At 47.0% G+C, this 72,089-nt stretch overlaps 1 protein-coding gene across 1 annotated transcript; it reads right to left on the minus strand.

Moving 5' to 3' along the window:
• Nucleotides 1-23,334: 23,334 nt before the first annotated feature.
• DUSP10 (dual specificity phosphatase 10) lies at nt 23,335-50,580 on the minus strand. The gene is made up of 4 exons (XM_086629622.1): nt 50,541-50,580; nt 48,034-48,879; nt 28,724-29,101; nt 23,335-25,450 (listed from the first exon to the last, which is right to left on the minus strand). Exons 2-4 carry the CDS (start codon nt 48,833-48,835, stop codon nt 25,185-25,187), a joined length of 1,446 nt encoding a protein of 481 aa, XP_086485748.1. The 5' UTR covers nt 48,836-48,879; nt 50,541-50,580; the 3' UTR covers nt 23,335-25,184.
• Nucleotides 50,581-72,089: the final 21,509 nt, after the last annotated feature.

The following is a 72,089-nucleotide window of genomic DNA, read 5'->3' on the forward strand; positions in this document are numbered from 1 at the left end:
CAGTGTAATTCCCCAAAACACATACTTTTAATCCATTTCGAGGCTTTTGTGCTATCCCCTGACCTCACAGTAGCCCCATATGGATATATCTTTGTGTGTCTGTTATGCTGATTGCTGAAAGAGTAGTTGGAAGCAGCAGACACCAGCATTAGAATTCAATACTCGGCTCAGCTTCACCTCAGCAACAATATCTGAAAAGGCCAGGGCAAAAGAAAAATGTGAACTGACATGCATCATAAAAATAGCCTTTCTACCAGTCTCTGATATTTTTTGAGAGCATGCGGGGCAGACTTTCGGAAGCAAGATGGGCTGCTCCCTCTTAAGACAAGAGCCACCTGTGTGCCCAAGGCTCCTCACGAGCAAGACTGTGGTCCATGGCCAGCAGTTGGACTGTGCTACGAGCTTCAGCAGGGTTGGTCCCAGCATCCTCTGAGCTGTCCTGCCCTGCTTCCCCACACCTCTGTGCTATGAAGATGGGTGCTTGGGGCAGCATTGCTATCCGTTCCCCCTGCTCTCGCAGGTTTTGCTGCTGAAGCAGCCACTGCCCACATCTCCATTCCTCCCGAGAAGGGTGTAATAGAGGATCTAAGCTCCTAGATTTGAGCTCTGAAACTCTCTCTCTTTGCTCTGTGTTGATGGATGAAGCATAAAGGGGGAGACATCTCTCTCTGTTGATTTTCCCAGTAAAGTGATTTTTAAGGACAAAAATCTTTCGGTGACTGGGGAGCACAGGAACAACAAGCCGTGCACCAGAAAACCAGGCTATACATTAACCTGCTTGTTGTAGCCTGGTTGCACTTAGGTTACAATCCAGCAGAAAAGGTAACATCAGGAAAGTGCTGGCAATGAAACTTCCTTTTCTCTGTCCCCTAGCCAGGCTGTAGTTTGTGCTGGGACATTTCCTTTCCTCCAGAGCGAATCCAGCCTGCCAAAGCCCAAACTGGCTTTATTGTGCCAGTCTGCCCAGCTCAAGTTCTGCTCCCTCAATATATCTCTAAGGTTTGATGCTTTCTTTTGTTGAGTACCTGAAGGAGACCCCTAAAGCTCACCTGAGACCTTAAACACACTCAGGGCATTTCCGAGAGCTAAATGCAAGCACAGGGTTGCCGTGATTGATGCTCTGCCACCTCCTCAGCTCCGATGAGCCGAACGCTTGGCTCTCCGGCCAGCTGAACTCACCCTGTTGCACAATATTCATTTTCTCGTCCCCTCCAAGGTGAACAGCAGAGGAAGAACTGCTGTCTCTTGGTAGGAATTAGGGCACCCCGAACTTGAGCTGGGATAAAGGAGCTGGGAGAGAACTCAAGAGGCCTCCTACCATTAACGCTTTCAGTCTCCCTTTAGCAATCTCTGAAACGCCACTGGAAGGTACTGTAAGGCAAATGAAAGCATGTATCAAAACACCTATGGTTGTCCCATTAACAAGAGTTATCCCAAGTACAAAATACCCCTAGTTTGCCCCTAAACTTTTACGCAATGCTACGTACAACTCAAGGACCCTCAGAGAGAAGTTACTGCAGAACTCTTTTATCACTGACTGCCTCAATGACTGCAGTCAGTAAGTCATCCAAAGTTAAAAATGAAATGTTCAAACAGAAATGTCGTGGAAACAGCAGTCTCTTTAAAACATCAACAGCAAAGCAGGTCATGATAAAGACCACAGGGAGATAAATTAGAGAAGGTTGTCCTGTTTCAACACTAGACTAGCAAAAAAATCAGAGGTAAGAGGTCTGGCAGAGAGGCAGAAAGAAAGATCATGCCATTTTCTGAAGGACAAGCACGAGATAAAGAAAAAAGCTCTGGGGCAGCCCACAATACTGCAGTTTGGCTTCCGAAGGGACTTAGGCTGTCAAATGCCTTTATTATCGTCTCTAATCTATCATATTCTTCAGTGTGATGATGAAAAGAGCAATTTGATTTTGGAGCTTGAGAAAACACTGTAGACGTTTATCAAATCTTATCCATAACTGCTGCTGTCCATAACTGTGGTTATTCTAAGGAATGGGTGAATAGACTACATTGCAGGAGGAAAAGGGCTCATCAACAGCCCACTGCAGGTGGACCAACTCTGAGAAAGGTACACTGAAATGAGGATACACCTTGAAATTCCAGCCAGGCAATGCCTGGATGCAGGTTAGAGTCAAGAGCCAGAAAACATAGGAAAAGAAAATGAGTAGGTGAGCATCTACCCTCCAAAAGTGCCAGAAAGGCACTGCCAGGACAATGTTGCATTTCCACTGTTAAGAGATTGAAGGGTTTTTCCTCTTTCTCCATGGCAGCCTCCATGTCCCAGCCACAGTTTGCACCTCCTCGGGTCCGATTCTCTGCTGAAATAACTCAGCTGAACATTTGCCTTTGAGTTGCTGCAGAAAATAAGAGAGTAAAGCGATAGTATAATTGTAATAAGTAAAAAAGAAATAAAATAAAATTGTAAGGACTCTTACTTGCCTCTAAAGGGATGATTCGAGATCTTAAAAATCAAGACTTGGCTGGCAGGAAAATTAACCTAGAAAAGAAGACCGTAACTGCTTTATTTCCATGTGTTGAAGGGATAGCAGAACCTTTAAGGTAGCATTTTTAAGATGGGTAGATTTGCTGATACATATATGGTGCAGTGCTACTGTAGGTCATGTATGTACAGTCTTAACGTCAAGGGCAGAGGTTTCATGTACACACTTAACCTACTGCATAAAAGACTTCTTGGACAGTGCAAGCAAATGTGAAGGGACAGAGTGTATAAATGACCACTGATCTATTCTTGCCCTTTTAATTCAAGATCATCCATCATGTTGGGTTTTTTTATTTAAAAAAGTGTATACACCTACACATTTTATACACCCAAGTATGCTGTTTCTTTCTGGCGTGCTGAATGCCTGCCGCTCAATCACTAGGAGTGATTTGCTGTGCAAGACCCAGCAGACATTTCTGTAGTCTGAAGAGGCAGAAACTTGCAAGCAGCTCGGGATTTCGGTTTCCATTTTATAGTGGCACTTCTGCTGTGTTTTGTACATGAGGAAGTGCTATATTTTTTTTTAGTAGACTTTAGGACCCAAAGAGGTGAAAACCGTGGCTGGGACATGGGGGATGTCCTGGAGAAAGAGAAAAAACCCTTCAATCTGTAACAGTGGAAATGCAACATTGTCCTGGCAGTGCCCTTCTGACGCTTACACAACGGATATAAAATATGGCAGTGTCCAGCCTGGTTTTGCAGCAAGAACAGGAAGAGGAGTCCATGAAAACTTGGATGACCACAAGCAGAACTCTTCTCTAAGTTTTTGTGGACTCCTCTCCCTGTTCTTGCTGCAAAACAGAATGGACACTGCCATATTTTATATCCATTGTGTAAGCTCTGATAGTTCAAGTGAATTAAGTGCCATTTTGGGCAAATGGCAAATACAGCAGTCAGCAAAAAAAAAAACGAAGCTTGTGTCTTTACATAAAGCTTCATCTAATGTCCTTTGAAATCAACGTAAAGCTTTGCATTGACGTCAGTGAGCTTTCAGTCAGACTCGTACCACTGTAAATGTAAATTCAAGCTTTCCAGTAGTAGAACTCAGGTAATAAAACACATTTTTGATGTACTGAACAGCACAATCAGAGTTTCCTTTGATCATCCACATCAATCTTCTTCTGTGGGTTTTGAAGTGTGTTACAAAGGGAGGCAAGCATCATCAGCCTCAATTTACAAGCAGGAAAGAAGAGGCAGGAGGAGACAAAATGATTAGCAAGGCTCCCTAATACGTCAGTGCAGAGACGAGAATATAGCACACGCTTCCCAACACCAACCAGGGGTCTTATCTAATAAGTCACACTGATAGAGGATCTAGTTTATTACTGAGATATCAAAACAATCCTTCCTCTTTATCTTCCCAGGCAGAGCTTTCAGAAGGAATGAGCTCCAAAAGCTTCAGACACAAATTCCAATTGATATGGAGGTTAAAAAAAGGCCGACCAACCAAGGAAAAAAAAAAAAAAGACACCCAAAAGTCATAAACGAAAATGAAATGGTGCAAAGTCCCTGTAACAACCTCGTGTGACCGCTGCATGATTCAAAAACAGGCTCATGTCCTCAGTGAAGTTTCACATATGAGCCTTACTTTTAACTGGGCAAAGGCTCACGGGAGCTGCGATTTGGTAATCTCCTGGCTCCTTTCTCCTCCTGGGGAGGTGGGCTTCCTGACCAGACGACACCTTCCATCACTTGCCATACGTCCCTTCTTGCTGAACAGGTCGTGTCTGTGCCTCATCGCACTTTCTCCCAAGAGGAGGCGGTCCCCAATTCCAGCCAGATGGCATTATAGAGCAGCCATGGCCCTAATTCCCACCCAGAGGTTAACTAAAAGTCAGAGTGGACAATAGCTCTGTGCTCAGCTTTAGTCCTGCCCAGCTGCAGGGTCACCTGTCCCCGTGTTCAGCTGCCCCAGCAATTAGTGGCTCCTCTGTGGGCTCACCTGCATTGATGCTCTACCCTTTGGACACAAAAAACCTGCCACGGGGATAGTCAGCTATAGCACCCATCTCAGAGACTGGCAGGGTCCTGCACGCCCTCAAAGTGGGGAAAATTAATAGAAAAATAAAAGCAAAAATCCAGCTTCATAGTTGAAATTTTTCGTGTTGATGTGGTCAGATACAACAGAAAGCACTGACCTTACTAGTGCATGAGTGGAAAAAAAGAGGAAGGTGGAAAAAAAGAGGAAGGTCTCATCAATTCACGTTAGGGCAAGCAATCACATCATTATTCAGTTTAAAAAAAAACCCAAAAAAACAGATTCATTCAAATAAAGCACTTATCTAACATTTTACACATGATTTCCCCTGCTCAAAACCTGCAGCACTGTCATGCACCACTCTTAGTCACTTGCAAGAAATCTGTCTTCCCCAAATTTCAACGGATCACACGAAGACAGCGATATCAGATTGCTTGCCAGAAATCCTCACTGTTTATGCAGAGACAAGCCTGATTGATTAGTCAGTCTTTATTTAAGCACAGAATTTAAGCACAGAACAGGAAGGGAAAGCGGAGATACAGAGCCACTCCAAAAGAGACTCTGTAAGGAAATGCTATTTTTAATATAAGACTGGCTTGCTGCGCACTGCTCAATGTCAGAAGGACTTAAAAAACTGTTTTCTATTTCTGCTAGCAGAGCAGTCGCAGTTAGGGAAGCTGGAGCCCACTGCTGCTTGTGCATCAGCAACAAGCTTATTTATGTGAGCTGCCAAGTATTAATATACACAAAAATCACAGGCCGCTCGGTTTGCACAGAGGCAGGCGATGCCACCGGAGCGCCAGGGACGCAGACATGCTCACACTTCATCTCCTCTCCAAGAGGTGCGGGGAAACTCCGTGCACTGAACCACCTGAACTTTGCATTCAGAGGCGCCTCCGCAAGCCGAATCTGAAGCTGCCAGACCAATGTTCCCTCGGATGTGCCCGCGCACATCGGTGTGACGTCCCGTGGCAGGTTCAGTTAGTCTCAAGCGCTCGCTCTTACCTATGTTTTTCCCCCACATGATACCACAGCTTTTGTCCTTCTACCTCTCTCGCCCAGACCCAGGAGAACGGCGTGTGCGGGGGGCTGCTTTGTCACAGCAGAGGCCAGAACGAGTGATAGGGCTTTGTTTTAATCAGCTCCTGGGTGAATTGACACCTTTCTGTCTTTTCTTGTTCGGCGGTCAGCGTCACATCCCTTTCTCGGCGGTCAGTGTCGCACTCCTTTGATCATCCCCCGTGCCGTGGGATGGAGGCAGCACCCCGAGCCCTCCTGCTCTTTTCTCCTGCTCCCCTGCGAGAGCACGGGTTGTGCTGGGGGACACAAGGCACTGCTGCACCAATCACCGCACGTCACATCGCCTTTTGATATTTCCTGTGCAGATCCAGGAACAACAGTGCATTTTTCTGTGTCGCAGGACATACACCGCACGGCCAAGCCACCATCACAGCCCCTCATCTCCAGCCATCCGTGTTTCTCTAGGGTGCTGTTATGTTTAATCTTAAAATCCAGTCCCTCCCGTCAAGTATTTCCCATTCATCTAGAGGACCACAAGCAATTGCTTTCCTCTGTGTCAGAGTAAAATCTTTGGTTTAGGTTTTTGAGATGTGCTTTGCCCCAGAGGAGGTCTCAGATGGCTTGGAAAGCTTGAAGGCAGCTTCACCAGCATGAAGCACATGAAGATCTTTCATGCAGACGGCATCTAGGATAACCCAGCCAAGATGACTAGGTCTTTCTTAACGAGGTCAAAAATCTTAAACCATTTTAAAAAGAGTCTGTTGGGATGCCGCTAGTGAACTAACAAAGTCCGGGGAGCCGAGCTGTGTTCCTTTCTCACCCTGTGGTGGTGATGGTGGTGATAGGGGCCATTCACACCTCACGAGTAAACGTTTTTTCCATTAAAAAAAAAATATATAAAAAGCATCCATATTTATTTGCAGCAGCACTTTCATAACAGCTGCCTGAAGCAATATTAGGACTGAGTCTCCACGGAATTTACGAATCATACATGAAATACATACATCATTCTCCTGAGACTCGTTAGCAGGGCTGGAGACAGACAAGGCTGAGTCCGCACTTCTTCACGGCTAGGTGGGAAAGGGAACTTTGCCTCCTGGAAAGGCTCAAGAATTGCTGCCGGAACGGGCTGTGATTTAATGCTAGGAAAAACTGCGTCCCTTCAGGTAAATGTACTCAGACTAGATTCTATGTAAGCAAACGCAGAAAAGCCTTACTCATTCTTATGTCACTAGTCCACGCACTCATAATTTGCATGGGGTGGGGGAGGGGAGGAAAAATCAGCACGCTGCTGCTTTCCAGCCAAAACATAACACTGATTTCTCACTACTCGGATTTCATTAACTTTCTACAAGACAACAGCACAGTATTTACTAACATACACGAAACCACACAGAGACCCTTGAAGGTATTTATTGCTTTTGCTCTTCGATATCTACTATGTACAACTGGATGCCTATGCCCAGGCAGATGTAGAAGCATAGCCTCTTTCGGAGCGCTACATTTTAATGGACACAATGAAACTAAATTATGCCAGTGGCAGTTATGTGGGGGCATCATCCATCTTTTCCTGTACAGTTGAAGCTCAAATATTTTACAGATCAGCACGTAGCATCTTAATGTCAAGTCAGTCTTTCTTTGCACCCGTGTGCATTCTCTGCTCTTGGTAAGACAGCACAGTCATTATCTCCTCTGCTTTTCCATCCTTCCCTCTACCCACAAACTCTTCAGAGGCATCAAGTAATTCAGACACCGCCTTCTCACAGCCGTCTCCTTACCCACTGCGAGAGTGTACTTTTAAATAAGCGCAAACAATGAAAGAGAGCCTTGGTGGAGGGAAGGGAGCCTGAACTCGCAAAGCGTAGGGTCCCTCGATCAGTAGGAATACACGAGCGCCGAGCCTCATGTACTCCCAATGCACGTCAGATCAACTGAGTCATACACAGGGACTTGGTAAGCTTCCACTTCATGAAGCCATGGACGTGCTTTAATCACCCATTGGCAGTACCCGAAAGAGCGTCTGCATAAGCAGAAAAAGAAAATTAATTTGTTGCTAAACCTTTCCCAGGAACCACATTACCCTCAGACTTAATGATCTCATCTGCTGGTTGCTGGCTTTGGGGTTCTTATTAACAACTCCCACTTCTCTTGGTCCTCTTTCCCTGGGAACAAAGCTTTTCTCATACACAGGCACACAATTGTCAAGGCCAAATGGTAACATCCACGCCGTTCGAAGTTATTGCTCTGCAAGTACACTGTCATGTTATAAAAAAGTCCCGGCACCCACAAATCTGTCTTGTTCCTCTTTAATTGGGCCCTACAGGACTTTAGGACTACAGATAGCAAGAAGGAACTGAACAAACATACCCACTAAACAAGCCAAAACAGAAACATTCACCATGTTTCTGAACGTTCTTGCCCTCAGAAATTTTGCAACCACAAACCTTGTAGAAAGAAAAAGACAATGTCCTGACTGTACTGTCCCATCACTTTGTGTTTGATAGAAGAGTCCCCCAGCTTCTTTGAAGAGCAGCCAACCACCCAAATTTTGCTTTAGCGATCTCTCACACACGAAGCTCTCTCCCACCAGCATCTGTCTCACCCTACTCAGTGGTGGGAAAGTCCATACCATCAGCCCTGACAGGTCCTGTTCAGAGCAGCGCTTTTACTCGATACAGACATCGGTGTACTCATGCCGTGGAGCCAGCAGTAACCATGGCATTTCAGTTGGCAACAGCACTGCTCTGCTGCCACAAACAGCAAGATCTCCTCCTTCCAAGGAAAGGGGAAGAGGAAGACAAGGGCTCCCCACTCCATGGCCATACTCTGTTGTAAGCCCCCAGGAAAACACAGTATGAGCCTAGGAGACCTTCAGCCTGCACGTTTAGCTGTTTGGTCTCCACAAAGCTGGGGAAAATATGGATTTGGGATCACAAGAACTTGCAGGAACATGACCAATGCTCACAGCCCTGCCTAGCCACAACCAAAACCTCATGTTTTGGAAGAGAATTAATAATTTTGGAGACCCTCCTGAGGAAGCCAGCTCATTGTTTTCTGAAAACAGGACACTGGTGTATAATCAAAACCCAAACTTAGACACTTGTGAGTAGCCCACACCTTTCTGTCAGGGAGCTCCAAGACAGCTGCATTTCACCACAGCTGCTGCTTTAGCCACTTCCAGCAATGTATGCATGAAAACTGACACCAAGTTTCATGAGTTTTAGCCATGCTATAATTCACACTCTCCTGCAATTATTGTCATTTTATGATCTTTAACTGCAACACTCTGATCCTATTACATCTAATTAGATAAGATGTGATTTTTATGATGAGGTTGTACTTTGCACCAGTCATTGGCTATTTAGTTTTATGTGACATCCAGTATTTTTAGAATTTTAATTCCCATTTAATTCCAGCTTTACTCCAAGTTCATGCCACATTTTTAACAAAAGGCTGGATTCCCACATACCCCTCGGGCTTCCAGCCTGCAAATTTGCCACAGAGATCGGAGGCTGAGCACAAGACAACACAGACCAGTGTAAATTCATACTTGTGTGAAGCAGTATCTCAACCTCCCTGAGAACCTCACTTTCTGAGGGAAAGCATCAGGAACGTCAGGATCTCTTGGGAAAACTCACCATTACATTAGTGCAGACATTTTTGAGCAGAGTGCAGATGTCCCAGACCCATGATCATTTCCAAGTCACTTTTTGAGCACTGCATAACAATTGCATCAACCCATTATTTCCTCTGATGGAAATCCTCATTCCCAACTGCCTATTTCCATCCTTTCCAATCAGTTAGAAAATGCTATTTCTTGTGCAAGCCCAGTCCTAACCTATGTCCTCTTAACCAAGTTCCCCCTTCATGATCAACCAGAGACAAATGTGGAAAGAGGGGTACGGTTTTGCTTATTATCCAGAAAGCTACTTCTTTCTAAAATGTCTTAAATTTGTTTCATTCGAGATATTTAATTCGACTCCTCCTCACCCCAAATTTTATGCCAGTCAGAAACACTATTCAGCCCCGCCTGGAAGCAATTACTATGGCCTAAGTTTGTTTCGGGATTTATGAAAAGGCTCCTATAGATTTTGGCAGCAGATTTGTTTGTTATTTTTATGTAACATTTATAGACTGCAAGTGATCACCGAGGGCGAGAATGTTATTGCCAAAGAACTCCCTCCAGATTGGGAGTATCACTATATTACTTTAAAATAGATAAAAGGAAAGGTAGCTCAGTCTCCCTGCTCATGTATACAGACCAAGAGCAACAACACCTTTAAATTAAAACTATGCAGACTGATCTGCCACTCATTAAATTGCTCACATATTTTTTTTTTAAAAAAAGCATATCTAATGGAGGACTACAGGTTCCAACCTACAACTGGGTTTTACTGGTAGTGAAATCCAGTCACAACTCATCAATACGTTTCACACATGCCACAGATATCTCTGAGCTTTTGGAAGCCACCTGGCTGGACTGGATTTAAGTAAGTGACCTGTCAATACAGATGGACTTACCCCATCACCCTTCTGACGAGCCATTGGATCACCAGAAGCTACAGTTAATGCTTGAACTCAAAGCCAAGTTATTTTCTGAAGTAGAAACTTCAAGACTATACCGTCCATTAGGAAGGGAGGAGATCATGAGAGCATGGTGCTTATGCAATTGAATTTGTCAGGTCAGAGTAGCTTAGAAGCAAGGAATGAGGTTTACTTCTTTCTGACTAAGAAGTTATTTAAGTTATTCATTGGAATTTCAAAACAGTGTTGCTATCAGGATTGTAATGCAGTAAGGATATAAAAACCTCAACGCAATTAAAGTAAAAAAATATATAAAATACCTTAATAAAATAATTACATTAAATAATTATCCCCTTATTTTCATTCAAAAAGAAATCCTTTAAAGGATTACTGGATAAGCTTGAAATAAAATTAGTCAATCAACCAGCTTCTACGTGGTTAGGATGACAGAAAGCAGGCTAGCTGATTGTTTGTGGAGGGTTATTTCTGTGGCATTCTACTTCAGGGTCAGTTAAGGAGAAGATGATGAAGGAGCAAAGCTGAGCAAGAGCAATATAAACAGTGTGAACTACCAGTAGTGGGAAAAACACACTGTCAGTGGATTGAGGCGGGTGAGATTGCAAGCCTGACAGATGGTCACCACCATCCGTGGAGTCAGGGACCGAGCAAGCAAGCAATAGAAAGTGAGTGCTAAACACGATGGAGCTTGAAAATCTAGATTTGTAAGTAGCTACTTTCAAATAGGTACACAGCTTTGAGCTGCCAAAATTAGTGAGTAATTTTAAAAGCATGGGTACAGAGAGGCAGACTTATTTTGTAATCGCTCCAACGCTGCAGTTTTGATAACTAGGCTGGAATTTGAACTTTCACTAATTTCTTTTCTGGGTTAGAATGAGGCTGATAAGGAAGAAAAAGGACCACCTTTTCTGAGAACTATTGCATTCTGTCTGGAACAGGGTAACCGAGTGTTCAAAACACAGTAAAAAGGGCGGGGGCGGGGTGGTGGCATGTCTAGCAGAAAGGAAAAAAAAGTGTTTTTTCTTTATAAATTATCTCTAAGTTTCCATTTACAGAACACAACCAGAACCTGGGGAGAGGAGTAACAGGAACCAGGTGTGTGGAAGGAGCACCAATGCCTCGGACTCCCTGAGACCTTCAGCTTCAGGCAGCACTGGCAGGGCTTTTGAGATCAGTGGTCTGAGAGGGTTTCACTTTGCAGAAGCTCAGAAGCTTTGGAGACTTCAGCCCCAAGGCAGTAAAAAGGAAAATAAGATGCTTAAAAGGAGGTTTGCAAACTCATCAATCACCTGGACTTTGGCAGAGGATATGGAGCTGTAAAGGTAGAGGCACCAGACTGTCTCTCTAGCTACATCACTTCCCACTGCTGAGTCCCTCTGGGGTGAGCAAACATCTCTCTCTGAGAGCTGAGGATGCCCCTGCTCCCTTTGCTGGGTCACCAGCCCGACACGTGGGTCACCTCAGCCGTATCTTCTGTTCTCCTGGTTTCTGAACTTGTGTTTGTTCAGCTATGCCACGCTGAATATATGGACAAGTTCTAACCAGGCTCTTCCAAGAAACCATGCACATCTTTCCTGAGGCCACTGTTCAAAAACCATGCAGAAAACACCATAGCACAAAGACTGTGTGGGTCTCACTTTCCTAAAAATTTACTCCAACTGCTAATTGCAAGGATGCTTTTGAGGAAATTAGGTTGCTAATGCTGTGATCGCAGGTCTGTAAAAATTTTGCTAGCAACTTTCAAAAAAAATGCTATTAACTTCTGCAAAATAATTCAGAGGAGGCAAACCCAGTTTCATAAACTGTGCAAAGACGACATGAAATTCTGAAATTTACATTTTAATAGAGAAATGTTGCTGCATAATTATTTTAAATGATACCTTTTACCTCATCAGTGGAATTATCGGCATGAAACGAAACAAATGCCTCTGGTAGCTGTCCCACAAACAACATGCAGATGCTCTTTAGAGAAATAAGAGGTAAATTACCAACTAAAGAATATATATCTGAATTATCAAGATATTAAAATCTTTTTTGGCATACTTTGCTTGCTTCTAACTCGACCTCACATGGCAGCTTCTCCACAGGACTAGTTTCATCGTAATTATGAACCACTTTCACTCTTTTCAGCACATTTTCAGCTAATTTTCTTATATTGTATTGCAAGTCTTTGTACCAGCTTTTACTGCTTGTTCTCTTTTATCACAGAAAAACCAACTTCAACATGTTGCTTTCTTCCTTTTGTGATTTTCTTGACTACGCTAAACATCAAGCCTCCTTTAATTTAGCACTAATCATCCCTAGCGAACACCTAAACCCTTTTGCTGCATCTCTGAACGACCCCATACAATTACACACAAAGGCATGGGGTGGTCACATAGCTGAAAAGATGACAGGAACATTTTTTCCCCAAGATGAATTAAATGCTCGGAATTGTAAAAGCCATGTGTTGCCTTTATGTCTAGCCTGGTATTCAGGCATACCTTGATTTCTTACTAGCACCTTGCAATAGAAGAAAAATGTGCTTTCACTCAAGCTCAGAACAAGCATGGCACTCCAGGCACAGCGCTGCCGGCACAGCTGAGCACTAGGAAAGCAGAGCAGAACAAGTCACTCATGAGCAACATGAGGCCCTTGGCTTTCAAGCGTACGAACTTTGGTACCCCCTACTTCTTGAATTGCTCTTTGGCAATTCCAAGTGCTATATTGACTTCAGTTGCATAATGTCGTTTCTCAAACATATTCATCTTCCTGCTCTTGTTAATAAGCATTCCTATCCCGTTACTACATGCAGCATCAAGTACTCTTCAAGTGCTTTCAGGGTGAGCCCAGAGAAGGACACCAGAGTTTGCTCCTTAGGCCACAGGTCCTCTTTGAGGACCTGCAACCTCACTTCTTCCAGTCACACTTTCTGCAAGGAGCACCGAGCCGCAAGACATAAGCAATTCCCTGTCGTCCTCTTACAGGCAAGGATGCTGAGGATGAGAATTAAGACAACACTTCAGCACATAAATATCTGCCTGCCCGAAAGAGGACCAGAAACAAGAAGACCTTCCCTAACATAGCTGCCAGGTGAGATCCCAGACTGAGGAGATCAGCCTCCACTGTAATCCCTGCACTGGCCGGTGGCCAGCCTTGGGTCGGGATGTGCTCCAGGAAAGGGCTAAAGGAGCTTGCACCCCTCAGAGTGGGAACATGGCAATGCCGCAGCCACACCATCACCCGCAGCAGCATGGTTTGTTCTTGATGTTGGCTTGGAGATGACGATTTCAGGGGTCCCAGCTGGGCTGGACCCTCACATGGAGATCCAACACTGAGTGCTCAGCTCAAACACATGCCCAGAGTCAATAGCAAAGGAGGAATCTTAAGACTATAAACTTAAAACTCCTGTAAAAGCTTTCTCCCACTACTTTTCAGGATATCAAGTGAAGACTTTTCCCAGTAAACATAGCTGAGTGCTTCTAGTCTGAGTGCTCCCAAGGGGATTAGGCAAACAAAGATTAAGAAGGAAGAAAAGAATACCGGCATAGGGTATGTTGTTAGAAACTGTCATCTAGAAGAAAAGCTTCACTTTCCTCTAAGTCTGGCAGGCTGAAGAGACTGAAGTAGCAGGTTTTGAAAGCTTCAAACTCTGGGGAGCCTCTGTAAATCAATATTTTTAAAGATCTTTCATGAATGTAAGAATATGTCATTATTTTCTATAAAGAGAATTTCACTTTCACATTGAGGCCCAATTCAGGGATACATCTGTTTTCCTCCCCGGCTTTGCAGGCACATAGCCTTGGTAGAACAAATACCTCATCAACATCTTCCCTCCAGGCAAGACGCAGCAGTCTTGAAAGTGCTGTCAACCGTTGACACAGACACTTTTCTTTCTCCACCATAGCCCCATAAAGTCTGGTTTAGCAGCAGCATGACTAAGAGTCCACATCACAGAACAAACTGCCTGAAGACAATACAAACAGGGCACAGGAACCTCCTCCTGTTTTCTCTCCCCCATCGAGGCCAGGCTGGACCCTTCTCCTACCTGGCTCCAACCACGATTGAACTCTCGGACTCACCTGGAAGAACAGCAACCACATTTCAGGGTGTCGGCACACCACTCTGACATCATTAAAGGATCTGGGTCACACTCATGACTCAGGCAGCGCAGGCAGGCGCTGTGCACCAGCAGTTCCCACCAATGACCCACACAGACCCCAAACCAGCCCTCAGGGAGGCACCTCCACAGCCTCAGAGTACTTCAAAGTCTGTACAACAAAAAAAGGCAGTCAGGCAAAGCTCCTCTCTCTGTTCCCATTTACTATCTGGGATTATTATCCACTGGGATATATTGATGTTCCTTATTGGAAGAAACAACACCATTTTGAAAACTGCCTGCACCGAGCTATTTAAAAGATCGTTCATTTACAGGTGACCGAAAAGTTTTGACAAAAGTCAAAGCACTTCTTTCCAACAGCAATTTATTTTGTTTTAGATACGCATTCAGAAGATGAAGTCTTGTTTTGGAGTGAGCAATTGAACGGCTTCATCGCTGAAAAGGTCAAACCGATACACTCTGACCTAATCAAAAAGGTTTATTTCCAACTAATTTCTAAACAAAAATCTTATTAGAATTACGCGTTCCATGTAATGCCTTGCTGTTATTGAAATTAATAATTTTCCCAATGAAAATTAAATTATTTTCATTTTCCTAATGAATGAAATCCAAACATCTTATTCCAAAAACTCTTGTCAGTTCAAGTTAAAAGAGAATTACCTAAGAACTCAATGGAAATAGAGTAAACCAGCTTCAGATGAGCATAAAGGGGTGCTTAGCCTTGACATCCACCCAGCATGGAAAATTTTTGCCCCAAATAGCTCAAGTTCAGCAAAGTCAGAAGGAACTGAAACCTGAGCCTTCTCATGATAAGTGCAAGGAAACTGCAACAAGACTAACAGAGCCCGAAGGATGATGATGAAGTGCCTGAGTCCCCTCTGTGAGACAATAGAATTCAGCCTTCACGGAGAAAGGGTCACAGGGAAGCCAGGATGGTTCTCAGGTGGGCAAAGCTGCCAATGGGCTGGACATTCAGCCTTGTCTCTCAGCATTAGGAGACAACCATCAGCAACCACCAGTTGGACCCAACTGGCTTTCAGTCACCAGGATGCATCTAGCCCCAGGCCCTCCCTGGGAAGCTGAAGGCTCCAGGAGGATCTCAAACCCTTGGACAGGCACACAAAGTTCCCATTGCCTTCTACAGGTACCGTATCTCAACCCAGCTCTTCCCACTGCCCAGAGCGGATACTGAGGCGGACTTTTGGCCATGTAGAAACTCCCTTTCTATCTGGGTCACTGTTTCCATCTTTCTGAACCAGGCCAATGATATCAGAAAGAAATGAGTGAAGCAAAATCACTGTTTTGCTCCAGCCCAGCTCCCAGGACACATTTTTTTCCCTGGCCAGCAGTTCATCCCAAGAGGTCCAGCCACTGACCTCCAGAGGTAGTGTTCCTGATTCCCCACCACTCAGCAGAGACCCAGCATTGTCCCTCAAAGCTAGGTGAGGAGGGACTCTCACTTCTGCACCCAGTTTTTTCTGTGTGTGCCATCCTCTGCTTCTTAGCATCTCCCACATACGGTAGTTTCACCTTAAAGGTGAAAAAGGAAGCAAAGAGAAATACCATTTCCAGCTGAGACAGAAAGGAGAATTTTCATAGGCAAAACATCATTATTCTGTGGGCATAGACCATGTGTCTGGAGTGATACTGAAGGCATCTGGCAGACAGAATCATAGAATGGGAGAAGTTAAAGAAGCAAAAATACTGTAGTATATTTCCTTGGGATCTTAGGATGGTCCAGAAATCCTTTTGCCCAGTTTCTCCACACATGACCCTTACTCTGACAGATTGTACTAAGTCATGGTTTCTCTGCTTCCTCATGTACAATGTGCAGTCATCTTAGCAAAAGCAAGGCAAAGGTAGCAGGATTTTATTTACTTAATCCCCCAGTGCTTCATCTAGCCATATCCAGCCCAGACATCCCAGGAATTCAGCTGGGAGGGACATCAGGTCCAGCATACCCTGGATGGGATGGTTTGCAAGAAGCAGCTCTTTGCAAGGTGGTGAGTGGGAAAGGGCTCACCTCTGCAGGAGCCTTCTCGAACCAGGCTGGTACCGATGAACTGGCTGGAGTTCGCTACCAGCATTCAGCCGACACATTCCCACCATATCAGGGTGTGCTATAAGATGCTGCTGTTTAGCTGTTCAGTCTTCAAAGCCAACAGGATACATACAACTAAAATGAAGAAAATAGATGAGGAAAACATTCCTAGCTTTCAACGGGCATCAGCCTGTCCCAAATCCACATCTCCTGCCTGCACAATACTTAGTGACCTGCATACCACATGGGCGTAGAAGATTAAATCCCCATTTAGCAGCCCAAACAGTGGTACCATCACACTTGTGCTCACCCCGTCGCTGTGGTCCCTGTCTTTGCATGACTTTCCTCCATCCTGTAACACCAGGCAGACAGCTCTCTGCATCTCATCATGCGCTGCGCAGCCTTTGCCCTAAAAGCAGGAACATTGCCCAAGTCACCGTCAGGCCCCAGCTTTGGCTTTCTTGTCTGTGTAGTCCCTGCCTCCAGGATCCTACCATGAGGATTTCAGGATGATTGCAACAGTACCGAGTGCTATTAAAGACTCAGGTTCAGTTTTCAAGAGTAGCTTGCACCAACCCCTGAGAGAAAATTTCTGCAAACGCAGGTTAGACTGAAGTCACTGAGAACAGCAAGAAAACACAGACCTGTCTCGATAACAGCGCTCGTTATAGCCCCTGGAAAAGCTTTGTGCATGTGTCCAAGGAGAAAGGGGAAAAAGAAGGGAGAACCACAGCAGCATGGACCCTTTGCCCAACAGCTCTCCCTGAATCATATCCTCTGGCTCTAAAGCCGAGGTTGTAGCCGCATAGAGCCATGCCAGCTGCGTCCAGTGCTGGTGGGGTCAGGGAGAGCAGTTGCCATCACAAAGGTGCTTGTTCTGTGCAGGTGATGGTCACCAGCACAGGTGGCAGCCCCACCACCCCCCAATGCTGGTGTGATGGTTCACTGCTCACCAGCACAACTGCCTCCACGGCAGGACCTGCCAAACCTGAGCTCTTGCTCAGCCTAAAGTCAGGGTCGCGCAGGCATCCACGTGCACCCTGGGAACCTCCCGGAACGCTGCAAAGCCCCTCACACCTTGGGTCATCCCTGCCATGGAAAGGCAGCCTGCCCGAGTGGAAATCCTTTCGGGGCTGTGCTGGAAGCTTGTCTTTTCCAAATACGTCGAAAACAGAAGGCCGGGGCTGGATGCAGGTTTGCTGAGATCAGGGCTATTCTGGTGCAGACAGGCTACGTGCTGCTGATAGGGAGGATTAATGAGCCAGGCTGCTCATCCGTTGCAATTAGAAACAACACTACAACTATTCTGGTGCCATTTCTCTGCAGAGTACTCAAACGGCTTATCAGCCCCTTCGGTATCTCCATGTAATCGTGGCTTTCATTAAATATAGGATGGTAGGCTGCCATACGTATGCAACTGCTCTTCATTTAGAGCTAAGGTGCAGAGGACCGTTTGCTAATGCTCCAGCAGTAGAAAGGGACTAATAAGACTTCAGCGTCACTTCGTGGAAGCTAAGATTGCTCTGGCATTTTCAGTGCGTATAGGACAGCCGGACACAATGAGGAACTAATTTGCTCCAGCTTCAAGGAGGAGGGCCTCAGCATCTGTAGCTGTAGCTACATTTATCAGCAACCAGTTGAAGTTTTAAGAAATGGTTTTGTGACATTAGTAAAGCAAGAGGAATTCTAGCACCTGGGCTCTGCTTCTCACTCTGCCCTGTGATCGTGGACATGCCTCTCATCCGCCCCAGCAGCAAAGCGGGAGGGACAACACTCATCTAAAGGATGAGGTCTTGCCTCCTGCTTCCACAGTGTTATACAAGTGTGGGTACTTAGGGGCAGAAAGGACTCCCAAAGAAACCCAATCCTGTCTTACTGCCAACATACTGTGTTTCATACAGATCCTACAGAGCTGTAAACATTTTATCTACCTAGATTCCCTGACAAAGGTTATGTATTCATGACGGAGCACCAAACCCTCAATACGTATCAAAAATTCAGATTAGGAACCGGGCTCTCACTTCAAGCTTTCTGAGATTTTTACTGATGCTGCATGGGCAGGAGTTCAGCCGAGTCAGCTGGCACCAACAGCCCACCCAGTGCCATAGAGATTCCCTTTCAGGCAGTCACAGACCCAGCCCAGAGGGGTTTCTCCATAGGTCGCACTCCAGCGGGATCAATAGCCGAAGCACAGCTGGACTCCACGCCACGACCTGACGGCCACTGCAGCCCTCGCCACTCAAGTAGCACAACTGAAAACCGAGGAGGGTTTGGAGAAGGAGCACAAGCTGTCAGTGCGCTCCTCAGAACCCGTTTGCCTCCCACTGGAAACAAATCCCTACAAACTACTACCCGTAACTGCAAAAGTTTGGTCTTGGGCATTGCAAGAGCAAAGCAACATGAGGCAGATGCACAGCACTGCATCAAAACTGGATGCCTTCAAAAAGAGCTTTCAAATGGATACTAGGAGGGCAAAGCTTGGTACTGGACTGTCGACAGACCTTTGAAAACATAAAGGGCTCCAGGTGAGCTCCTCAGCCCAGCTGCCAATATCTCACAGTTTTTCATGCTAGTATCCTGTTCCATCACCCCGAGAGATTTCAACAAACAACCAGAACATGTTCTCAGGAAGCCGCTGCCTTTGCCTCTGACCAGACATTTTGTATCTGCCTAAGTCCTGGACCAGAGGAAGATCTTACAGATCCAGTGGCTCTCTGCTCAGAGTCTCTGCATCACAGACAAACCTCTGTCCATCCTTATAGCAACTTACTACTCTGCTCTACAATGTGATCTTCTTTAACTGCTCCACTGGCGTCTGCCAGAAGCGCAACTTGATACGAAACCTCCAAGCGCCAGACAGCTCCTTCATCTCTCCATGACAAATAAATCTCCATGATAAATTCATGCTCTCCAATGTCACCTCTTTATATATAGACAAAGAAGCTAAGGTACAGCAAGTAGAAGTGTGAAGACAAGGCATATGAGTCAAATTATGTTTAACCTCTGGTTTAGTGCTTTTATCTATCAGAAATAGTTTGTTACATGTTTTAACTTCACTCTCTGATTCACGTTAGGTTTGTTGTTTGGGTGGTGGTTTTTGTTGTTGGTGTGGTTTGGGGTTTTTTTGTGGGTTTTTTTTTTTTATTTAAAGTGTTTCTATATTGTGCTGAACTCTCTCCCTCCCAGACACAGCAATTCTTATCTCCAGGAATAAAACTTTAGGTTTCTTTTCCTCGTTGCTGGAGTGAACCCAGCCCTGAGGCAGGAGCCCAGGGGCTCTGTGCTCACTCTGACAAACTCACATCACAGCCTGTGCACACACCGAACAGACGGGCATCTCACGGTGAGGGATTTAAGCCAGACTGGATCCAGCCAAATTCGACAGGAGCTCAGACAGCTTCTGAGGCAGGGGACCATACCTCTACATACTCCAGGATACTGGTTCCATAAAGACGCAAAGACAAGATCAGCCACTGAATCACCAGCAGGATTTCTGGCTGCACACTGGCCACACTGCCCACTTTCACACTGGGTAAGTCCTGCCACAGCTCATTGCACACCTGACAGGTATCCCCACCCCGGGCTGCATGAACCAGAGCTACTCACTCAGCAGGTGATTGCAATATATAATTCCATCATCCTAACAATGTCCCTTATTTCTAGTAACAAGGTGGTTGCAAGCAGGAATTGCCGCAGGAGAAGGTCTCATGCTCTGGTCTCCCTAGTAGAGATGCTGCCTGGGTAATACCCAAATCAAACCAGGAGCCCATCAGGGTGGCTGAAAACATTCATCCTGCTGCAGTACACCTTCAAAACTACCAGCCTTACATTGCTTTCCTCTAGTCTGAGTAATGACAAGGTTGGAAAAAATGAAGATGACAGCTAAAGCAAGACAAGAAAGAAGCCTACTCCTCCATATCATGCTCCATTAGGACAAGAGTCCAACAGAGAGAATAGAGAGAGCAGGAGAATTAAACCCCTCAGCAAAAGGACCACCCAATTGAGCAGAGAGATTAATACTGCACCCAGCAGCGGGAGGATGCCGAGGGCTGGCAGCACCCCCGGGACTGTTCCTGGGAACACGGCACATCTTGAGCCACCTCCCTTTGCTGCCAGCAGCAGCGTGCTCAGCTCAGGGGAAAAACCAAGGGCTCTAATTATCAGCTGCTGATGTCAGGCTGTGCTCAAACCGTTTGAAACCTGCTCATCAGTGACCTCCTCTGTGGTACCTACAGGAGCAGCAGGCAACCATGCCATGGGAAAACAGATACCTGCTAATGAGACAGCCATCAACCACTTGTTACCTCTCTTTGATTACGTCCTTAACTCAGTCAAGAGACAGCATGCTTTATTTTTGTCCTCTCTACTGAATCAGCATCTTCAGTTCCTGGGAGGCCTTCCTGCTGCTGGTACTGCACACGCCAGGAGCCAGATCCACTGCGGCAGAGAGGGACCCAAAGCCAAAACGCTCCTACTTTCACACATCCCTTGTGTCTTCTATCTTCATCTCATCAGCTCCTGTGCGTGCTTTTAAACACACCTTCCTACAATGAGTTGAGTCATTGGCAGATCTTGTGACCACAAGGCACTTCCTACACCATCGCTTCATCTTGAAACACTCCTAGCCTATATCTGTGGAGTGGGTAGGAGAGGGACTTTTGATTCATCTTTCCCCAAAGGATGTTAGCACAACATTTGTGAAAGGTAAAGTCATAGGGAGCCTCAGAAAATCAACTGCCAAGACAAAAAGGGGGATTCAGTTTGGTTCCCAGTGTGACCCAGAGGAACGAAACATATGAGATATTTAGCACAGAAAGTTAAATAATCTCTTGGCTCTGAAAGTCCAACCTTAAAATCAGGATAGCTTGCAAGATCAACGAATTGAACAGTTTTAGCTTTAACAGAGATTTACAGCAGGTCTTAACACTCTCACACACTGACAGTCCACCATTCCGTATTGTTCCCAGTTTGCGAAGACAAAGTGGATTCACAACCAGCAGTAGCACCGTCTCCGAACACCCTGCCTGGCTTTGCAAGTTGGATCTCAGGGACCCGCTCCTGAGACAAGGGTCTTGAGGGCAGATGCTCTCAGAAACAAGCACTCAGGGGTCTACCCCAAGCTCCCAAAGGGAAGAAATGGAAAACAAGTTACAAGGTGATCAATTTTCCAGGACAGTACCTATTTTAGCATACCTTGCGCCCAAGCATGCAACACTGAGCAGGAAAAAGCAGGTCCTGTCCTTGCTGATGCCCACGTGAGCCAAAGGTTACAGAACTATTGTCCTGATTTGTGTTTTAACTATGTCCCATCTTGGAGAGGCTGGGGGTGTGCTACAGCCGCAGTAAGAGCAAAAGATCCGTGATCGAGCCTCAATTCTGACCTTAAAGTCAGAAATAACCTTTCTAGAGGTTTCTGTGGCAGAGCAACACCGATGTCTGCTCAGACTCCTTCACAGCTGTGGCTTCTACCCCTTCAGCCTTGTTTCCTCTTAGAAATGAGGACAAATCTCTTTTTTTTCCCCAGCTAAGAGTGTGTGGTGCTCAGACAGGGGATTTCAACTGATACACAGGTGCATATTCGCAGTGTATTGTATCAGGTACCTGGGAAAGGAGGCATCTCCAACACGTGCACATAGGCAGGGCTCCCAGGTGGTCTAACACTCATATAAACCCTAACTCAATTTCTCCTGCCCTCAGGCATAAACATGTTAAGTGATCATTTACTGGCTCCAATAAATTCTGCCAAAAAAGATATCAGTGTTTCTCCACAGCCTGTCCCCCACTGAAATGATTCCCAGGCGGTTGTTTCCCAGCACTGCCTTCAGTGAGACATACCCTCCCGAACTCCTCTCCTCCAGCCCAGCTCCAGCCCCTTCCAAGGGAACAGGACTGCACAAAGGAGGAGTTCGATCCAGCCTGTCCCAGCTACTGACAGACCCAGGGCAAACTTCACACACCCCCAGCCTCGCATCGCCCTGCCCCATCATCTCCGAGTTCACCCCACTGGAAAGCAGAATCAGGCAAGTTTTACCTCCAGGCTCACCATTTCTCCCCACAACGAGCACGAGGGCTGGCGGGGTTCGCACAGCAGGGAGCAAGCCCTCCAAACCCCGTGCTCCTGCGTGCGGCAGCAGCACCGCTCAGCCCCACCGAGGCCAAGGCACCAGACCATCCACGGCCAGTGACCTGCTCAGGGGCTGCGAGGGCTTCTCCATGGCTTAAATAAGAGCCAGACGCAAAAACTTACGTGGCCGTGAACTCGATCCTGATCCGAGGCAGCATGCGTCAGCTGAGGCTGACCCAGGGAGGACGCCGTGAGTCCTGTCGGTGCCGCCGGCCCTTCCTCCCACTGGAGACGTTCACATTCAGGTCATTTAGCACAGGAATGAGAAAACAGCAGTAACAGGGAAGACCAGTTTTGACTTTAGTCCTCCTTCCCCTCAGGCTTAGGAAAGCTGTGTCCCAGCTAGCCAGCCCATACACTCCCCTTCCTGGATAACCCATTCCTCCTGCAGAACATCAGCTCTATCACGCAGCACTTACAGTCATGAACACAGGCTGCGAGGACCAACTTTTCAGCCAGCCCTCAGCTCTGCTGCCACTGCTTTTGCTGCTCCGGCAAGAAACAATGAGGTTTTCTAACCTCCTCTCTGCTATCAAACGACCTGCACCTGCAGTTCACGGAGAACAGCTGGAAGAGGCTGGAGCCAAACGCAAGGGAAAAAAGGAGGGAAGGAGACCATCTCTGCTAAGGGACCTCCTTCCTCCTCTTGGAGCATCAAGGCTCCCAACCAGCAAATAGTGACTTCTCTATTTGAGAGTCCAGCCACTCTCTCCTTAGCCCCAGGAGCAGTCACAGTCCAAGAGATTTTGCCACTCACTGCCAAGGCCATCTCAGCAACAAGACCAATATTGATCATAGAAAAGAAAAAAAAAAACCATTAAAAAAAATCAATTCCAGTAGAAAAATAATTTAATAAAGGGATAAGATTCAAGAAAATATCTGTATAGTAACAACATTTTAAGTAAAACGTCCACAAAAATATACAAGTCTAATGTGATTATACATAAGTTTTCTGACAGGTCCTGTTTTAAACTTGGTTCAGTCCATCTAGATTTTCATCTAGGAAAAACCTTCACTGCTATCAGACTTCCTGGGATATATTTTTGCACAACAGAATCATATGAGAAATGTTTTCTAATCCATTATAGGCTCATACAAATGAACTTGAAGAGTTAGTAACAGTCCAGAAGAGATCAGGTTATACCATATCACTAAAAAAAAAAAGTAAATACAAAGAAAGCAGAAGTCAGCCACCTAAGGAACACTGTCAGGCAGAAACACCAGCCCTAAAATACGCACCACAGTTAACACTGACACAGCTGGAAAAGGCGAGGGATGAAGGTAAGATGGGCAAGAGAGAGGGGAAAAATCCCAGAAGGAAGATTCCCAAGAACCATGGAACTGTGAAAGGAGCGGGCTACAGAGAGAAAAGGGAAAAGCACACACGAGACCAATGTATTTCTAGAAACCGGACAATTTTGTAACATAGAAGATAAGCTAATTGCAGGAAGACAAAAGGAATCGGTGGAGAATGTTTAGTTATTTTTCCAAATGGCTACTGAGCTGTAGAAATAACAGGCCTGTCCCAAAGAGCCCTCACCAATAGTGCTAATTCAGCTGAACAGCTCCAAAAACTGATGTACTTCCAGGAAATATAAAGCCGGTTATAGAAATTGAAGGATGCAAGAGAACAGTAGAAAATAAAGAAAACATGTTCCACCAGCAGAGGACAGGAACGAAACACTGAAGAGGAGATGCCAAACAAGAGATATCAGTTTTGTTAAAGGGAGATGTACATCACCACAACAACAACAACAAAAAACCCACAAACCAAAAAAAGAATGGAACAAAAACCCATCCCATAGGAACAAAAAGGAAAATTGCTAAAGAAATAAAAGGACACACATTTTCCAAAAGAATTTGTTTTATAATCAAATTTTTTTACATAGACAACTGAAACACACCAATATTTTGTGCGAAAAATATTTTTAAATAAACTTTGCTCGTTCTCGATTTTTGTACATTCTGATATACATATGTAACAAGGTTTATGGCACTGTAACCAGGATCAAAACCATATAAAGGAACGAAACAGTTGCTCTCACTTATCCTTTCTGAACCAAGCCGGCTGCCGTTGAACTATTACACTTTAAAAATTATCTTATTATTAGCGGGCAGCCAACTCTAATTGGTTTGAACACTCAAAACAAACCCCAAATTATTATTGCACAAGAAGCCAGTGAAGGCATATGGCATAGAATGATCAAAGTCCCTTACTGTTAAAACCTTACACCCCAAAATAGAAAAATAGAACTGGAACATGAAACACGCCAAATAAACTTATTTTTTTTCTTCTTTAGTTTGAGTCAGGAGTGTGAAAAGTGCCTTGCAGACTTTTTAAGCTGCTCCGATTTCCTTTGCATCAGTGAGTGTTTTGCTAGGTTATCTTTAGCAAAGCCTTTGCAGAACGAAGGCCCTTATGTTTCAGGGAGGTTTTTTTCTGTTTTGTTTTATCTGTTTATGCTTCATCTTCAACTTAAGTTTCTTCAGTCTATGAACCTGCACAGACTACTTAGCCATAATCTCTACAAGTAACTGGAGAGGAGGGAAAAATTAAAAAGAAAAAAAAAAAAAGCCCAATATGTCTTCTTCTCGTCTTTTTTATTTTGAAGAGTACTCCTTTTGCTCCGAAGCCTCCCTGCTTTGCTTGCATCTGGGAAGGAAATCACAACAGCATCCCAAACGCAGTGAAGTTCTTGGATCTCTTTTAAAAACCTTCCCTTACAAAAAAAAGGTTTTTACTCACAAAAGTTTGCCACAAAACCCCCCTTGAAAGCTAAAAAGAAAAACCCACAACCCACCCGTCACTGCCCCAAATCAGGTGAAGAACAGGTTAACCCCTTCATTGACCATCTCCTCGCAGCGTGGCTGTCACACAACAGTCTCTACGCCGATCAACTTTGGTGTGAGGATTCGCGGTGTAACACCATTGTTTAGATCTTCTTCGAACTCCAGTAACTGCCCCATAAAGTTAAGGTTAGGGGAAATGATTGGTCGTTTGCCTTTCACAAATTTATAGGCATCCGTCATGGTCATGCGCGTGTGCTTCATCAAGTACGCGATAACTATGGTGGCAGATCGGGAGACACCAGCCTGGCAGTGGATGAGGAGACCTTTTCCACACTGATGAGCTTCCTCTGGGAACGAGAAAGAAGAAAGTAAAATTTTTGCCAGTTTGTAAGTTAGAAAAAGCTCAGCGCAATTAAGAGTAACTTAATGTGAAAAGTCCCTTCATTCGATTACAAGAACAGCAGCGTCTCTTCCCTTTCCCCTCTAGTCCATCTTCCTTCAGAGTTACTGAATGTGAAACACACAGGCCAGTCTAAGACTGGAAAACCCCAGTGTCGTTTTATCCACTAGATGAGTGGCACATTGAGACACCACTGTGCTGCTCGCGTGTGCTGCCAGGGAGCGTTTACTTAGTAGGTCAAGGCCCAGGACAAGGCAGCTCGGGCTCCATCTCCACCTCTGTCACAACACTGCTGTGGTACATCAGCATCTCAACCTCCCTGTCTTTCAAAGCAGGACACCACCTTTTCAAAAAACAGGTATTTTCAGGTTCAATTCATAACAATAGGTTTCTTTCAGAGCCCTATGCTTTGAGGCTTTGTAAAAGCCACTCTTGAAATGAGCTTCAACAGGGCACTCTGCTGTGGTACCTGGGCAAAAGCAGGAGCTGGATCCAGTTTACACCTCAGCAAGACTTCGGTGGTAAGAGACCTCAAATTCTAACTCCTCACTTGTAGCATATCAAGCTCTGTGGGACTCCAGCACAGCATCGCATTCTGTGAACGCTGCCCCTCCAGCAGTGGGAAATGGACAAGGTGGGGAGGGACACACACACGCACACACACACTCTCTCTCCATCAGGACACATCACTTAGAGGGTTACAACCTGGGCAGGACTCAGGGAAGAGAGGGCCTCTGGAACCACATGCTAATAGGACACAAGAAAGAGGAGAGTCACTACCAAACCATCCTCATCTCCCACAGCTTGCTTTCAAAACAGGAGATAAAGCTTTCAAGATGTGACACTTCAATCTATTTCTTTTGTTTTAATCCGCAGGAGGAACATGAATTCAGTTTGCAAGTTTGGGCATGAATCCAACCCCACCAAGAGGATGGTTCATCCCACCCCACATGTTCAACCTGTATTGTGAAAGCATAAATGAAGCCAACTTCCTTCTAGACATTTTTGCCAGTTAGTATTTCAGAAAGTTGAAACTCTCTAATGCATTTTGACACACTTTACCAGAGAGTTTTTGATGATTTCACTTCCTATGGCTTTAGTCTTAGCTAAACCTGGGTTTGGTTGTGGTTTTTTCAAGACATATTTAAAGAAACATAGGCCAATGATCTGCTGTTTAAACATTTCCAGATCCTCTCAAATGCAATTTAAAATTTACCCTGAGGAAGGGAAAGCTTTGACTAGTTACTTCCCCAGCTGGCTAAATTTGCTCTGGAGAAAAACTCTCAATGGAAAAATATTTGTTTATTAAAAGCAAAGACAGACCCTCAAGCTGTAACTATTAAAGAGGAAAGTAAAATGGTTTTGAAACACTTTCTAAACCTTTTCAGAGCAAGGCTGCTTTCTCTGCCCCTGGTAAGGTCATGAGCCAAGCACTACCTTTCGTGGTTTTGAGAGCTCTAATCCTGCAGCTCATAGGGATGCTGGGTGCAGAAATCTCCCTCCAACCCCTAAAGGACCTCAACAGAGCTCTGCAGTCTCTTTATGCAAGCTTAGCCTATTGCACCTCCACATCTTGTTGAATTCAAAGTTTAAGGTTTTACTGGATTTCTTGATCCAGCCTTTCTTCCCGAAGGATCAAAGCAAGGTTCCCTCTCCTGTGCCCTCAGAGAGGGCTTCCCTTCAGCTGAAAAGGGGCATTCACCTTCCTATGCACACAGTAATCAGCAGCTTGGGGAGCTGACAACACTCCTGGTAGAAGCTCACAGTGAAAACTCAAGTTTTAATGCTGCACTCCACCTCAACTGTGGCATAGGCAGCGATTTACCCATTCACCTTCACTAAAATAGCACGGCCACAGACCGCATGCATCAGCACACAACGACCCCCTGCCAACCAAAACACTGCCCAACTAGGCTGAAGAGCTGCCTGCTGTGGAGCAGTGAGACCCTGCCCTGCCCAGGCATGTGGCAGGGGCAGATGGCCTCAGAAGAATACACTGAGCTTGGAATTCCTGCCCTGAGGCCCAGTCCCACCACCAGGTCCTTGCTGAGGCTGCGAGCAGCTCCCCCAGAGCCAGCACACACAGGTCTGAGTTTCAGAGAAGCCATGTACCTGCATCCCGACTCAAGGGCCATAAACATCAATGGTTTGAGGGCAAGGAAGAAGACAGGTCTGTGCCCACTAGAACAAGTCCACCTAAGCTGTGTCACAGCACAGAAGTAGGTTTCCATTGTCTCATCCTCTACTATCAAGCCAGCAGTACTGGAAATGAGACTAGCTCTGCCTCAGCATGAGAAAAGGAAATTCTATGTCAGTGATCCACTCCAGCATATTTCAGAAAACTCTGAAAGGACACATACTTGTGCTGGAGAAGCACAAGAGGACATTCATTATGCTGCAAAAGGTTGAGCTCCACCTGTGCATTGCAGGGAGCTGTGCCCACAAAGAAGGGCAAGGGAAGGTCCTCAAAAGCTTTCAGTAACATGTACTGATGTCCTTACTGACCAACTCTGCTGAAAGAGTCCATCTGGCTTTAGCCTCAATGATCAGATCTAAACACATCCCTAAACTTGGTTGTGCTGCATGGATCGTAGAGAGGTTCAGAGCAATGCAAGTAATGTTGCTGGGCCATTTCTTCAGCAACCTCCCCAAAATCAGATGGAGCTGCATGTCTATGGTGAACTCTCTCACACAGCCTACAGGGCTTTGAGGCTTATTAATACAAGTTTTCATCACTATCCACTCATCCACACATACACTTTGAAGTTATAAATCTAATAGTAGAACAAGTGAAGTGTGAAGGTTTGTCCTAACGTAATTTCACGAGAAAACTGAAAGACTCAACCATCATTAAAAATAGTTACTATGAAAAATTTGCTGGAAGCTGCTGTGGAAACTAGGAATGCAAAGGAATCAGGAAGAGGGGGTGACGAAAGTCTCAGTTTTACAGGACTTCCTGAATTTCAAAGCCTACAGGTTGGCATAACTATCAACAAATAAAATTGTACCCCCAGGCTACTTAACTGCATACGCCAGAGATGAGAATGAGTAGAAACATGAGGTGCTCAGCATTTCTGACAACCTGAACAATAGTAAATATGGCCCTACGCAGCCTTCAGGGTAGTTAGCGAAGCATAAAATTCACTCTAGGTTCTTACAATAGGTAAAAAAAAAAAAAACAAAAAACACAACAGGAGTATTTCCAGTCAAGGGTAATTACCAATGAACTCAAAAGCCTCTTCAAAATACTGCCTGAGATTCTGCTTGTTGCTGTCAGTAGCCGGGAGCCGCTTGTAGTTGAACATGCCTTTCTCGTAATGGTAGAGGGGCAGGTGGGTGGTCACATTGATTACATAGCCTATGTTCATCCTCTGCATTTTCTCCAAGTCCTGAGCATCGTGCTCGTTTCCAAGGAAGAGGAAGGGCAGGATAGGGGTGAGCTCAGCGTTCTCGATGTCCGGCGTGGTGGGGATGGACTGAGGTAGCGTGGGGGGCACGGCAGATGCGCCGCCCCCTCCTCCTCCCTCCGGGCACTCTTGCAGCTGGAGGGAGTTATCGCAGAGGTTTTCGTGGTTCTGCTTGAAACCACTGAGTCCTCCTGAGAAGAGAGACCAAACATATTTTGGTTAGACACCCCAAGGTTGGCAACGCTTTGGACCCACCATTCTTCAGAGCACACACTACGGGCCACAAGGACTGGGGCTGACCCTCTTGTTCCCACCACCACTGTCACAGTGACCAATGCTGGGCACAGTCACCAACAGCAGAGGTGGCACGAATCAGTGGCATGCGTTGTCCTCCCCTCCACGAGGTCGACGGTGCCAAGGAACAGGTTCACTGACAAACGTGTCTGTGCAACATCAATGCACGGGGGCTGCCTCACCTATAAGCCCATGGGAGAAGGCAAAGAGGGAAAGAGAGAGAGAAAGAAAAGAAAAAAAAAAATTCAAAAGACATTTTTCCAAGAAAGAAAATATTGCCAAAACTACGAGCAAATGGGCTAGCAGCACATCAAAGCAGAGCATCGAGCCAGCTGGGATAGTCTTTTAGCTTTACCTGTCCACAGCAGATTTGCCTGCTGAGGGCAGCCCTACAAGGCATCCCTCATCCAACACCGCCAAGGAGGGGTGGGTGCAGCTCACTCAGGCATCGCTTCGCTCCGGGGAACAGTACGTACACGTTTGTGCAGCCAAACAAAAGAAAACCTCTCCTCATAACCTAACAGTGACTGAGGTGCTCGCTTAACATGTGGCAAACAGCTCGCCTTTTTCTGCCCCGGTTGCCTGAAAATATCTAGCAAGAGTTATTTTTAGGACATTAATATGGACTGGGAAATGGATCGGGGCGGGGGGAGGGAGAGAGAAGTCGCTTTTTTGGCTTGCACCTCCCCTGGCTCTATCGCATGTTTTGCTGGCTTTTTCAAGTAGCATTTTCCTTTTATTTTGGTTGTTTTTTTTTTTTTTATTTATTTTTTTCCTTCTTCAAGAGGGTGGCTCCACAGAACTGGAGCAAGAAAAGCAGACCTTCTTTCTACACCTCGTTTGGCAATTACATCAGCCCCAGGCTCCCCACCTGCCTGGTTTCCATAGCGATTACACAAAGCACACAATGACATCAGCTGGCATGACATCAGCTCTTTGAGCGCAAACAATACAAGAACTACTACTTTGTGTAAGGCCTTTGGTAGGAGGCGGTGTTCCTGGGCGCCGATGATGTAATGTGAACAGGTGGCTCCTCCGAAAGAAAAAGGCAGAAAGGGGAGAAAAGCAGTGATATATTTTCCCCCCCACCTCGCTTGCAAAAGTGCACGTTTATGTCGTACCACGATACTTGGAGTCATGCACCGCATCGAGGCAGGTCAAGTGTTCAGACTCGATTGCACTTTGTTAAAAGCAGGCAAAAAAACCCCAAAAAAAACAAAAAAAACCCAACAACCCAGGAAGGGGGAGAACTATGCTGAAGTTACTAGAAAGAGCTACACTAGCCAAAATAAATGCTGAATGTCATCATCTCAATAGTGTTATTTTTTTTTTAAAAAAAAAGGTTATTTGTCTTTTCCATACTCTTTCACAGTCATCTAGTGAGGGAAGATTTTAAAACAGAGCAAAACATGCTGTCACATGGGCTCTGGATCAGACACAGCAAAGGGCTTCGATGCCAACATCTTGAGTGCTGCTACTCCAAACGTCTATGTGCCCACCCAGGGACCACCTCGGTGCCCTATGCAGTATTTGATGGGCACCAGACACTCAGACTAGATGACAACCATCTGAGCCCCTCTAGTACAAGCGACCTTTTTACTGTCCAGACTTCTGTCCTTCACGTACTGCTAGTAACTCCTCTTCCCAGAAATCCTCAAATTGCCCACAGAATAGAGTATTACCTTCACCTCAAAAACATGCTTGTCTTTAGCTGTTTCTGCTGTTTATAGGACACAAGGCAAACAGATCTGCCTCACTACTCGCAAAGTGGTTACAACAAAGGAGCAGGATGGAAAGAAGAGCAAGGACAAAAATCTGAGCTCAACTGCTAACTGCACCACCTGGCCTTAAGAGGGTCTGAAAAGCCTTCTCAGTCCACTCAAAAAACCAAACAGGACTATGATCCCCAAGCTGAAGACGTCTAAAGCCCCATCCAAACCAACAACCCCAGCCTAGAGTCTGGGCCAAAGGCTAAGCCCTAACCCACATTCCCATCCTTGTCCATAGACAAGCAATCCATTCAGCTTAAATATTGCTGTTTAAACAATAACCAGAGCATGCTGGGACTCCCAGGAAAATCCCTGAAGAATAAGCTGCTTTAGTGACTCCAGAGTCAACACTCGTTCTCCACCTCCTCTGCAGCCTTCTGTGAGTAAGTGGCCATGGCGAGAGGCAGGATCCCACTGCTTCATCACTCAGGTGTGGACACACTGATGGTGTGGCAGACACCATCCTGCTTCACCAGCCACCTTGTGAGATACAGCAGAGCTGGAGAGTCTAGACCAAGCTCTTTCCTCACCACCTATGCCCTCCCTTTTGCAGCTTCTGCCTGCCCTGCTGGCCAGAAGACACTATTACTCCTGTTACCAACTCTTCCTCAGTGCGAGCTTTAGTCCAGCAGATAAGAACAGGGAGGAGAGGACAAGAGACTATTACATTGTGTAGAGCTCTTTCTGTTATCACTGTATCCAGAAAAGAGCAAGAGGTGCAGGGCAATGCCCATCACTTCAGCAGGAGCATTAGGCCAAAGGATGGGAAGGCAATCCCATACAAGCCATGTGGAAGATGCCCCAACAAGTGGAGTAGCCAAACATGCAATAGCTTCACCTACAATTTCCTTCCTGATATTCACCAGTGAAGAGGTCACCTTTACTAATGTCAGTTCACATTCCCCCTCTCCTTGTTCTCCTCCCTCATGTGGGTAGAGAGTTAAAAAGTCAATTCAAGCAATATTTAAAGTACCACACCCAAGCAAGTCTCAGAGCAAACATCCCTGAAAAAACAGGTTACTGGGGAGAGGATTACTAACCCAAACTGGCTCAGACACATGAGCAAGGGAGGACTGGACGAGAACACTGATACCCAGAAAGAATGCAGCAAGATGCAGTCATGGAGGGAAGCTGAACTCTAAAGCCAACATTAGGAGCTTGGCTTGGATCTCCACTGACATACAAGTCATGCAGGTCCCAAAACAAGATCCAGAGACCTCATGAGCATCTTTCCCTTAATCCACTCCCCCCACACTCGTCACACAAGAGCCTTGCTCCTAGTTGACTTATGACGCACTAGTGTAATTTAAGTGGAGCTCATGCATGCATAATGCTCAGGGTTTTCAAAAGTTTACAAGACTTCCCCAAAAAGATCCAAGGGAAGTTCATTATGACCACTCAAAAAAGAGTCAGAGGGATGGACTTTCAACATGGAGGTAAATAGGATGTACAAGGTATTCAGGTGCATCTGTATTCCTCTGGCAAGCAGGTGCTACTTCAGCATTTAAAGTCTCCATGCAGTGGGGGAGAGGAGGTGGGAGACACAAGGATCCAGAGAAGTCAACACATCACTAAACTCAGGAAGGACCAAGACAGGTCACTGCTACCAACAGCAACTCCAGATCACAAGGAAGCTCAAGGCATGGATGCAGAGACTCCACCCATGGTTGTAACAGATACTGTTTTGTGACCGAAGCTGCTCAAGCCTTCCCAAACCTGGGACAAGGAGGAAACGTTACAGAGGGCAGTAAAAGGGAGCCTGGGGGTGAAGCAAAATCTGGTAGAAGCCTCTCACTAGCAGAAGACTCAGCTGTATTTTAAAAGTAATTTTTCAGCTGCTATTTGCAATATGCAAAAAGCCTTCATCATATACAGGCAGCCTAAGCACAGAGGCAATATAACATAGCCACCAGGAAAGACCATTAGCATGCACAGCGGTGCAGTTTAGGCTTCATGGCTGTCATTCAGACTCAGCTGTGTAGCCACCTTCAACGACAAATCAAAATACCAGCAGCTAGATAAGCCACTAACGTTCACTTTTACAGAATGTCATGCTTGTAACCTGTCTTTTCTAGCTTAAACACACCACGGAGTTGTAATAACCAAAGCACAGCAAAAAGCCTGAACCATCAGCCCATTCGACACAGCCCACACGTGCATGTGGAGAACATCCCAAGTGCTTTCGTGTATGCTCTGCTCCAAAATGGTTGCCAGGCAGGTTTTCAGCAGGGCTGAACCTACCCAAATCCAGATGAAGTAGGGTATGCAAGGATGCCCAGCATGCTGAGGAACCCATGGAATTTCTTCCATGAGGAAACAAATCAATGAAGCAGGACTCTTCACAGCAGGTGGCCTTGCTTGCTATCTAGTGAAACACAACAGAAGACCAAGGGCTCTTGCTTGCCACTGATGCGAAGAGCCAGAGATTTCTGCAGTTATCACTGCATGACCTGTTCCACCATCCTGCCCTGCCAAAACAGTTCATAAGTGACAACAGACTTTGTATTGTCTGAGACCTCAAAACATTTAGGAAGTTTCAAGACAGCACTGTACACGCTCCAGCTATTCATACTTGTTTGTTCAAGTTCTTGGCAACCATCTGCCCATAGACATCTCGCTTAATGCTCCCCAAAATCCCCCTCTGAGCAGCACCCTGGCAGCAGCTGCACACAGGTCTCAGCTCCGAAGCCACCCAGGAGGCCAGGGCTTGCACCAGTGCTGCAACGCCAGATGAGCGGCTAGAGAGGAGCCAGAGCAGCTCTGAACAAATAAAAAAAAAAAAAAAAGACGAGCAGCATGGCACTTGCATAACATCGTGCCAAACATGGTCTCTGTCATTTGCCATCAGAAGAGGGCAAATACGATGCAAAACAGGCACAAAAGGCATGGCAGCAACTAGGCAACCAGCTTTTACAAGGGACCGTGACCTTGCAATAGAAACAATCATCTCCGAAGGAAGCAAGAAGAAACAAATCTTATTTGCACACATTTTATTTTATACATGTGTGGGTGGTTTTGGGGTTTGTCTTTTTTTTTTTTAAGAGAAGATTGAAAATTAAAGTCCAAAGAGTACAGTACCACCTGCCCTCCTTCTCTGTGTCTTCTTCTTTGGCACCTCTTTCAACCATCACTGCTGCTCTACGGCTGTGTGACTAGATACAAACTGGGATGTGGGTTTACAATATGTTTTGGTAGATTTGCAACACGTTTTCTATCTGGAAACAGGCTCTTACCCCACAGTAAAGGAAGCACGTGACCTTGTTCCCTCTATAGTGAGAAAGCTCACACAGAGGCAGTTATGGCAAAACGCTCTCACCATAAAGCAAAACCTTTGCATTACCTCATCGGTGTGGCCATACTTTGTTCTGAGCGAGGCAGGTACTGGGTGTTCCCGCTACGATTACAAACAGGAACATATTTTTGTACATGACAGATTGCAGATGCGGGATCCACATTTAGACAGGCCACGTGGTCCCGGGAGACAAACAGACCTTTTATACAGCTTTCAAAGCTGTCCAGGCAGATTTCTGGATCCCCTCATCCTCGATTACAATACCACAAAGCCATCTCAAAACAGAATAAAACCAACGCACACATGCGCAACAAGAGCAGAAACCCCAGGACGCTGTGAAGCATCAGCAGAAGAGATGTTGGGGTCCGTAACCTCCCCTCTTCCTGAATCACTGGGCTCTCTCGGGGGAAGCAGCAGAGAATTTGGGGATGCTGGGGTTCCGGCCACCAACTTGCTCAGGAAGGAAGCCGATTTTTAAAACACCCACTGAGCACGTGCCCCGCCAGCAGCGACACAGCAAACCGAGCCCCCGCGGCTACGTTCGCGCGTGTTTAAGGTCGAAACGTTACAGCGAGCGTTCGGGGCGCAGGACGGAGGTATTCCGACAATTGGTGCGTATCTGTTTAAGATGACGCTTTGAATTTGTGCAAGTACAGCCTGTTCCTTTAAACCCGTGACCTCATTTATTTACATTACTGCAGAAAAGCACTGCCAGAAGCAACAGCTGATGACAGTCTCATGTATTTTTCCACTAAGAACAATTAAACTGCTCCTGTGTTATTAATGAACAGATGACTTTGTGTCAAGTTGATTCAAAGTGCAGGATGCCTCAAGGTTAAGTAAACTTGACTCCAGCGTATAAAAACAGAGCCCAGGTACTGCCAGCTGCTTCACTCACCTGATGCTGCAACCCTTCCCAGCCCAGGCAGGAGGGTCAAGGCCCCAGGGCCACCCCTGTGCCATGTTCCCATCGGCTGCTGCAGGCACGCTGGTGCTGAGCCACCACTGCTTTACTGAGAAGTGTTCAGGGCTGCTCCTGTACCACGGCAGGGCATGCTTTGGACCATAGCACCACGCTCAAGTAAGACACGCTTACCTTTGAGAACCACGCTTGCATATCTTTTTTCCTTACATCATATATTCTTCCCTTTTGTCTCAGGCTACATTCCTCACCAGCTTCAGCAGGTAGGTAGCATCACTCTCCTTGTGCTGACCTTCACGTGACAGGTTTACAGAGGGTCAAGGCTGGCTGAGCTTGTTTGGAGGTAGTGGCTCATCCCCGGGTCACAAGTATACAGCAGGAGAGCTTTACGAGGCAAGGGCTGAGCTTGTTTGGAGGTAGCGGCTCATCCCCGGGTCACAAGTATACAGCAGGAGAGCTTTACGAGGCAAGGGGAACTAGCGAGCTCCCACATAGAGGCACCCCAAGGGACATTGCTCCCCATCTGACATGGGTTTGCTTTTAGCAGCAAATCCATCACAGCTTGCTTGCTTCCACCAAGGGAAAAAGAAGCTGCGCAGGGTCAAGCAGAATTCAGCCAGTATAGGCCAAATGCACTCCCAGAACGCAGACAACCACCCAGACCATCTCTTCATACCACTGACCAACACAGCCATGTCCACAGAACTTTATGGCTGTGCACAAACCATCTTGTATCTGGGCCATAAGCAAACCAAAGGCCTACCACCTTACCTCCAATATCACCAGATGACATAGAAAGAGTAAAGGCAGGAGGAAAGCACCTAACTTTCCATATATCTTCTGCAGTACGCCCTTAGTATTAAGCAGGGGTAGGTCCACCAGGTACCAAAGGCACTAGCAGGGAGGGCATGGATGCACTGGGGGTGCACCCATAGAGCACAAGAGCTAAAACCACTTTGTAGTGGGAGAAATAGCCATCACACTTTCCTACAGCTGTTGCTGGCACCATTTTAGCCACAGCAAAGACAGTTCACAGTGCGTACTGGGGATCACTCTCTGCTTACCCTGGGATACTGAAAGAAGGGATGCCCAAGCTTCCTAAACATCACAAGACAGCCACTTTCCTTGCCCAAGCAGGGCTCCACTCACTGCGGTGAAGAACTGTGCTTCTCACACCTCTTCTAGAGCAACGGGGCTAATCCAAGCAGGTCATTGTAGGAATGTTCCTACTCTTCAAGACAGACATTCTTCTCCTCACCACAGCTGCTGCTGAGCAGCACTCAGGCTTGCCCTCACTACTGCAGAAAGTTTGACATGGTTGAAAATATTGTATTTGGCCCACACAGCGGGAAGCTGAGATGAGAAGGGCAACACCCTTCTGTCAAAAGGGGTGGAGACCTATCAGACCACACTCACCTAGGTGACATTAGGAGTTGCTCCTTTGATTTCAAGGAAATTGTGGGTTGGTTTTTTTGTTTGTTTTTAAAACACTGGAGGGAGACTGATGTGAGGTCAAGCCTACAACAGAGGGAAGCCCATCTTTCTGCAGTACAAGGACACCACAGTGACACCAGGACTATTTTACATATTACCGTTCCTACTGTTAAAGAACGGGAGGGGTGGAATCCATCCTTTTACAACATAAACGTCCACATTTACCTCAACGGCCCACATTGGCCCCTACTCTTTTCCAAAATCAAAGGCATAACTGAAGGTTTTTCTACTTCTATTGCTACTGTCAAGTAGAATAGGTCCGACTTTCTGGTCTTGCGAGCTTATTTCTCACCTGTCCACAGAAGGTTCAAGAGACCCATCGCAGGGTTTCTTTCCCTGTTGCCCACACGGCACTCAGCATCAGCCTTGCCGCAAAAGATTAAGCTTTAAACAAACATGTAAAAGTAAACAGTTCACAAAGAACAGCTTCCACCTCGATACACTCAATCTAATCTAGTCTCTCCCTCTAATCGAGCTGCCAACAGCACTTCAAAAAAAGGCAAAACCCCGCATTCCGGAGAACTTGCAAGGTCAAGTTTTTTCCATGTGGGAACTATCCCGAGAGGTTGGTTTGTACACAAATTCTGGCCTAGAGGAGTTACAAGCACGTCCTTGACACAACCGCTTTGAGGTCCCTTTAGAAGTCAAGAGCGTGAAGCCAGATAAAAAAGAAAGGTTTCCCCTCAGCATCGAGACACGTGCGCGCATGTTTGCATGTTATTTTTAATTTCATCTCGCTACGGCTCACACCCCTCACTGCAGCACATCCTCTCCCACTGGCTTTTACAGTCCCTGGTCTCATCTACTTCCATTTGGTACTTTGACACCAGGCACAGGGCAGCCAGCGGAATAGAGACAGGTCCCAAGGAGGCAGGAGAGAGGTCACCAAAAGCAACTTCCCCGGCCGGGCTGTCCCAAGGGACGCTGGCTCTGCCCACCTCTGCACTCAGCTCCTCCCGTCCTCAGTCCTCACTCAACCACATTGTCACCCCTTGTGCCTCTCACAGCTGAACACAGGATTTGCTTCTGCCCATCATCAGCTCTCATCCCTTTGCTCTTCTGAGGACCACTGGATCATCCAAATTAGTTCCAATTAGAATCAAGCAATAGTTCAGGTTTGCTTTTTGTTTGGGTGGTTTTGGGTTTTTTCCTTAACCCGGTGCCAGGAAATCTTTCTTGGGTTTGTGTTTTTGTTTTGCTTTGGGTTTTTTTGTTTTGTTTTGTTTTCTCCTTTTGTTCTTAAACTTCAGTTTTCCCTCAGACCCCAAGTTTGGGGCCCAGGCCACCCGCACAACTCACACACCTCCCTTAGTCACCAGCTTTTCCAAGAGATACCACTGACACTTCTGGACTACTCACCAGCCCATCCAGAAGCCACTGTGAATATTTCTGGACCACATCTCTGAATTCAAGACAATGGTTGCAGCTTTGTAACTGGAAATCTCCCCACACTGGGTGAATGCAGAGTCTGCCCATTTGAAAGCAAAAAGAGAGTATTCACAGGAAAATAAATCACACGACAGCACCCTTCAAAGCACTGAGTTATCCCCAGGGAGCAGTCAGGAAGGTCAAAGAGGAGAAGGCCTGCTCTCAATTTTGGTACAGAGATTAAGCTCTATAAGAACGCCATTAGGAAGAAGACAAGAAACCCCACATCCCAAACACACTACAGTGACCATCCTGCAGCGACAGACGAGGGTTGGACTTACCCTCCCTGGAGAGCAAACGTTTATAGCAGAAACTCAAAATTAGACACATTACAACTTCTCATAGCAAAAGTATGCATTCTCATGGGGATGTAGGCTAACATGAAGTTCAATTAAATAATCACTGGAAATGTCAGCATAAACCCTGAAGGAATACATACTTCTACTGTGAAACGCTCCCACTGGAAATCACATTAACAAAAAGGTCATCAAGAAACACTAAAGCTATGTACAAAGGAGGCAGGGGAAGCAAAGAGGGGAGGGAACAGAAACTATTTTAATGCAATAAAGATACCACAAATGGCTTTATATTGACAAAGAGCTACGAGTCCGTTTTCACAGACAGGGGTAGAGCAGACCAGATTTGCCCAAAACACCAGGCTCGGTTTGTTTTTTAGCCTGTTACCATTTCTCTCCCTGACCATTATCCATGCGCATCCCTCAAGCAACTGGCCCGCATCGGCTGGAGACAGCCGACAGCTGCTGTGACAGCACACGAGCACAAGGCAGAGGGTTATGGCTATGTCTGAAGAGGGAGAAGGGTCCTAGCACCGTGTTAGACATCTGTAATCCTGAACGCGTAAGAGTGGACATTTCTGCTTAATTCGCATGTTTCAGATAACACTGACATTTTCACAGTTCAGCCATCCATTTATTCACTTTACCCTTTTAAGGGCAACCTCTTCAGGACAGCTTCCTTCGAATGACAGAGCAGGCTGCTTTGTTTCTCCAGAAGATGAACAAAGGCTCTTTTCCAGTCCCAACCACTGCTCCTCCACATCAGAAACTCCAGCAATATTTGCATTAATAGGAAAGGAAAACAGGGTGCTGATATACCACACCAGTGCTGGGGACTGCCACACGTTCCTGATGGATCTAAACTCTTTTCAAAGTGAATAGTTTAATATCTTGCTCTGATTTATGATAGAATCATAGAACGGTTTGAGTTGGAAGGGACCTTAAAGATCATCTAGTTCCAACCTCCTTGCCATGGGCAGGGACACCTTCCACTGATCAGGTTGCTCAAAGCCTCATCCAGCCTGGTCTTGAACACTTCCAGGGCTGGGGCAGACGACTTCTCTGGGCAACCTGTTCCAGTGTTTCACCACCCTTCCAGCAATGTATTTCAAAGCACATGAAGAAAACCCAGAGAAAATGAAAGGTGCTGTCTTGATAATTCCTAGTGCCACACTGTCCAAAAATAAAAGCAGCAAACTTCTGGAACTAGCATGGTGCAAGCCAGTCCCTACACTGACACAAACTTTAGGGCCAGCCCTGTCAGCACTTAAATCCCAATCCTAATGATCATGGAGACAAGGCTGGACCCTAAAAGCCCCAAAGGGCAAGAGAAAGTTGATCCAGTTTGCATCTATATACTCTAGAGTCAAGATAAAAAAAAGACATTTACAGAATCCAGAGCTAAATAGCAACCAAACAAGAAGTCTCTTCAGCCAGATCAAAATCAACCCAGGTCTCCCTGTCTCCACAGGTGAGTTAACACTAATACTTCTCAGGAAGCATAAACACTGTGTTAGCCCTTAACAGAGACCTCATGCTGCCTTACAGGACTAACACAAACACCTGTGAACCAAAGATTAATCTCATGGTAAACAATCACATTAACTGGTTTTGTACCTAAAATGCACCCACCAATTCTAGGCAGTGGCAAAAGGCTTATTCTTAGTTTCCACAAACCGAACAGACAGACTCCCATTGTCTTAGCAGAGACCAAGAAGAATTAGAGCCCATCGCCAACACAGTACAGGTCAACTGCTCTAACAACAGCTTTTGCTTTAAAACATTATTGGTCAACTGCTTACATACAGTTTAATATCACACTTTGGCACAATAAACTGGAGACAATCAGTTCACCTGATATGACAGAAGCTTGCAAGTTACCTTTTTTTTTCCCAAATCTCTAAGCCATTGTAAAAAAAAAAAAAATAAATATATATGAGAATTCGTGTGTGGACAAATTCTTTTTATTTACCATTAATAAGCAGTTCTTCTCTGTTGCAGCGAATCAAGTGGGAATTAACCCAGGCACACTGTAGGCTTTCTAAAGCTAGAGCATAGTAAAAGAGTTGGAACCAACATGTCCACATCACTTAATTATTACTTTTTATTATTGTTTTTCAAATTTCCTCCTTCAAAGCCATTATCTTGGAAACAGAGTGATGTAGACGTACAAAGCAGCATCTAACCCTAGTGGGAGCAGGAGCTCCCGAGCCCTCCCACCCACTGAGCACATTTATGTCCCTCCAACAGAAGATGATGACAGATTTATAGTCACCCTGACAGCCCTAAACCCAGACCCCTCCAGTGGGGACAGCCCAGTGCAGGGACACACGAGCTGGCTGGACCCCAGCCAAGGGAGCTGTGGGTGTAGCTGAGGCAGACAAGGCTAGTGCTGCCCTAAGCAGCTTCAATCAGATGCTCATTCCTTCAGGATAAGAGGGACTAGGTAGCACCCAGACCTACAAGGTCCCAGCCACTACCCACAGACTTGCTAGCTCAGGTCTCTCTGCACACATTCCCCTGGGATGTGCTCTTAAGGGTACCACTAAAAAGAAGTGCCAGGAGATAAGCTTGTGCCCCTTCTGGATTGCGGTCTCTTCATTGGGAGTGGAGCTTTCCTTTAGAAAGGAGGTAACCTGCTCACCCAAGCAGAGACACATGAAAATGAACCTTGAGTTTTTAAAAGAACAAAAAACCCCTAGAGGCAAATCAGAGCCTACAGTTTATCACTTCAGCAAAGACTACTGTTAAGGGAGGAGGGGAAGGGAGTGCTTGCAAGCCTCTCTGCAACAGGCAGCTGTGCTGTTCCAGGGCACCACTGTGACGGTGGATGAATCCAGGCAAGCCATGCTTAATGCTGATGGCAACAAGCGATGAGCTCAGTGTTACAAACTGCACAGAGGACAAAAAGAAAGCCCAGACAGATTAAAATGACTTGTCCAAGGCCTCCCAGCAAGATTGTTGTGTGTGCTTAGTCACAGAGCGGGAAAATGACCATTGTAGGGCCTTGGCCAGAGCTCCCCTGGCCCCGAAACTGCCCTGCTCTCTAGGCATGGAGTTATCCCTTTAGCCAGATTATCCCCTTTTTGCACCACAGGGAAGAGATGCTTTTCCCTATCTCCTCCCTCCTCTCCTCCAAGCCCTAAAATGCTGCTGTACAGGTCCAGAACCAAGTCAGAGACCACCTTCTGGATAGACAGGTGGTCCTGGGGAACCAACATCTTTCAGGGAAGGACACACCAAAACCAACCTCCAGTGGGCTGAGATGCTTCCAGACATGAGGTTGCATTAATCACAGACATTAAGTGAAGCAAAGTTTCCTGTACTAAAAAGTCACAAGACATTAAAAAAAACCTACACCAAAACCTTGCAGCTTCAATACTGAAGCTACTGAAGCATCAATCAGCCACCCCACAATGAAACCACGAGAACCCTGGGACTTTCCAGCTGCCGAAATAACCCTGCTGAACCCCTCCATGCCTCCTGCTCACAGCAGCCCCCTGTTCTGCCTCCACACAGGGTGCATTGAGAGGCACAGCCAGGTCTGGTGGCTGAACCCAAAGGTACTAGTGCACATGTGAGCTTCACCACCATAATCATCACAACTCATTGGATTAAGACCAGGTGAAAGGCAGCCACCTGAAAGACTTGGCAGCTGAAGCAGAAGCAAGTGCAATGCTCAAGACATACCTGTATCCAGTCTCATCTCAACAGGACTCTTCGCCAGCTCTGACTTTTAGGGAAGAAGGGGAAAGGTGACATCCATGATATCCAATGCTCTTCTTTAAGCCCCAGCTTGCTAAACACCTTTGTGATAACAAGAACCTCAAAAAAAGTTTGAGGTGTTTAAAAAACACTGAAGACAGATTCAGGTTAGTACCTAGAAACAAAGCTCCAGGCAAACAACTGCTTGTGACAATTCAGGTCAGCCTTGTCATTTCTACAGCCAGCGCTCTCCCAGGCCCACCAGAGACTTCCCAACAAGGCCAAGACACCATGCATAGTCTTATCTTACGTGCAAAGGGACAATGCATTAGGTCATCTTCATAGATTACTATAATCTGTTTCTTTAAACAGCGTGACTTCAATAGCCCTGCAAGCCCGTGCTGGATACTTGAGAAATATTTCTCTCCTGGTTGGCTGGTAAACATGCAAAACAAACGTTAAGACTGTGTGCATACTGCTCCTCTTTATGGCATTTCTTCACTTCAGAGTTGCTTGCATAAATAAAAAAAAAACTAATTATGATGTGGCTTTTCAGAGTAAAGGAGGAGTCCTAGCCTACAGACAAGTGGCTGATCTCTCATTCCAAATGCAAGGTTAAGTCAAGGTAATCTCACTAAAAACTTTTGTGCTCCCAAGCACAGTAAAAACAGCTGCTGTTTCGGAAGGAAAAGAACCCATTCATAGGTCCTTAAAAAAAATATATAAAAAAAAAAGTCTAACTGTATCAGTTAACATCCAGACACCACTCAGACTTCAAATACAGGTACTCTTCCACCCTGAGCCTCTCAAAAAGGCTGTGCCCACCTTAAGAATAAAAAGCCAGAAGACACTCCAGCAAGTAACTCTATAAAGGTTTTACTAGCAGTGTCTCACCTCCAGCAGGGTAAGGGCGAGGGCAGCACATAAGGCATTCAGCTAATTATAACTCAAAGTCTACCTACCAGGAACATAGCAGAGGATCTCCCCCCAGTTTAAAGAGAGCTGGAGCCAGATTTTTCTTTACAAGCATCAGAGACATTTGCCTAATGTAAGAGTTTGCTTCTTGACTCTTCGTTTGGTTTCCACGGGTATCAGAAGCTGGAGAGCTAAAAAAAAGTTCTTCCTGTTCCTCTCTTTCCAAGGCAGTGTCATTGCTCTCTTACCCCAAGGACAATTAAAACGTGACAGGCACTGTGCAAGCCAGCACTTCGAACTCTCAGATGCCATCACCTGGGAGGAAACGCTACACTTTCCATTACTGTTGAATAGGCAAAGTTTAGAGGTACACTCCTCTGCAGAAGCATCCCCTCAAAGTAGAGAGAAGACTGTGGTCTCCAACCACACTATTGCCCCAGTTTATCTATTATGAAAGATGTATACACACACACAACCGATTTTCTAGTGTTATGGCCAACAAGATTATCTACTCCAGTGGAGAAAGAGGTACTTTTTTAAGCTCCAGCAACCAGAGACTGAAAACTGAAGGCAAAACTTCAGCCCTAATAGAGCCAGCAGAAGTTTTTCTCCCAGTGACTGATGGGGTCAGATTTCCTCTGCAGCACAGAGGGAACATGCTTTAGTTTTAAACACATTAGACGTTTCACATGCATTACTTAACACTTAAAAATACACATTTCCCTATTACAGCCATGACCTAACAATTATTCAGTGGAGATCTCCGGTGGAAGTGAGTGCCAGGCACGCGTTTCGTTGGTCAGCTGGATTTGTTGACCACTGCGCCAAGTTTTACTCTCAAATACACTTGTGCGGTGTAATCCAATTAGGGTTTAAAGTAACTTACATAATTAATAATAGCAATTAATAATGTATTTGCAACAGATTATGACTGGGTCAGGTATTCCAAAGGCAGTTGATGATAGCATTCAACATGGACATGGGACAACATAAAATAGGTAATTATTCCTTTCATAGGTGCCTCAGTCCCTCTGTAGTTGTTTCAACTTGACTGATATGCAACTTTGGTGTGGCAAGAGATCTGAAGCTATTCTTAGACTGTGGCAGAAAGCATGAAGTGGTTTGCTGGCAGAACTTACACTCCTCACTATAATGAGAGCAAGTCACTTCATTTATTTCCCTGTTAGACAAGCAACGAGAAGACGGAAAGCCAAAGCATAAATAAGCTCCTCAGACCAGAAACAAGAATAGAGAAGCAACCAGTTGTTATCACCATCAGCCAGTTCCTCCCCATTCCCCCTGTAGCAGTCCAGCCATCAACTTACAGCATGGAAAGAGGGGGGGAGAAGAAAAAAGTAGATTATTCACCAAATTACATTTTGCACCTCTTCTTTTGAATTTGGTGTTTCCTTGTATTCCAACACAGAAGCCTTTAAAAACTAAACACAAGGCTTCAGCGGGTTCACAAGGCTCCTGCCGCTGGGGCTCAGAGGCAGAGGAGGAAGGGCAGGACAAAGACAATACCACTAGACACCGGCCAGGGAGACAAAGGCAGCTCCTCTTGTGTCAAAAGCTGTTGAAATGTGTTGGCGCAGATGCTTCAATTTTTCATTTTTGTTTCATTTGTAGATTTGATTTAACCTGGAAAAGAGACACTCCACTCCAAACCTAAACATTGCATTCTGGGTATAATAATACTTTTCATCTGAATTGATGACATGAATTTCGCACTTCCTCTTTTTAAGTCCCAGTAGCAAACTCAGGTAAACAACTCAAGCCCCCAAGACTCCAGGCCACTTTTGCCAAGAGCTGAGGAGCTCAGGGAAGGTAGATCTGCCTCACCGTTGGGTTTGTGGGAGAGGAAGGGGCACAACCCCACCAAGGAGGGCCAGGGATGCTGGGCCAGCCCAGGGCCATGCTGCCACGCTCTCTCTCCCCAAATTCATCAACAGCTTTGCCATCAGTCTGAAGCAGTAGGGACGCTGGGCTCATATCACTCGTTTTTCCTCCTCTCCATCCCAATGCTAACAAAAAAAAAAAAGGCTCATCCACAAAAAGGGAAGCTTTCAGGTTTCAGTAAGCATGGAATACCACAGTCAAAGTACACAGGTGGGGGGGGGGTGTCGGTAGGGGGAAACACGCCTTCTTCCTATTTTGTATACAACAGCCTGAGCAGCAGCAGCCCTGACAGCTTAGGCTGCTGGAGCTTGTGTAGCAGCACTGTGAAGTACATAATTTTTTTTTTTCTTTTTCTTTTTGCAAAAATAAGGGGTTTACGCCTGTCTTAAGTGCCGCTGTGCTTTGTGAACAAAGAAATAAGCAAATCTTTGCTTCTAAAGAGCTTAAATCAAAATTATGCAAATGTTATATTTATGACAAAAACAAACACTCCACGTTAAAGGAAGCTGCAACGAGAGTCGTGGATAGGAAGGGAGGAACAGAGGTCTTATAAATCCCCCCATACCACAGCATCCATAAAACCCCAACGCTCTCTTGTCACAGTGCTAGTTTATATATTGATCTGCGACATTAAAAATAAATCAGGCCACCTCTTTTTAACTTGAGCCTAATAAGATGCCTCATACATACATTTATCCATAGTTTACAGCCTGGCCTTTGGAAGCAGCACAGAGCTTCTCCGCTGTTTAAAAAGACTCGGGCACCTAAAACCTAAACGCACGTGGGGCCACGCCGCCACCCCAGCACGCTGTAAGCCAAAGCTGTAACTCAACCCTCGGCTTCGCTGATCAGATTCGCCCCACAATGCGACACCGTGCCACGAAAACGGCAATGTGGCCACGGGCTGACAGGCAGCACCAAACATGGAGAAGGTGGCACCGGATCAGGGGGACAGAAACTTGGACAGCCAGGCTAGCAACCAGTGTTTACAAACACAACACGGGGGATCAGATGGGCCGGCAATAAATTAGGACCGGATTGCAGCGAGCAGGAGAAATCGCTGGAAATAACAAGCGGAGGCGAAGACGGCTCCCCAGCTACCCCTGGTTTCATTTCAGAGCCTGAACCTGGGGCGCACCAGCTCCCAGGCTGCTGAAGCATGATGGAAAAAACGCTATCTGACAAGTGAAACTAAATCATAAGCACTCCCAGCACCACTCCTCTGGCTCATAGACTTAACCACAGCCTTCCTAAAAGCTGCTTTGGCATACACTAGACTCCATGCAACCCTGGTCCAGCCCCACTTCAAAGGAGGGGAGGGGAGTTACGGTGATGGGGGGAGCTCCTCAACACACACTTCCCCAGGTGAGGTCTACTCCAGCCCAGCCACTCACTACATCCAAAAAGCAAAGGATTCAGGCTTCCTCTGTCTTCTAGCCCCCTTCCAGATCTGTTGGCAGAACAATTTGGGGACGGGATGTCTGCTCAGCAGGTCTTCAAGGCAGATGCTAACATTTCTCAGTGGTTGAAGACCAAAAACAGCCTGAGCAATCCTGCAGTACTCAGTTAAAGCCAGTGCAGGGTCCAGCATTGGAAGGCAGGAGAAGGGGCTGCCCACAACCTCCCCAAGGGGCCCTGCTGCTTGGTGCTGCCCAGCTACGGTTCTGCAGCTACATCTCTGCCAGCGCCTCTCACTTCAGGTACTGAAAAACTGCCAGTTGGAGGTCTACCAGAGAAACACAGAGGAAAGACACCTTCAGTATCCCACTTTTCTAAGAACAGGAAAACTTGCAGTCTACAACCATACATCTAGTTGCAAGGGCTGTACAACAGAATGACTGCCACAAGAAATGCAGGACCTCAGTGGTAACCTCTGCAAAGCACATCCTCTCACTCTTCTGCAGATGAAGGGTACCATCATGACCTGAGAGACTCAATAAAAGCATACTGGGAACCTGCAGCAAGTGTCAAAGCAAGCCCAGCATGACCATGTGCTTGCTGTGAGAAAGGCGAAAGTTCAGTGCAATATTAAGCTTTCACAGGATACACCCAGAGAAGAGGATCTCACAGGACCCTTAGTTCATGTAAAGCTATGAAACTAAACAGAGGAAAGGGGATAAACTGTCAGCCCAACCCATTCTCCTGTCACATTGTATTGGTTGGAAGTGGTAAGCTGTACAGAAAAACCAAGCTAATTAAATATATACAGTATGAGCTAAACAACAAACCCTCCCATCGTTTCTCAGTGCCACAGCCAGTCTCTGCCAACCATGGCTCCGAATGGCATCAACACCCAGGGGAGAGGAGATTCAATCTAGAGGGCAGCATTGTTATAAATGGGAGCTACCAAACAAAGTGAAGAAAGGGAAGAGTCCTTGGATGCTGCCTTAATTGGTGGCACTCGTTTCCCCCAGAGCATTATGGACAGACCATACATCACACTAAAACAGAAGCCTTTACAGGAAGATCATAATATAAACACGCATACATGTAAACACAATACTTTCAGATCACTTTCTAGACAAAGTATCTCCCTCTGTCCATTCTTCTGACCCCATACCACCAAAACAAGGCTTGAATGCTCCAGTTTTGCTGACTGGTCCATGACGCAATGCCTCAGACTAAGTGGCCTCCCTCGTCTCTCCTCCTCCCTTCTTCCACTCTCCCATCGCCCATCTCCAGCACCCATGAGTTCAGTTTGATACAGACTAAAATAAGGCTGCTAAGTAAAGGTCAGTCTGGCGAGCTAAAAGAGAAGTATACCCTCCTGGACCTCTGCCCCTTGGCCTATAAATACTCAGAGCAAGTACTGGGAGAAATTCTTTGTCTGCACAGGCAGACACCAGGAAGCACATTTCCTCCTCCTTCCAGTTCCCACCCCCTCCACTACTCAAGGACAACAGTCAGAGAAAAGCAAGCATCTTCCTGCTACCCGCTCCGTGATCTGTCCACAGAAAGCATTTGCTTTGCCTCTGATGACCCAAGGCACGCAGGCCTTCCTAGAGATAAACAGACACTTTCAAGGTTCAACCATTGGCAAGGCTGACACCAGAGCACACGCATGGCAAAGCGAACCATGAGGTTACGTGTGGGGAAAGAGGAGGATTACCTTTGAGGACTAGGGGTTCCTTGCCTTCTCGCTTGAGCGACTCCAGCACTATGTGGAGGGGTTGGGAAGGCATTACTCTGCTTGGCTCATTGGTATTCTCATCATAAACTATTATTTCTTTGGAAAAGATCCTCTTGAAGGAGTCCTTGCCTTCCCGGCAGGAGATCAAGTCCAAGACGGTGATCTTGCCCTGCTGGAGCCTTCTCCGGCTGATCTTATCAGAACAGTTAATGTGAACAGCCCCTTGAATGTGGCTCTTATTATACTCCATGAACGGCCTACAGTCAATAATGACAGGCCCTTGGTTCTGTTGGTGGCTCTTGCTGCATTTGGTCATCTTCTTCGCCAGATCGTTGGGGTAAATGATTTTGATGCTAGCGAGTTGCTTGGTGGTGCCCGAGACCGGGCTCCCCACCCCACCCAGTGGGCTCAAGCTGCCGGCATTCTCATTGCTGTTGACCATTTGGTTGGCAGGGCAGGCGGTGGAGGCTCCGGCGTTGGCGCTGCTGGTGCTCGCTTGAGTTTGGGCCTGAATGTCCTTGTCGTACGTTGCCACAGTGCAGCAACTGGCACTGCTGCATCCACAACTCAGGGAGCGTGCAGAGCCGTTAGATGAGGGCATATACGTGAGATTAGCAGTCTTTAGGGACACAACAGCTGCGCCGAGCAGACTGGAGTGGCTCTCACCGGCAGAAGAGGCAGATTCAAGATAGCTAGAGTCTAAACAAAGGTTGAGATCCTGAGGTCTCACTGGCCTCGAAAGTGCCACTACTACCCTGTCGTCTAAAGGAGATGGAGGCATGAGGAGGCTGAGCACTGGCAAGTTAAGAAGAACTCAAGATCACCCTGCAAAACAAAAAAGGCAGAGGGAACAGAAAGAAGAAAAAGGTGATGAAAACACATCATGAAATCACGTAAGCCTACAGATACAGTAACTTACTTTGCCAACACCCATTACCCACAGGTAACAAGCTAACAATCCCTTCTGACAGTTACCAGCTCCTAGTAGCTGCTAAAAAACCTTTTCCGATCCTGCAACAAACACTTCAGCTATCCGTGTGTGTGCGCATGGCAGGCACAACACACACGACTAGCCCGGACTGTGCAGCTACACCCAGGAGGAGGCATTTGTCTACATGCAGTCAGTGCTGAGCTATTCTGAAACCCCAGGCTCTGAAGCATGCAACTGATAATGACAGAGAGGCACGTTCTCTGGTTCCCGTTGCTTACTACAAGGGAAGCAACTACTGGGCTGACTCTACTACTGGGAGGAACAAGCAGGATCTGAATGTGTCAGCGGTGATACGCAACTTTTCCAGCAAGCTAGAATAAAACTAGCTTATGAATAAATTCTCCGAGACGGTTACAAACTTGAACTCATAAAGCTAAACAGAAAACATACAAAGCTAAACAAAAATCAGGAAAATTGGGTTCTGGAAACGTTTACAAAAAGTAGAGATGCGCCTTAGGCTTCCACACCCCTGCTAGAGAGATTAATCCAGCCCCCGTTGAGTCCCCAACTCCAGGCCCAGGAAGGCTGCTGTTCTCCAGCAGTCCCTGAGCAGCAGTTCTCTCCTCAGCACGTTTCACAGCTTCTACAACGAAGGGTCCCCATCGCCCCAGCCAAGGTCACAGCCTGCCCAGCCTTTGGCTTGCCATTTGCTAAGAGACAGCACACAGGATTAGAAAATCTCCCTTTCCACTCGAGAAGGAAGGAAAACGAGAGCAAAACAACCTAAGAAAGCCCAGACAGTGCTTTCTCTGCCCCAGCAACTTTCAGAGCAGCTACGGCTCTCGCTGAAAATCACATCCTAACAGCAACTTCGCGAACTCCATCAAATCCCCCGAAACCGAGCGAGCGCTTGCAACACCGGTTCGCCTCCCCATCCAGCTTTGCACCGGGCCCGTTGATACGCGGCACGGAGATGCCCCATCCCGAATAGCCAGACCCACTCTAGGCGCGGCCCGCAAGACGCTCTTCCCCCCCGCAGGAGCCACCGGAGCAAACCCGCGGCCACCTCCGGAGCAAAGGAAGGTGCCGCGACCCATCCGCCCGGTGACGGCGGAGGTCCCGGGGCCGGGCAGAGCGGCGGCGGCGGCGGCTCACCCGAGAGGTTTTCCAGCCTATTCTTGTTTTCCCAAACCTCCCCTCGCCCTTTTCGCTGTTTGGAAAAAGGATAAACACGCCCTAAGCGTCTCTGGCCGATGCAATGAAAAAAAAAAAAAAATTAAATAACCGACGGAGACAACCCAGCTCCTCCAGCGAGGGACAGGGAGACAAGGAAAAAAGGCAGAAGAGAAGTAGGAAACTGAAGTTTTACCCCCGAGCGCAGGGACCCGGCGCCGCCGCCACCCGAGCGGCAAGCAGAACCGGGCCGGGCCGGTGCTCCCCGCCGCGGCAGCCGTGCCCGGGCTCTCGCAGCCCCCGGTCCCCGTGTCCCAAGGAGCCGCGGCGCTGCGCTCCGCTCCCCTCCCCTTCCCTTCCCTTCCCGCACTCACTCACTCACCGGTGCGGCGCGCTCCGGCCCGGTGCGTCGCGGCCCCGCGCGACCGCCGTTGCGTCTCGCGCCCGCTGCCCCGCCCGCCCCGCGCCCCGCGCGCCACCCGCACCATCCTCGTTACTTTCTCTTTTGCTACCGCGTAAATGTACGGCTCGGCGGGGGCGGGGCAGGCGGCGACGGGCGGCCTCGCCGGCCAATGGCGGCGCGGAAGCGGGCGGCGGGGCGGGGACGGAGGCGCGGCCGACCCGCCGAGCGGCTGGGGCGGTGATGTCATCGGCAGCCAATGGGGGTGGCGCGGCGCCGGCCCGCGCCCCGGGGCAGCAGCTGCTCCCCGTTGACAGGCGGAGGCGGCCGGGCCGCCGAGCGGCTGCGGTGCCGGGGCGGCCGGAGGGGCTGGGAGGGCCGGCATGACGGACTGCCCGTGCCGGTGCGACCGACCTGCGCACCCGCGGAGGGAAGCGGCGAAAAAACACGGCAATTAAACATCCCAAACCTGTCTCTTCCTCAGGAAAAGCCACAGACATCCCAGTAAGCCCCGGCCTGCCGCCTCCCGGGCCACGCCACCGCCTCGCGGAGCTGCGCCTCAGAGGGCTGCGCCTCCCCGCCACCACCGCTCCCCGAACGGGCTCCCAAAAAAAGGAAGCTGACGGAGAGCCACTGCCGGCGCCCGTAGCCCAGACGCATCGCTTCCATAGGCAGAGCTACACACACAACGCACGGGAAAGGGTCAGCGAGGCGACCGACCGTCTTCGAAGCGGGCAGGGAGAGCAAACCACCTCCCCCCTGTCCCCGGAGTCTCGGGGTGGCGGAGCAGGAGTGCGTGTCCTCCCCAGGCTCCACGACAAGCAGTTCAAAGGTGTTCAAGTGGCGTGAAATCAAGGAGGCTGCTTTTTAGATGCTTTTCAAAGCAATCCTCCTCTAACGAAAATAAGCCCGCACAAGATACTTTGAGTAGAAAACCAACAACTTCCCTGCACGGCAGCTATAAGTCACGGGGCGGGCAGGAGATGTCCTCTGCACGCAGCTCGGAGCCAGCAAGGCCTGTAGGTCTCCACCTGCCTGACCTCCATGTTAAAGGTGGGTCCAGTTGCTCTGTGTTAACGCAAATTCACATCAAATCCAGCTTCTGGAATACTGCCAGTCCGTCCTTGTCTGGCAAAGATCACGAGCGTTCAAGATTAGACTGGCCTCTCGCAAGGTAAAAAGGAAAGCAATATAGCCTTGGGGACAAGATTTTAGGGACCAGTTACAAGGACAAGTACGAATCCTTTTCATCCTTTCTGTCAGACCTCAGCATAGGTGAAATAACAAGCTCTCACCCTCGCTACGGGTGCGTTACAAGGCAAAAGGTGAAAATTGATTTTTGAGCTGTATGGATCTACTCATCAAACACTAGGAAGGCACCTGGCAGCAGCACAAGATTTTTGCATCCCTTCCTTCCCCACTGTGCCAAATCCATTTTAGCATTTCCTGGTTCAGCGACCACATCTCATCACGTATCAATCCGTCGCGTATCAATTCATCACGTCAGAGATGGGGAAATTGGTGTCACCAGAACGATGCATCCCACCATGCCCTCCCTGATAGGGGGAGTGCCAGAGAGTGTCACCTACAACCGGGAATGCAAACCCTTTGAGCAAGAAGAAGAAGGGTGAAGTTAAAACAGATAAGATGTTGTCAATATGATAACATTGAGCCTAAATTAGCCCCCAAAGATTTTGGTTCTGGGGTAAACAATGGAGAATTCATTTTTCAACTGGGATTTTCAAGCCATGACTACCAATCCAACTAGGAAAATTATCAAAAATAGTGTGAAATGCAGTAATAAGAGCGTTCAGCAATTCAGAGTAAAAAAAAATCATGAAAACAGCTAGCAAGATTTCAGAAGCACTGAATACTTGATTTGTTTGATGAATAGTTCTAACTTAAACAGCAAATCAAGTCGTTCTCTTCACTGCCATCCCTTAAACAATCAGCTGCTTTCCCCTAAATGTTCCTTGCAGGACAGCGACTCATCCAGCACAAACTCAGACTTTTGGTTTCCAGTCTTGCGATGCCACAGTAGGACACCAGTTCTCCTGCATGCTGGAAAGGTGAGCTTAGAGTAGCCAACGGTTTCACCTCCAGCAATCTCTGCTCCCACTGAGAGCAAACACGTGGGCAAAGACTTTGAGCAAGTAAGTCATGGAGCGACTTCATGCTCACACTGACAAAGACCATCCTTTGGAGGTATTACCTTCTGGAGGCTTATAAAATGTAAGTCACCATGATGCCCAGCATAAAGGCAAGTCAGGCTTCCAATATCAGCCTGCAATTGATGCACTAACAGTTGCCCTCCCCAACGAGACAGCAAACAGATCGATGGAGAAATGCACTGGTCTCAGACTCTCTCCACAAATGTGGTTCAGTTCCCCGGAGGTGCCAGCGTGAGACCCCACTGTGGCTTTTTCATTCTCTCTACTCCTCTTTGTCTGTGGCTTGATATGGTTGGCCCCGGGCTCGCCTCAGAGAGGAGGGTCAGGCTCATGCTGCCCTCAAAACTGCCCTTTCAAGCCACACGTGAGCTTGGGGAAGCAGCTGTCCATGGGCTTGTGCTCGATTCACTGCCTGAAATGGTCCTTCCGACCAGGGGAGCTGGAAACCATGTTTCTGTATTTGAGCATCCTCCCAAAGGTAGGCATGTCCTAAAGCAAACACTTGCTAGAAAACATTCGGAATCACTGATTTAGCTATCTTTTACTTTCTGACCAAATTTCTCAGAACTAACAACGCAAAACGAGGAAATGTTTCGTGACTCGTTTATGGAGGAGCTCACCTTGCAGAAGAGCCATGCAGAGCTTACCCATGGCAAGCACTGCTCCCTTCTGAAGGATACTCAGCCTTTGCCAAGTTTTCTTACAACACAAAGGGAGGCCAAATGTAATTTTGACTCATATTTGACTTTATATTTTTCTAAGAACGTTGACTACGAGTTGCTATTCGTCCTCAGTTTCAGAGGATTTCCTACAGAACTTTTACTGACTTCATCCTTAATATATTTTATTAGCCCATGACATAAGATTGGCCTTTCTCCTGCTCTCAGAAACCACAACCCGCTGTGATTTTTTTTTCTGAGCATATTCAATGAACAGCTTTCTAAACGCTTTTGCTTTCTGTAATTCAACACCCTTAAGAGACACAACTTATCTATCCCCTAACAACTAAACTTCTGTTTTCTGAAAAACATGCAAGAGCTCTCACAACAAAAGCTGGCAGATCATAGTTAAATTTCCACTCCCAGCAGTAGCAGCACACGGGACTTTGACATTCATTTTCCTCAGATGCTTTCGCCATCATGGTGCAGTTGCTCCCACATTTATAGAAAACCACAAGCAGACAAAGAGAAATCATCTCAGAATTGAAGCAAATCCTCACAAACTCTCACAGTATACTAATTGCATAAAATCCAATCAAACCCGTTCAACCTCACAAAAAGGGTAAAGATTGCTGAAAACACATGCTGAATATTGAGCAGATGTGAAAAAGAAGCCATCAAAATTCTCTCCAATAACACAGACATCCCCTAAGTGTTCTCAAACTAAAGAGTTCCTTGTTATTGAAAGATTTCTTCCATGTCAACCATTCTTGTCTTCCACTTTACAATCAAGGACCTTTTCTCTTGTTTGGGATTAAAAAAATAATAATTACCTTTGCCAACAGAGTCATGTGCAGCACCCACCCTGCGTCTAAGTGGAGAGGAAAGTCTGCAGTCCTGTCCTCCCCTTAACATTCAGATCTCTTCCAAAATGATGTGTAAGGAAAGCATTTTGCCTGATGTACAAGATGATACTACCCTCCTGTGACCGCTGCCATCAGCGCTGCCCTCTCAGCGGTAGCGTTATTTTGGTTTTACGGTCAGAGTAACAACCACCATTAGGCGTTCACCGTAACAGGCTGTGTAAAGACAATAAAGGACAGTCACCCATCCCTCCTGAGACTGGGATTTAAAAAGAGGGAAGAAAGTTCCTGATTTTACCAGCAGAAATGGGAAGCAAGAGGTTGAAGGACTTTCCCAAAGCTACGCAACAGCTTACAACACAGAGCAAAAAATAAGGAAACCTGGGGGAAGCAAAGGTGCTAACCAGCACTGTATTTAAATTGCAAACCCAGTATCTTGCTTTTCAGCAGGTATTGCATGAACTGGATAAAAATAGATCTCCCTGGGGCAGACGGAACTTCTCTATGTTCACTACTTAAATTAGCCCATTTGGTTTTTAAAGCTCTCTTTGATTCTTGATAGGTTTTAATGCACCACATTGCAGCCCCGTTTGTCCTCATTAGGAATGTCAGCTCACCACACAGGCAACGCTGAGAAACCACTGGGTTTAGTTTCTGTTAGCCTTTTGCAAGGAAGGGATACCCTCTTTTTCTTTTCTTTTTTAAAACTCTGTTCTCAAGGCACCTTCCTTAGTCAAATACAAACTTCCCTCTTAACTGATCCTCCAGTACAAGACGAAACATAACCTCTTTTAGACAAATGGCTCGTCTTCTAAGGAAGGGGGAGGGTTTAAAACTGTGCACAAAAAGAGTTTATAAGAAAAATGAGATAAAGTAGTAAGCATAAAGATGTATCTTTGTACTCCTGATTGCTTTTTGTGGCTTATCTCCAATAGGGAAGCTGCTACAAAATGACCTAGGTGAAAAATTAAAATGCAATAGCTATGGCACTGTAACTCCATGTGGATGCTTTTGCTGCACAGCAAGCAGCCTGCGTGGGTTCAGCGAGCCACACATGGTGCTTGTGTAGTGAGCTGCCATGGCACTAGGAGGTGGACCTAGAGCAGGGACACTTCTGGTCAGCTACAAGCCAGCTAAGATGGGTGCTATGCAATGACGTTACAGGACCACAGACTGGTCCTGTGAGTAAACAGGTGCCCAAGCAGGATTGTACAGCAGCAACTGCAGTATGGTCACACCATGCCTCCTAATCATGGCACAGGCACAGCCCTGAGTGGGACAAGAGCCTCTGAAAGGGAGCTTGGCCTAAGCTGCTCCCTGAAGCGACGCCCCATGCCCTATGGCAATCCAGAAACCCACCAGCAGTCAGGGATGGAGGCTGCAGCCTTCCTGCCCTGCACAGAAACTTTCCAGCTCAGGAACGGTCACTCAGTCCCACCCTGCCCTGTCACGTCAGGTGTCCCTTCATTGGGGAACACCATAGGACCATTTGGGCGGGGTGGTCGTGGTGCGGAGCAGCATCACTTAAGCAGGGCAATAACGCAGGCAATCAGACAGGTGAAGTCAACCCACATCTGCTGACCTCCGTGCCTGCTCCAGTGTAGCTCTCAGCCGCTGCCGTGGGGTTGCAGTCGGGTGCTCACCCTGCAGCCTCTTGCAGATGTCCTTGCCTTCGCAGTGCTCAGCAGCAGATCTTGGCTCGAGACCACCCTGTAAGCACCCTGAGCTGCTGCAAGTGGGACAGGTTAGGTTCAATATCAGCTGAAGCAGGGGACAAGCTCACCTGGGGGAATTTGCCTTCAACAGTCTCGTGAGCACCCCTGCAACGCTTCTGCCCACAGAGCATGGGGACAGCTGTGGGCCGGGAGGAGCAGGAAGTGATTCAACACCTTTAAGAAGCGGTGCTTGAGTGAGAAGATGATCTGTGCTCACAGTCTTGTTTATACAATTTCATTAAACAAATGCAGCTACAGATTGACATTTTAATTCCTCTATAGGATGTTTACCCCGGGCTTCAAAACAAACCTATTTCCACTTACTTGGCAGTATATGCCACCTGTAAAGCAACAGAGGAATGAGTAAATAGAAGTTTGCTTCAGTAAAGTCAGCTAGTTTTTCAAACCTGCCTGAGTCCAACTTGTTAATTCGTATTTAAACTTCTCCAACCATCTCTGGCTGCAGCCTGGCCAGGACAAACATAGATTTTTATTTTTATTTTTTTTTACAGTCCTTTTATCATTATGACTTCCCTGTATTAGCAGCAGCTGTTTGGATGAGCATGCAGTGACTGACCTCCCTGGGGTACATGTTCCATAGGGAGCAGAACAGACTCTGGTCACAAGAAGTTTTCAGGTGTTCTCCTGGAGCTCTCACAGCAGCAGTGTGAAGGAACGCAAGGAGCACGTCAAGAGGAAGGGACAGATGGCACATCTGTGGTGCGCAGGATGGGACATGAGGGCCAGGGAGGGAAGGAGTAAAAGTGTGAAAATAAAAAGGGAACTGCTTTCGGAATGTCGTTATTTATAATTGCGTTCAGGCCAGACACGTTCTTACTTCCTTTTCTTAGAGATCAGGTGAGATCCTTCATTCTGTCTCTCCTTAGGAGAGCCAAAGGGGAAGACACTGCTGATGGGGAGCAGAGCTAGGAAGCAAGAGGACTTTCTCAAGTCCAGCTGGAGTCACTCCTACAGCTCTGTTCAGCAGTTTGGGATCATAAAGGCTAGTTTCTCCTGGCTTCAAAAAGAGATCAGGGAAGGTGAATTATTTGAATCAGCTCTATTGGAAAACAGGTGCATGAATAGTTGCTGCCCTGACAATAACTGTGAGCTGAGAAAGCTGCAGCGCTATTGACAGCCAGCTGGGCCAAATCCCGCTCTCCATCACACCCAAACCACCCCATCGATTCGGCGAGAGCAAACTCTGCCTTTCGGTGCACTGGCACAAGGTCTCCTTCCCAGAGGCAAATATCTGATTGTCCTGTCCCAGCAGCCTGGGAGCTGCAGATGGACGTGCACAGGGTAGGCGAGGGCATGTCGCAACTGATGCTGTGGAACAGGGAAGTTTGAGGGTCGTTTGAGGGTCTGTTGAGGGTATTTCCAGGCCCCTGGCTGAGAGATGCTGTAGGGGTGTGCTCCTGGGCAATCTTGAGCCCTGGTACCCTTTTGCAAAGCCGGGTAAGGCCAAGCCCTTTCCTCCTGGTGCTGGGGAGAGCAGCTGCCTGCCTGCCAGCAGTGACAGCTCTTACTTTTCTGTGCTCTCCCTCCTAGTGTTATTTTCCATGGGCCTATGCGGCTCCTCCCTCCTGAGCCACTAGAGTGAGAATACTCTGTCTTGCGTATTTCTCCTTCACCCTCGTAAACAAAAGGGGAAGCAGGATGGGAATATGACCTTTATGGGCTTATCTACACTTGCAAGTGTACTAGAACAGACCTTCGGACACGCTTGTTTCAACTGCTGCTGTAGCTGCCTCAGCAGCAGCCCCCATACGGCCTCTCCTCAGCAAGGGCAGCTCCTGTCTTACGTGAGAAGGTTCTTGTCTTCCAGAAAAAGCTTCCACATCAAACCTTCCACCTGGACTGCGGTTTTGGTCCTGCTTGGCTGCAAACACCAGCCAGGCTCTGAAGGTCAGGGGTGTGAAAAAGCACAATGCTGCACAGCCAGATGAAGCCCCGCTGGACAGCAGATGTGTGTCTGTAGCAGAGCTGAGCTCTTACCAGCCCTGCTCATTGCCATGAGTGATCTGCCTACCGGAGGGCAAACTGCAGCCTGGATAACCGGTGCTAGCAGTCCTGGTTCACAAGCAACTTTTTAAGCCAGGATTTTGTGCCTGTGTTACCTCCGGCTGCTGCTCCTGCCTTGCTGCCTGCTCTGCGCTGGTCCATGTGCACACGCAGGCACGTGGCATGGGGAGGCCATCCCACCAAGAACCAGCAGAAGAGGCACAGATCTCCTTTCCTCTACCACTCCTTGCACCAGGTCCGTTCTTGAATTTGCACCGGCACTTGGGCCAAAACAGCAGAGGAGCAGCAGTGAGCAGTGACAGCTGCTGGGTGAGCAGCTCTGCCCCTGCCCAGGGGCACAGAGCAGGAGAGCTTCACCAGCAAAGTACCATCCACGTGGAGAAACCACCAGCTCTGCTCCTTTGCTCAAAGACTGCCTGAGCCTTTCTCAGGGGCGTGAATGACATGACTCACTCACCCGCTGAAACCAGAGAGAAGGACCTCGGGCTCCCAGCCCTCTCTCCAGCCCAGGGGAGACGAGGGGACGGAGGACGTGCACAGGCAGGCTGCAAGGTAAAGCGCATCAGTCAGCAGTGCTGCGCTTCGGCATTCGCAGGTGTTTTGGAGGAAAATAATTGAACTATCATAAAACCACTCCGAATGTTCATCCTAAGAGAACATCCCACCTAATTTGTTAAAGGCGGAGGCTTTGTATTGTAAGTTGCTGCTCGTTTAGATTAGCATTCAGTGCCAGTTTCCACCCCACCCCATTTCCGTCTGTATTAGACAGAGCTGTCAGCATCTCGCCTCCAATGAAAAGAGCATCAATATTCCTTGGCAGCAGGCAGAGGAGGCTCTGCGCAAAGCCAGAGTTTTAACAGTTCAATGGATGAATAGACTTGCAAAACTGGAAACTTTTTCTCGGCCAGGCTAGATGGTTCAGGGCAACCACCTCCCTCCTTTGGTGTGGCCACTGCCAGAAGGGAAGGAGAACTGGTCCTTCTTCTGACCCGTGTACCTTCTGTGTGGCCACACCAATGACCGGACAGGAACAACTCCTGAACTGCACAGACCCTCCCCATGGGCCAGAGACTCGTTCCTTAAAGTACATTTTCAAGCAACTCCTCTCCTCCTGCCTGTGCTTCAAACAACTTCCCCTCCATGGGACGAACGGCGTCCTCCTCAGCTTGATTACAGCAATCCCAAAATTGGAACTGAGAAGTTAACAGGAAGAAAGAGCTGGGATCTTATTGAGATCAACTCTATTTCTGTCACGTTGACTGAAATAGGCAGTTGACCTTGTTCTACTTATGACTACCACAGCGCAAGCCACAGCTTGCTTTATCACCAGCACGGGGCGAGCAGGTACAGCAGAGGCTCCTCGGCATCCTCTGCCTGCTTCACAAGTCCCGTGCCTCCCACCACAGTTGAGTCACCAGCAGTCACCCCCGTGCAGCCAAAGTCAGGCAACAGGGAAAGTGGAATTTGTATTAATGGGGTCCAAATTTTCATCTCATTAGTCAATAAGCAAAGTGCTCTGGGTCACGGGATGAGCTTGTCTCCTTCCTCCTCCACTTCCCCAAGATGGTGAGCAATAATTACACTCACCATCTTCCTTACACTGATACAACAGACCAGTTTAACTACAGAGGGTGCTTCCCTTGTCAGTCTTGTACCAAAGGCCAGTAAGCCCCACATAGGTTCGTGCAGCTTGTTTTGGAGAGGTTTTCCCTTTGAAAGGGATGACAGTTCAAGCAAAAGCATCTCCTGCCTTCACAGAGCCACCTCACCAGAAAAACCACTCCTCGCTTCCTTCTGCTCTCACAGCTGCCAGCTGTGTCCCACAACATGCCTGTGATCCTCCTTAGTTTTGGCCCATCAACTGCAATGTCAGGGGCTGCCAGGACTTCCTGGAGGGGGTGCAGGAGGCCAAGCCCCCGCTAATCTCTGCAGGTGAGGTGAGAGGATGGGGGACACCAGCTTGCAGGTTGCTGCTGCCATGTTCTTTCCTCGGGTACTCACTGCTGCTTTTAGCTTAGCGCAACGCGCTAGCCTTGCTGAGCCTCTAAAAAGGACATTGCTCCAAGGGGAACCTCACGTTCTCTTGCCGTGGTTCAGGTGTCCCCTCTTCCTTTGCGAGGTGAATATATTAAAGCCACCGGGAGACGAGGGAAGGACATTGAGGGTTAAAGATGGTAGGAGAAAACTACAGATCTATTTGGCTCTTACCGGGTGAGCCTGTCTCTGTGGTTCATGCTTGCGACCAAGCTTTAAGCAGGCAGACTAGGCTCTGACCACATAAATCAGCGCAGGTCACTCAGGTACACAGGGCAGTGGGACAGTATAACCAGCTAATCAGTATAATCAATGCTTGCACTCGATAACATTTTAAGGCAAATCCTGCTCAGTTGACTCATGGGATGGAGGGACTTCCTAAGAGACTTCTACCACTCTCCGTAGAAGGAAAACAACATGATGTAATTCAGGGAGAAGAGGAAGCTGGCTCCCTCATGCCCACTTGTGAGAGTACAGCAAGTGGTATTTGGTCATAAATATAGAACTTGTGCAAAACGCTTATTCTTGTTTAGAAGGTAGATCACCCATGCTCGGGTGAGGCTGGCAGCTCCTAATAGGAAATTGCAGTGCTCTTCTCTGATATAGCAAGGTACAAAAAATAAAACCAAGTTTATTTAGGGTTAATATTAATGTCTCAGGCATTTCTTACAACTTCTGTTTTCCCACGCTGATGATCCTGCAGCTGAAAGATTGTGAAACCACAATGCAGGGACTCACACAACAGATGTCAGCAGCGGAGATTACACACTGCGGGCTTGCTTCCCCAGCCCACTGAGGATGATCACCACACCTACCATCTACTTAGATACCTCCTTGAGAGATTAATTTGTTGGTTGAACCAATAATCATTTTTCCCCCTACTACCTGCTGAAAGCAGTTTGGCATGTAGCCAACAGCTGACCAGTTCTTCTTACTCCAGTCCAGTTCCTGTAGTTCTCCTTACCTCTAATGAGTTCCTTCAGTCTTTATGGGTATCCCGTTCTCACTAGGCAGCCACATGGCTGCTCCTGAGCTGGCTATAAAATCCCGAACAGCAAGCAGCGGCCCTGACTCCAGATCCCAGAAGCACTTCGCCCTGCTGAAGGTGCAATGTATAGGAAAGATGTCTCTTAGCGAGACGTTCGTGCGACTGTTTTGGGTTACACAGTTTTGCTCTGCCTATGGTTGTCTCTCAGGGAGCACAGCTGTAGCTTCACTTCAGCGTCTGCTGGTGGTTTTGGTCAGCTCAGCCCTTGTTTCTCTGTTCAGCAGCAAACTGCAGATATTGGGAACTGGACAGGCAAGCTCTAATCGCAGACCCCTTCGCTTTCTCAAAGCAGCACCTGAACTGGTATGCATGGTAGTATTCAGGGAGGTGTGGGACTGGCAGTCACTACTGTAGGAGTCATTAGTATGCAACACCCTATTGCTCCATCATGCCACCATGGTGGCCTTTTGCAGGTTATCTCTGTAATTCACAGGTCATCGTTTGAGCTCCGGCTGGAAAGGGTCGCTACAGATGAAGATGGTGGTAGTGCCAGACCTCCACAGCTGAGTCAGTGTTGCACACGCCACTCATGCAGCAACAACCACACCAACCCCCAGGCTGGCCTCCATCCTTACCACTGAAGAACAGTTTAGGGTGAACCCACAGTAATGGACCTTGTGCATCCTCAGAGCATTGTCAGCACATCGACCAGTTCTCCATGCCAGCTGCATGAGAAAAAAGAGGACCTGGCACTTTAGAAGCCAGTCAGATGGTGCCATACCCTGAGGTGGCCCTACAAGCTCCAAAGTGATCATTTGAGTGATAAGATTCCGTCCAAGGGGTGGGGTGGCACGGTGGCTTAGAGATCTCAGATGACTTACAAACAGACTGTTTAGGACATAAAAGGGTGAAGAGCAGACACAGAAAGAAGAATCCAGGGCAGATGTCTCTCAGTCCCAAGATCAAACCAGCATAAGCGTGCCAGGACACGCACACGCATCAGAATTTCAGTTCTATCTGAATCCTGCATCAGCAGCAACACACTGAGATGGGCTGATGGCATAAACAACACCTGGGTGTTTTTCACTGTTGTTTCCAAATTCTGCTCTTTTTCCTAAAGCCCTGCTCAATTTTGATTTTATAAGCATGCTCAAAAAAGAGTGCTTCCCCTCCTTCTTCTCCAAAATGAGGCCATCAATTACCAAGATCTAATAATAAAGATACAGTAAACTTGCAGGACTTTGTATGTTATTTATGAGGTGGTGACTCAGCCTTAAAAAGCTGCAGAAACCACTGTAAGTGGCTGTAACCTAGCAGAAGAGAAAGGTTTTGATAGCAAAGTCAAGCAAAACAATCACCTGTACACCAGGACAGAGCGTTGTGCAAATATTTCCAAGCTGTGCCAATCATTTGTGCTGCATCAGGCAAATCAAGCGGATTTCCTCAAAAATGAAAAGGCTTTTTCCTAGCCGAGCGAGTGCATTTACTATTAGTCTGATTAAAGTAGTTTTCAAATATGACTAATCCCATCTGGCCAGCAAGAAAGTAAATAACAGCTTTTTTTCCCTGACAGACGCAGTGGTACTACAGCAAACACTGTCACTCCAGGTATCACGTGGGTCTGCTCTGAGTCCTGTCAAGGGACTTTCATTCAGGATTTTAGTCCTCTTCCTTTCTAGGCAGCCATGCCATCCCGGTGAGGCACCCAAGCCACCCGGATGAGGCACCCGACTGTGGCTGCCTAAATTAGATGCCGCCCCCGGATTGCTCCAGTGCTCTGAGTCACCCCCATGTTCACTGCTTATCGCAGGAGATCCAAGAGAAGATGCCAAAATCAACAGAGCGAGTAATTACTCAGTTTTAATCAAAGGAGTGTAAAAATAAAAAGTGATGATATCATGAAGTGAAAGATTCTTTCTTGATGAGTGTTAATTAAGTCATGGTCACACAGCTCCTGTGGGAGCTGAGTAGATCATGGACTTCAGGTGGGGTGACAGACGTGGGTTTGCTGAGCCTATGGCCGTTATGGGATTAATGTTCAGCAAGGAGCAGTTACTATCCCTGCACTCATCCTGCCAGAGAAAACTCTCACCATCTCCCTGATCCCTTTTGGCTCTTCATCTTCCCAAAGAAGGGATTACACCCTTCATCCAGTATAAGATATCCTGATTCCCCTCCACATCACAGTCCTGTTCTGCCTCACTGCTTGGCTAGGGAAAATCCACCCAAGAAGCAGTGGTCAGGCACGCGTTGTGCTTTGGAAACACCACAGAAAATCACTAAGGAAGAACAATTTTTCCAAGAGGCTATTTCCAGAGGCATTGCAGTAGACGTATGCTTTGACAACTGCGGCTACCAGATCCCCGTGTGTCTGAGCAGGCGCAACATATGTTCAGAAAGATTTATCTTCTCTGTTTCTTTACTTCCTACAGTGTAGAATGACCTCTTCAGAAATAAGCACTCCAAAGGGACTTTTCCCGTTACATTACTGAAGATGTACTTCCCTGCTCACATGGGCAGCCTTACATCACAATTCAGCAACTATTAGCAGTAGCAGCACTGCGCAGGGCCTCTTGGAGGGCAGAAAAGGATGGAAACTGGAGTTTCATTACCCTTTTAAGGGCACAGACCATTGACTAAACAGGTTCCAAAAAAAAAAAAAAACCAGTAAAGGATTGAAACTTACGGTTTGCGTTATCTTTAAAAAAAAAAAAAAAAAAAAAAATCATCTTTCTGGCACCATGGCCAAACAGAGGCCAGCAAATGCCACAGCTCAGCCCAGCTGCATATTGAGAAGCACCATCAGGCACAGCTGAGCATGCCAGTGTGCCTGTGTGCTGTTCTCCCTGGCATACATGGAGAAGCTCTGGGGTGTGTTGTATCCTCAGCCATACGGCAGCCTGCCCATTTCGAGGACAGAGCACAAGCTCTGGGTCCACACCTGCAGAATTTCCCGTGTAGCTCTGTGCCCCGTACCTGCAAACTGCCTGCATGAATCTGTGCCTACAGCTAATGGATGGGGACAAATCTATGAACTATAAATTTTGCCAAGAGTGGGGCTATGCTACAAAAACCATACCTTGTGTGTGTGTGTATTCAGTGCTAGAAATGAACAACTCAATGTCAGTTTTTAGCTCCAAACTAATTTTAATGGCTGAACCGTAAGCACTCAAACAACAGGGTAATGGAAATAGTCACAAGCCCTTATCTGCCACAGCTATGCCAGCTGCTGCTGTGATGCTGTTTCTCACTTCTAACATTTCTTTCTCTCAAAAGAGTCTTTGACCGTCGCCTAGTTATCTGCAGGATGAGCAGAAACAGGGATTGAGAAATGTGCGGCAAAATTGTTTCAGACCCATGGAGGCTCTGATAATGAATCACTAAAGCTTTCCCTGCCAGGGAACACATTTCTAATCCCAAGCACAGCCTGAGCACTGCTTCTCCTCTTCCCTCATCCTCCCACCGCTCTCTCATCAGGGCGTCAAGACCAAAAGTGAAGAGTGGTCCTGCAGTTCCCTGGTATCTTGGTTTTTTTCCTGTCCACTGACTGGCCCCCTCCTGACTCTTGGATCGCACCTTCAATCCCAGGAGGGGCTGCGATGGCACCGGACACCTGTGGCAGAGATAAACTCTGCTCCTGGTGAAAGAAATAGTGATGTTCCAACCTATAGGTTTCACAGAATCAGCACCCCTTTGGCTTTTGATTTAGATGATACCACCTGCGTCTGACTACACTGTCTGTGATTAGCACTAATTGTAAATGCCACGGGAGTGAGCAATGTCCTCTGTGTTAAACACAGAGCAAACACAATTAGCGCTCAGCACACAAATAAGGAATTGCTTCATCAGGCGAAGGATGTATGCAACTGCCACGACGGACAATAAACAACAGGTCTCTTCATCTGTTCCATTCATCACTGCAAATATAAGTCATCTCTCATCCACGGCATTTCTTAAAAGACTGCATTGTATTATAAAATGATACATCCCTTCAAATAGATTAAATAAAAGCTTAGAAGGGCAGTTGTATGATCTTATGGATTTTTCATTCATGACTAACATTTTTCTGGCAAATTTTGCATTAATAAAACTCCAGCTTGGGCTCAGGAGAGTGATGGGGGCTTCCAAGCATTCTGTCATGCCGGCTGGATCGACATCCTGCAGCCCGGCCTGCTGGGGAACAGCAGGGACCTCGAGCCACTGCTTAGAGGACTGGGACATGCATATTGCACTAAGGCATTCCAAAGAAACACGGATATCAGGAAGAGCTCACAAATTCTAGTTTAAACTGCAAACTTTGGTGTGAGGATCTTACACAGTGCAGAGTTGGGGAGGGAGTGGAGAGAGGAAGGGAAAAGGAGGTTGTTTTAACCTGATTGCTTGTTCAGCCCATTATAAAGAAAAGGTTTTGCAAAATTCAAACCTATCTCAGTGTAGGATTTGGGAACATGCATGAGTAAGCAGCTGGGAGGCTTTGTTTTGATTTTTTTCCATGATATTGCTGTCTTCATTGCTACATTTGCTGAGGTCAGTATATAAAATGAAGCCTGCAAGCAAAAAGGTGATAAACACAACTTTTCTCCTTGACAATGTCATGCCTTCAGACTTTTCAGCCATAAAACTTAGTGAGGTCTGAACAACTATGCATATTAAATAGTTTCAATTTACGTAGTGTGCATAGGTATATTTACACACACAAAAAATACTTTTGGTGATTCCCTCCATGCGATATAAACCAGTGCTGCGGGCAATCGTAGTGACCCACCTACTCTGATACTGAGCCTCTGAGAATAAAGAGATTTAGCAAAAGATTGGCTGAACCCCTCAGTGGACAACCAAAGAACAGCTACAATAACCAAGCCTTGGTGAATGCTCCTGAAGGAGAGACTTGTTAGCGCTTTTGATTCCTTCTAACAGAGTTGTTAGGAGCAGTCTTATTAGCCCTTTAAATGTTTCATTCACTCTTAATTCCAATCTGCCTCTTGACCTCGACAGTCTCAAAGGGGTTTCCACGTGTTCATTATGCCTCGTGTAAAACTGTGTTATTACTCCTCACACATTCGCTGCCTCCCTATTTTTTCTAGGATACTCCCACACTAGGAGAAGCACCATAACAATTTGGTGATCTAACTTCCCCAATTCACTAGTTAGCCAAGTGAAAAGGGCTGTGATAATCAGTGCCAGTGAACCCTCCCCTAATCTTTTGGTTTGATCTTTCCCATTACAGGGGCTTTCCTGCTCCTCTGTGACTTTATTCCCCTGCTAATGAAAGAAATGCCTGGAAGAAGAGTCACAATGGGGTTCAAACTATGAGCTCACCCGTCTTCATCAAGGGACAATGTTACACAATTTGCAATTGTTCACGATGGTGATGACTAGAGTTGATCAGCCATGGTCAGTCATTCGCAGGACAGGAAACATTTAAAGCGAAAAACGTTCGTTATCAAGCTATGGAAAAGCTTTTTAAAAACAGCATGTAAAAAAGAAGTGAATACTTTCAGTGACTACCCTTCAGCCTGCATGCAGCTCGAACCCCGCCAGGTCGAAGAGGGAGGATTTCCTTTTCTAAGAGAATTATACGTAACCCTTGCAGGGTGGGGGAAAAGAGGTTTTGCTGAAATACCACCACCAACAGGGGGCATAACATGTAGCCAAGGGTTTCACAGCACCACAGTTAACAGCAGTCAGATGGATATACTATAAAACATGGCCATACTCTACAGGCTATGCAGTCATCCCTGGGACTCGAGAGATTTCAAGAACAAGAGTCCTTGGGCTGCAACACACCTTCCCGGTGGTGCAGTGCCGTAGCTCCGTAACCCACTGCTTACAGAAAGGATCTGAGCGTGTGCTATGCATAGACGTAAATTCACAGGCAGGAAATGGGGGGTCTCAACTTTTCAGCTCAGATCTACTTGACCAAATCAGCCAGTTTATTTTTGTTTCCCTCTGAAGATACCTCTTTGTTAGCAGAAAACCAAAGAATTATTTTCTGTGCCGATGGACTTTTTTCCAAGCTCGCAGGCTCTCAGAGTCAAACCAGAGAGCAGTTACCACCAAGGGTGTAAAGCCAGGCACTGCTATTCCAGGTCCAGCAGTCAGAGAAGCAGGAAAACCCATCAGTAATGCAGTACTGCACACCCACTGTACAGTAGGAAGACCAGGGACAGTATTTCTTGGGACAGCTGTGGGCAAGTGTTGCCAAATGTCTCACTGCTCCTTTCTGCACAGACATTGGGAGCTAAATATTCCAGTGCACTTAAAAACCTTTTTGCCTCCCAGTTCCCTTGGCACATCATTTTGCATAGCCCCGTGGAGCATTAAATCCAATTCTATATAGCTGCCTGCAAAATAGTAAGCATCGTCGGCTGCCAGAAAGTTGATGTTATATTACAAGGAGAGATCTCTGTATATAGTAAAACACTCATCCTCCTCCAATATGTATACTTTTCGTAAATCAGTACATTAAAATTAACAACAACTCATGTTAGCCCAAGATATAGTGAACTATGTTAGACTCATCCAGCCCCGCTTAGTCACCACACATATCCCATCTGAAAAACTGGTATGAGTAATTCTGAGTGGAAACCTGAAAAAATGAGTAACCAAGGCCAACGATAACAATGAGGCCAATGTCCCCTGTCACAGTGGTCAGAATAGCTCTAATGACACCAAGGGAGTTTTGCCTTTTTATGCCACTTGAGGCTCATGCCCCTAATTACAAAGTGATAGTGGAAGCTAGGAAGAAATTCCTTTATTAATCCCAAAGAAGGAGAGGTATTTTGCCATTTCTATCAGACACAGTAGCAACAACCTACTGATTGAAGGCTTCGCTCCACATAAGCACATGCCTTGAGCGTTTCTGATGGACCAAACATTTGACATTTTGTTGCCTTGGAGAAGCAAGTGACCACATCTGATATTGCTCAACTCTCCTGTTACTCTCAGGGCACTGATACTTGCTGGGTGAGCCTGATCCCAGGGAAGAGTCTCCCCCTCCCCAGCTATGTCCACTGCCATGCATGGGCCAGATCTGCAGCCAGCAATGATGGGCACAACAGCTCTGGTCTATCCAGTTGCTGATCCAGGCTTGCTTGCTGAAGCTGATGACAGAGCCATTGCCTCCAGTTTACATGCACCATTAATATCTGCTCAGGATATGTGTATCCTGAGAAGAAAAGACTGGGAAATAATTACAAGGGTTATTCAATGGTGCATTAGTGGTGCAGATCATTCAAGAATCTGTATTCCAGGTCTGGCAGTGAAATAAACATTCGGAGTCTACTGAAGATACCACAGATTTGCCACTCGTTTCCAGCTGAATGGCAAACTGAACATCGAGCACGGCAAAAAGAAAATTTTACTGAGTGCCATGCTGGGAGATCACTATGTCAAAAGCCTGGCTATAATCCTGACTTTCAAGTGACACTTTTGTTAGCACTAAGGTGTGGCCTGAGTTACCATCTCCCATTTACTGGTCCAGCCAGGAGCAGCAGTGCCCTACTGAATCAATGAGAGATGGAGGACAGGAGATGACTGAACAGCCTTCTAAAATAACTGTGTATAGATACACACGCACGGATGCACAGCAACTAACAGGGTGGAGGGCTGAGGTTTTTGTTCGGTTTTTTTAATTGCAAAGTTTCCTTGAGTGCTTAAAGCTCAAAATGGACAAATACTCATTTCACATGCTCCTCCAAATCTCCCGCCACATCCTGCATGCATCTTGGCCAACGTGGTCTTTTCAGACTCACAGGGCTCCTTCTTGTGCAGAGACCCAGCACAAGGTCTCTTGACCTCTGTCCCACCTAAGCTTTCAGCTACATCTGACATGAATCAGAAAGTGTGACGAGGGCTCCAAGTCACCCAGAGAAGTGAGCTTTACCTGCAATCACTGCCACAGTTCATCCTTATCTGGAAAATACAAATACAGCTGTCTACAAAGCTCAAGAATTTTCCCCATGCTTCCTCATACCTCATGCACCAAGCGTGCAAGAGACATGAGGCACTTGCATCACACAGGCTCTTGCCACATCATCCCCCTCCTATTCAGTGGTATAGCTGGAGTAAAACCCCTGTGTCCTGGTTTTAGCTGGGACAGAGTTAGCTCTTCTTTTTAGCAGCTAGAAGAGCTCCATGTCTTGGTTTTACCCAGAGGCTCCCTCTGAGAAGAATGTTGACAGTGCACTGATGTTTGTAGTTAGCACTGAGGTCTCAAGGACTTTTCAGCTGCCATGCTCTTGCCAGTGTGCAGGAGCACAACAGGATAAGGGCGAAGCATAGCCAGGACGGGGGGTCCACGACTCTCCTTACAATTTGTACTTCAACTTAAGATTGAGGGCCAAACTGGCCAATTAGTATTCCGTATCATGCAGCATCATGCCCAGTATAAGAGTGAGGGTCAGCCGGAAAGAAGGGCTTTTGCCCTTCCGGAACTCTCACTTTCGGACTCTTGGGGTGTTCTTTCTCTCTCTCTGTCTCGGGGCCTCCCGTTCATCTGGGATTGCGGTATCGAGTTTTATCTGTTTCGGGATTGCAGCTTTGGCACGAGACTGGCCTCAGTCAAGGGGTAGTGAGCAATTACACTGTACATCACTCGTTTGTATATGTTTATCCTCGTACATGTCTGTATATGTATATATTGGTAGCAGTATTAGTAAACTGTTCTTATCTCAACCCACGGGTCTCTCTTCTTTTTTCCTCTTGGATTCTCTCCCTCATCCCTGGGGGTGGGGGAGGGTGAGAGAGGGACTGTGTAGGGTTTAGTTGCCAGAGCAGCCTAACCCATGACACCCTGCCACTCCTGCAGCACCTCCCCGAGGCACTCATGGTCATTGGATGCCCCATGCCCAAGCCACCCTGGCCTGAACAGTCGCCTCAGGGAAGGTTTGTCTTTGGAAGGGAACAACCTCCTAGTCCCTCACTTGTCTTCCACTCCAGAGAAAGAGTTTAGTTAGTCAAGAAAGCAAGTGGGAGGCAACACAGACACGTGGACACATCTTTCATCATACTTTCCCTAGCACGTACGTTAGCTTCCTAGCCCAGCTGACTTTCTCCAAGGCAAGTCTTTGGAGCATCATAAGCAGGGATGGCTGCATTTGTAGGCAGAGGCTCTGCACCCATTTAGCTTCTGGTAAGGATTTGACCCCGTTCTATTTATCCATATCAAGGTCTCTGCTTTCACCCTTGGCATTTCTACACCAGCACTTCAGTCATCCTCTTCATGCCAGCATCCAGCAATCATGAGCAAGCACACTCAGCTAAGAGGGCAATAAAAGAAAGAAATCTATCACAAAAAAGAAAAAAGGAAAAACATTCCCCAATACTCTAGTCATGTCTTCGTACAATCAATGCACCTCCAAATCAAAACCACTCACTGTTGCCTGCAATGCCTTCAGAAACACAGGTCATAGAATCATAGAATGGTTTGGGTTGGAAGGGACCTCAAAGATCATCTAGTTCCAACCCCCACACCGTGAGCAGGGACACTTTACACTATACCAGGTTGCTCAAAGCCTCATCCAATCTGGCCTTGAACACCTCCAGGGATGGGGCATTCACACCTTCTCTGGGCAACCTGCTGCAGTGCCTCACCACCCTCTGAGTGAAGAATTTATTCCTTATCTCTAATCTAAATCTCCCCTCTTTCAGTTTAAAGCCATTTCCCCTTGTCTTATCACTATATACCCTTGTAAAAAGTCCCTCTCCAGCTTTCCTGTAGGCCCCTTTAGGTATTGGAAGGCTGCTAGAAGGTCTCCCCAGAGCCTTCTCTTCTCCAGGCTGAATAGCCCCAACTCTCTCAGCCTGCCTTCATAGGAGAGGTGCTTCAGCCCTCGGGATCATCTTCGTGGCCCTCCTCTGGACTCGCTCCAGCAGCTCCGTGTCCTTCTTATGTTGGGGACTCCAGAGCTGAACTCAGTACTGCAGGTGGGGTCTCACGAGAGCAGAGTAGAGGGGCAGAATCACCTCCCTCAACCTGCTGGCCACACTTCTTGGGATACAGCCCAGGATACGGTTGGCTTTCTGGGCTGCCAGTGCACATTGCTGGCTCATGTTGAGCTTCTCATCCACCAGCACTCCCAAATCCTTTTCCTCAGGGCTGCTCTCAATCCATTCTCCGCCCAGCCTGTTCTTGTGCTTGGGATTGCCCCGACCCATGTGCAGGACCTTGCACTTGGCCTTATTGAACTTTGTGAGGTTCTCACAGGCCCACCTCTTCAGCCTGTCAAGGTCCCTCTGGATGGCATCCCTTCCCTCCAGCGTGTCCACAACACCACACAACTTGGTGTCACCTGCAACCTTGCTGAGGGTGCACTCCATCTCACTGTCCATGTCACCGGCAAAGATGTTAAACAGCACTGGCCTCGATATCGACCCCTGAGGAACACCACTCATCACTGGCCTCCACTTGGACATTGAGCCGTTGACCACAACTCTTTGAGTGCAACTATCTAGCCAATTGCTTATCCACTGAGTGGTCGATCCATCGAATCCGTGTCTCTCCAGTTTAGAGACAAGGATGTCATGTGGGGCAGCACCAAATGCTTTGGACAAGTCCAGGTAGACAATGTCAGTTGCTCTTCCCTTATCCACTGACACTATTTGTCCGGGAGCTGCTTGTTCATCCATGCAGGCAGGCCTCCTGGCATTTTTGCCTGACTTCCTCTTTGTTGGGATACATGGCTCCTGAGCTTGGAGGAGGTGACCTCTGAATATTAACCAGCTTGCTTGGGCCCCTCTTCCCTGCAGGGCTTTATGTCATGGTACTCTACCAAGCAGATCCCTGAACAGGCTGAAGTCTGCTCTCCTAAAGTCCAGGGCAGTGAGCTTGCTGTGCACCCTCTTTGCTGCCCTCTTGAACGTCACTATTTCATGGTCACCACAGCCATGGCTGTCCTTGAGCTTCACGTTCCCCATCATCTCCTCCTTGTTGGTGAAAACAGGATCCAGCATAGCACCTCTCCTCATTGGTTCCTCTTTCATGCAATGCAACCTAACCAAACAGAGGTCTACACAAGGCTTCTGCTTTGGATCATGCTTCTTGGAAAATCGTCAGTAGCTGCAGATGAACCCCAC

The sequence above is a fragment of the Tauraco erythrolophus genome, chromosome 2 (assembly GCF_009769465.1).
Source record: "Tauraco erythrolophus isolate bTauEry1 chromosome 2, bTauEry1.pri, whole genome shotgun sequence".
Classification (NCBI taxonomy): Eukaryota; Metazoa; Chordata; class Aves; order Musophagiformes; family Musophagidae; genus Tauraco; species Tauraco erythrolophus.

Excerpts from the sequence above, each read along its gene's own strand:
- DUSP10 (XM_086629622.1), bottom strand. The coding sequence starts at position 48,835 with ATGCCTCCATCTCCTTTAGACGACAGGGTAGTAGTGGCACTTTCGAGG. Across the intron at positions 29,102-48,033 it reads GGAACCCCTAGTCCTCAAAG|GAGGACTCAGTGGTTTCAAG; the intron begins GTAATCCTCCTC and ends CTCTCTTCTCAG. Across the intron at positions 25,451-28,723 it reads AGAGGCTTTTGAGTTCATTG|AGGAAGCTCATCAGTGTGGA; the intron begins GTAATTACCCTT and ends TCTCGTTCCCAG.